Source organism: Myotis brandtii, unplaced genomic scaffold (genome assembly GCF_000412655.1).
Source record: "Myotis brandtii unplaced genomic scaffold, ASM41265v1 scaffold99, whole genome shotgun sequence".
Taxonomy (NCBI): domain Eukaryota; kingdom Metazoa; phylum Chordata; class Mammalia; order Chiroptera; family Vespertilionidae; genus Myotis; species Myotis brandtii.
The window spans coordinates 2,863,649-2,926,472 of NW_005372121.1; the positions used below are offsets into that span (position 1 = coordinate 2,863,649).

The 62,824-nt window shown below is 40.6% G+C and overlaps 1 protein-coding gene across 4 annotated transcripts; it reads left to right on the plus strand.

Moving 5' to 3' along the window:
* Positions 1–12,388: 12,388 nt before the first annotated feature.
* SEC62 (SEC62 homolog, preprotein translocation factor) lies at positions 12,389–40,021 on the plus strand. Of its 4 annotated transcripts, none has more exons than XM_014533582.1 (8): positions 12,389–12,496; positions 19,934–20,042; positions 21,050–21,155; positions 27,230–27,434; positions 27,691–27,783; positions 30,158–30,218; positions 33,055–33,174; positions 38,458–40,021. In XM_014533582.1, the coding sequence occupies exons 1-8, from the start codon at positions 12,404–12,406 to the stop codon at positions 38,925–38,927; spliced, it is 1,257 nt and encodes a 418-aa protein (XP_014389068.1). In that variant the 5' UTR covers positions 12,389–12,403; the 3' UTR covers positions 38,928–40,021. The 4 variants fall into 4 exon arrangements, with proteins under 4 accessions (XP_014389068.1, XP_005886622.1, XP_014389069.1 ...); XM_005886560.2 differs by lacking the exon at positions 12,389–12,496 and adding an exon at positions 12,549–12,653; XM_014533583.1 differs by lacking the exon at positions 12,389–12,496 and adding an exon at positions 15,345–15,436.
* Positions 40,022–62,824: the final 22,803 nt, after the last annotated feature.

Here is a 62,824-nt window from a genome sequence, read left to right on the forward strand (position 1 = left end):
TTTCTGGTGTGTGTGTTTTTTTTAATGAAGTAAGTGATAAACAGATAGCTTATTGTTGTATGAGATTATTATTACAGTGGGTTTAGAATCCTTTAACACTCGGCTTTTCCTAAATTATTATCTTGGTTCTAAGTACTTTGTATTAACAGCAACGGTTTGCCACTAAAACCACTCATTTAACTGAGCAAACAAATAAGTAAAGATTCACAGCACAGCAATCAGAAAGAATCAGGTATCTGATTGCATAGGTTGTACATGAGAGGGATATCAGCAACTTCAAAGAGAAATCTATGAAAAGCAACATTTTTTATTCATGGTAGGATATGAAAAAAAGTCTGTATTCCAGGCCTGGTGATTGTCCCCATAGCAGAAGCATAAAAAAATCATAATTCACTAGCCTTTGTCTACACTCACCAACCATTTAGGCAAATGACGTCAACAAAATAGATTCTAAGTACTGCTTCCCTTATAGAGATCTTTTTAAAATGAATGATCAGATTGGATTACTTCCTATGATCACTATCACTGAATATTTGTTAATTCAAAAATCAGAATTTTATTTTAAAATTTAAGATTAAAATATAACCATTGCCCGAGCCATTTTAGCCTACAGAAGGAAGGGTCCCGGTTTTGATTCTGGTCAAGAGCCCACAAAATAGATCCTAAGTACTGCTTCCCTTACAGAGATCTTTTCAAACTGAATGATCAGGTTGGGTTACTTCCTATGATTACTATCACTGAAATATTTGTTAATTCAAAAATCAGGGTTTTATTTTAAAATTTAAGATTAAAATATAACCATTGCCTGAGCCCGTTTAGCCTACAGAAGGAAGGGTCCCGGGTTTGATTCTGGTCAAGAGCACGTACCTCGGTTGCAGGTTCCTCCCCGGCCCAGGCCCTGGACAAGGCGCATGCAGGAAGCAACCAATCAATGTGTTTCTCTCACATCAATATTTCTCTGTCTTTCCTTTCTCTAAAAAATCAATGGGAAAATATCCTAGGGTGAGAATCTTTTTTTAAAAACGGATAATCCAAACATTTTTTGTGGACATTAACATATTTTATTTAAAATAATACTTTGTTTTAATTATCTTGTTTTAATATGGTGTATCAATTAGGATACTCTATGATGTAAATTACAGGAACCCCAATTCAAACTGGCTTAAACTAGAAAGGAAACTTTTTAAACCAAAAAGTCTAGCTGTCTGGCTTCAGGTAAGGCTTTTCTAGTGGTTCAAATGATGCCACCCAGGATCCAGTTTCTCCTTTGACTTCATCTTTAGGTTCCATTAAAGTGGCTCTGAGTAGCTCAGCGCCTCCTCTCCTGCTAGTAAAAGGCCTGCAGCTGTCCAGACCCAACATTCTCAAATCCTGGGATAGAAGGAAGAGTATGTGTCTCTTACAATAGACACAGCGTCCTGGGAGTCACTCAGTCTCATGGTTTCTTTGGCTCCTGTGCTCAATCCCTGTGGCTAGGAGGGCTGGATACACTGACCAGTTCATGCCTGAAGCCTGAATTTTTATGTTTGTATAGACCCTTAATTTTGTTTTTCATTTGTAATAACTCATCTCACCCTTTTGGTATGAGCCCCTTGAGAGCAGCAACTATGACTTCTAAATTCCTGCATTATTTCAAAGCACCACCAACAACAAATGGTCAAGAAGTGGGATTAAGTTACCTGATGTGATGATCATAATAGTAATTTCTCTTGATTAACTGTTCTCTAGAATCCCAAAATACCTTGTAAAAAATATTAGAATCATAAAATGATGAAGGTTTTCCAGGGCCCTTCCAGATTCTCTGTCCATCCCTCTCCACCATGCTCAGTGCCCCAAGAGGCGGGGTTCAATAGACTGCATCAAATGGCCTTCACTCACTCCGACTCCCACTTGGGTTTGGCCAATAGAAAATACCAATAGAAGAGAATGAGGGAATAGGAGAAAAGAGAGGTCAGAAAAACCCAACTCAAACTGGCTTAAATCATCAATGGAATTTATTGAATCATGTAACTAAAAAAATATAGACATCTTGTTTCAAGCCAATGTAATAGCTCAAATAATGACATCAAGGCTATGAGAACTGGGAGGGACTTCATTAATCAGATTGTTGCCTTAATTATAATATAACAAATCTGTGTGCAGGAGAAGTGAGAAAAAGTTTTCTTGCTCCACTTTGCTGTTAAGAACACTAAAGGAGTTGTTTCCTGGTTGTTTCTGGATTCGATCTTAGCACTCTAAATGTTTGAAATGAATATATGAGAACTTTCAGAGGCCAAAAGCAAAAACTAATTCCACTGAAATACACAGAACCTAAAGGAGAAATAAATAATTGGTTCATCATTTACATCTTTGCACGTTATTAACTTTTTTCATCTTTGATTCACAGTATCTAACAGATCCCTACAGGGTAGGTGTTCAGTAAATTGATGAATAATGGAAAGTCCAAACTAAGTATTTTCTTTCATGTGATGCTGGAGATGGTATACCTCTCTGTTCCCAAACATTTATTGGTTCCTCCTGCCAATTTCATATAATGGAGAGACTGAGGGAGACCAGGGATGCTATCAGTAAATGATGTTTTTATTGTAGCCAGAGACGGCAAAATATACACCAGTTTTGATTTTTTTCAAATGAAAAGACTTTCACTGTGGGCACAATGTTTCTAATAACACTGCAATGTCGAAGTTAGAAAACAAGATAATGTGAAGGGTGCTTAAAAGCTTCTCATTGTTCCAAGTACTTTGTGTTTCCCTGTGAACAATGGACAATGCTCCCATTAAACTTTTGAAATACTTGTATGAGATATAACACAGCTGACCTCTCAAAAAATTTTATCTTTTACACTTTCTAAGTTAGAAAAATATTTTTTAAATGTTTTTGACTCTCTCGTGGATCTCTCCTTTGGGTAAACAGTGAGTGTGTCTCTGTTGTCCCACGCTATACCAACGACAGCAATTTATCTCTTATTAAGCACAGACAGGTATAACAAGCAAGAGAGTAAAGTGGTTATAAGAAATAGTGCAAAGCACTTACTGCCCCAGAGGTGGAAGATGGGGTAAGACGGGCCATGCAAATAGAGGAACAAGCCCGTCCTTGCCCAGGCTCTCACGGAGCCTCAGCTCTGGGAGACGCTAGAGACCACCAAGGGTGCCTTGGCCTCCGGCTTAAGAAAACCTAAGCACAGCCCCACTTGGCTCTCTGAAGAACTTAACCACTGAAGGGACAGAAATCCTAATATCAAAACAGGCTGAGACAGGAAAATGATTAGTAACTCAAGTGTCTGGGAGGAAAGGGATTGTCACCGCCCAGCCATTCCTTCCCATCAAGCTCAGCGCCATTGCAAAACACCATACCAATTCCTTGAGAGCATTCAAGAAGTGAGATGCTTCCAGCATGATCTGGGTTATGCCGAGGTCTCCTTCCTGCTCGTGCTTCTTCACCCCACCTCAGCGGAGGGTAGGTTAAACATGGGAGAGGGGGCCACACTTGGAAAACCTTGCTCCCAGAAGTTTGCCCGCTCAGGTGCGCTGTGGATTTGGAACTCACCACTTCCAGAGTGTCTGCTGTTTCCACACAATCAATCAGAACAGGCTTGTTCCTTCCCATGATGGGTGAAATGCACTCAATTTTCACTAATTTCCTCTAGGTCGGGACACATGGCCCCCATGCTTATAGCACCTGGTGCCGGGCCTGCCTGCAAGTGTTGTCATTGATTCCTGGGGCCTAGGCCAGGCCTTGCTGTCCCAGCCACCGCTGCGGTGGCCACATGGGATGTGTGCTTAACATCAGAGCCAACACCCTGTCCCTGCAGTGGTGGGAGCCACTGCTGCTTACCTTGCTAATGGAGCAGTCCTCTGTCTTTAGCCACAGTCGCGGCTGCCGCTCCTCCTACTTCTCTTGCTTTTTTAAATTTATGTTTTACAGTTTAAAAAAATGAGTGCCTATGGTCTCATGGCTCAAGAGGGTATGCAGTGATAAACCTCCTGTCCTCCAGCCACTAATTGCCCTCCTGTAATAAGTAAAAATAAGCAACTATTCTTTTTACCCGTTTTTTGCAAATGTTAAGGTACTACATTTGGGAGGTGTGTGTGTGTGTGTGTGTGTGTGTGTGTGTGTGTGTGTGTGTGTGTGTGTCTCCCCAAACAAAGTGTGTGTGTGTGTGTGTGTGTGTGTTTCACGTAACAAAGAAATAACACTGTGGCCAGCAATGAGTGAGGGTCTGTTGGACCAGCTCTCACCAACACACACAGTTTTATCAAACCTTTTGATGTTTGTTCGTCTGACAGGTGAAAAATATCAGTAGTGTTGTAATTTGTAATACTTCACCATAAGAAGTAGCAAAAAATGCCTGCTGGCGTTACCTGTTCCTTCTCTACCTCTGGAAGAAGAGAGAACTGACCCGAGTGTTTCCTTCCTCAAGCCAGTCCCGCCAGAGGCACCCAGCATGGCCTCAGCTCCCGGTCCTTCCCTCTGAGCAGGAGTCCTTGAGCCAATGGCATGCAGCTCCCCCGCCCTGGGATTTGGCTGGCAATCTCTATGAACTCTGAGTAACTACCTGTGACTGCACACCCTTGCCAGCTTCTGCGGATACTCTTCTTTCTAGAAAACTCTTGGTCTGTGTCCCCTTCTCAGGCTCACAGCAGCTGGAGCCTAAGTCTGAAGGGCCAAGGGTAGGGAAATGTTTCCAGAACCCCAGCTGAGAGATCTGAACGGGAAGGATCACCAGCAAGAACTGTGACCTCCAACCAAGGACACAGCCAGACCACTGCCTCCCAGCAACTTGACCTCTCCTCCCAGCTCCTTCTCCTGCCGATGCTCTCCATTGGCTGAACGTCACCAGAAGCCAGAGGGGGAGGGAGATCACTGATGTAGCCACTGAGTCACAAAGTAATGGAGAAGGGCAGGGAGGGGAGCTGGAAGAGCAAACGGGAGAAACCCAGCACACGCGTAAATGGCAAATCCTGAGTTCCTCTGGAACTTGTTCCCTCAGACTCACTTTGCCTCTTGAATTTTCCCAGCTCCTGGAAGTCAAAGGCCGATGGGTCTAAGGCTTGCAGTCATGACAGTCCATGCTTCCTCTCATGGAATATTTTTCTAGTAGATGGACACTCAGCAACACAGTAGCCATATTGCCTCTGGGTTACTGGTAAAGTTTTAAAAGCTGAACATATGGATCTTGGATTAGTACAGAGTTATATGGAAGAAAAATATCTGAATAAGGTAGAGGCAATTGTTATAATTCACTTGCAACTAGCAGGTAATGTTTCATGAAGAACCTTTTGTTTTACAGGTTGAAGATAGCTAATGTGTGTGTTCTGGAAACCAAGTAGGCAAATTACGGTTTTAAGTCTAGAATCCTAGTGTTTCACTATTTTAAGACAATGGGTACAAATGAAGCCCCGTTGATATATGTCTAACTGTCAATAGTACCTCACTTCCACTTGCTCAATTGTATTAAGAGGTCTAATTTTTAACAGTGCCCATGTTTCTGGAAATTTGCTAGAATTATCAGGGATCTTATATGTGCCCATGAGTCAGTCATGGTCATCATTTTCTTATCTGGTAAGATGAACTAGGGTTCCACAGCCTCAGGGGCCGATGGTTCCTGTCACACAGAACTGAAACCGCTCCTGTGCCCATGGCTGTCCAGGGCTAGTGGACAGGAACTCAACAATACCTACAGCTACATCTAGTGTCACTGAGTAGAGCCAGGCAGCTAGCTGGTGTGGTGGAGTTGGATCTGTAATGATGCCCAGGAGGTTAGAGGTCCAAACATTGATCTTACAATGTAAGAAGGAGAAGAAAGAATACTCCCTTTGGGTTACACTCAGGTTCCACAGGGTTCCACAATAAGGTTGTATGGACCCGAAGTATTAGAACATTTAGTCTCACAGTTATTTTAAATAATACACTGTGCAACTTTTACCAAGGGTCATACCTACTGGCAGAGGTCTCTGTGGAGGTAACTGCTACCGCAGTGATCTAAAGTCAACACCCCTCTGAAGCACGTGCTCTGTTTCTGGGTCTGACCTGCTGGATCAGGCTCCTTTTTCTCTTACAAGGAGGTCCCATTGTTCTCATGCCTCACATTGTTCTTTCAAAACTCTGGCCCTCGTGAGGCCAGTCCATCACGCATGCTGTGCATGACTTTAGAGGGTCCAGAATCTTTTTCTGGGAAAGATATTGGGCCCTGTTATACATCAGTGGCTGCAAACAGATTCATAGTGAGAGATGTTCCCTAGATCCTTTCCAAAAAACCACATGAACTCTTTTCCAGACCACTCCCCCACTTCAAAAAATTCAGTTACACAGATACCATGAAAGGGAGCAGTTCTTTTGGGGTGGTATAGAGAGTACAGTACCTGAAGGTTACCATGTTAAGTCTCATTCAAAAACCATTCCTAAGTGATGGCCTCTAGAGAGGCATGCCAATTTAATAAATAAACAAATAAATGAATAAAAAACTCTTTCCTACAGTAGTATCCCAAATAATACATGTAGAAGGAATGATGAAAATAGAAAATCATCGTTTGGCAGACACAACAGTAGTAATTATTTCAGGGAGAGGCAATTAATGTATGCTAAAAGGAGTAGGCAAAAGTATGCTGAAAAGCAGAATATTTACATAATTTCAAATGATCCCCTGATTAGCTGCTATTGATTTTAAAGAGAACAGTAACTTTACAGTGATTAAACCTGGCAGATGCCACCGGTGATGGAACACAGTGACTACCTTCCTCCTGATAGGAAGCATTGAAATGTTCTTGCCAAAAATGTGTAACCTGAATGTCGTCATGAGGAAATGTCAGACAAACCCAAATTGAGCAACATTCTACCAAAAAAACAAACAACAACAAAAAAACACACCCAACAACAACAACAAAAAACCTGGCCAGTACTCTTCAAAAAGTCAAAGAAAGACAAAGAAAAACTGAGGACTGGTCACAGATTAAAGACTAATGAACCAAAAAGATTAAAGACTAATGAACCTTTGAGACAGCATGGAGGGACCTGGAGAGTATTATGCTAAGCAAAATAAGCCAGTCAGAGAAAGACAAGTATCACATGACCTCACTCATATGTGGAATCTAATGAACAAAATAAACTGATGAACAAAATGGATCCAGAGACATAGTAGCATGGACAGACTGATGAATCTCAGAGGTGGAAGAAAGAAGAGAGCATCTGTAATATTTTCAACAATAAAGATAAATTTTTTAAAAAAATACTAATTAACCAGCCTTGGCCAGTGTGGCTCATTTGATTGGTTGGTTGGTTGGAGCATCATCCCTGTACATCAAAAGGTGTCAGGTTCGATTCCCAGTCAGGGTGTGTTTGGGAGGCAACCAATTAATATTTCTCTCTCACATATATGTTTCTCTCTCTCCCTCCCCCTCTCTTTATCTCTCTCTCACTCTAGCTCTCTTTCTCCCTCTCCTCTCCCTCCCTTCCTCTCTCTCTAAGGTAGATTGAAAAAAAATACTAATGAAAATTAGATACAATGCAAAATCTTGGATTGGATCCTGAGCAGAAAAAGTACATTAGTAAGACATGATAAAATTTGAATAAGGTCTGGAGATTACTTTGTCAAGTTAATTTCCTATTTTGAAAATGGTGCTGTGGTAACAGAAGATAACATTTGTAGAAACTGGGTGAAGAGTACTATATAGGAACTCTTTATACTATTTTGTTGCAACTTTCTCATAACTGAAAGTATGTCAAAATTAATAGTTGAAGAAAATTAAAAATAAATTTTGCTATGGCTGAGCAAAATTTACTTATTACAATATTTGTTTGTGGGCAGAGTAAAAAAATGCATGTTAATTAAAAGAAATACCTTTACTCTTGAAGTTAAGATTAGACTAGCAAACCTGGCCTTTGATTAGTCATGTGCCGGACTATTCAAGCATTTCTTAAAAGCACATTCTAAGCTCTCGGCATTTATTTTATTACCAAAAGTTGAAGGTCAGAATAGTAATTGTATGTGAAAATATTTAGGTGATCCTGGTCTGTCCTGTAACAAAATGAATAGACCTTTGCTGGCAGCTGTTTTATTATGACAAACACTAAATAGAATGGCCTTTCAGACCAGCAATTCCTGGGTTGAAGGCAAGTGGAAGAGGAAAGTTTTCCATTTGACAGATTAAAAATCAAGACCTCCAAATCCCTTTCCTTTGGAAGTATAGGTTAGGGAAGGAATCTAGTACTTTTCCCTGTTTGGTCTGAAAATATATATCACTTCAAATGCAATAAGTTAATTTCCAGGGTCAAGGGAGAAACCCTGCATAACTCAGAAGCAACATGTTGGAAAATAATTGGAGCCACAGGAAGCAGAACATTTTACATGTCGCATAAGAATATAAAATGGCATACAGTATTTTAGTAATTTCTTCAAGAGATATACAAGAAAAAATAGTTGAATAACTAGTAGCTTTAATTTGGGGGTTAACCCATCATTACCACTGCCTCTACCAAATTATTTAATTACCTAAAAGTTAAAATATTCATTCCAAAAATCTACTGGCCTATTGTCCTTTTTATTTCAGAGAAATCAGCATTATTGAGCTAGCACTTGAGAACAAGAGCTGTCTGAAATTCATTCGAGGCCAATATAAGAAGGAAAAATATTAGGATTTTTCTCCCATGTCCATATCCAAATCTAGAAGCCCTGGTTTTGCTTTGGAAAAAAAAAAAGAGGGGCAATACTCCTCGTTCAGGTAAGAAATAAAAGTCAGATGACAGGAATGATATTCAAATTCAAAGGAAAATCAAAGCAAGAAGTGGCTAGGAGGAACTCTCCACCACCACCATCGAAGATATACTAGAGAATGGGGCTCTGTGAAGAGCGTGTGGATTATTTTTATATAAGTATTAAGTGGAAGGAGGATCCAGAAATTTGACACTTGGGTGAGAACATTAGCCATCCTTAATGCTGCTGTACACAACTGGGGAGTAACGGTGGGTGGGGGCTGTGGTGAAACAAGGGAATGGAAGGTAATCTAAAGTGTAGAGAGCGTAGAGTTGGGAAGAATGATTACGAGGCTCTTGTAACAATGGTTCAGGTAGGTACTGATAAAGACCTGATGAAAGCACTGGCAGGTGGAGTGACGAGGGAGGTTAGAATGCCAAACATCTCAGTTGTAAAATCAGTAGGACTGGTGACTCCTTGACAGAGAAGCATGGCTGAGATACCTCCAAGGTTTCTAAGCATGAGTAACTGAGTGAACAATGATGCAGTTATCAGTTTTAAAACAAAATAAAAGGGGAAGGTCTTGTGGGGAAAATGATGATCTCTAGTTGGACTTTAGGAGATATCCAGAACGCAGCTGGAAATAAACATATATGCAGTATTTTGGAATAGAGCTGTAAGCATGAATGAGAATTCCCAGAATGCATAGAGAAAAGAGAAGGGAAGAAGCTGAGCAAGGAAGCATGGTGGCCAGGAACATGGAAGAGCTGGGTAGAGAGGAGCCCAAAAGAAACAAACAGGAAGGAAGAACTTGATATCATAAATGCCAAGGAAGAAGAATAAGAAGTGAATAGTCAATGTTGTCAAATGCTTACTAAGATGCTGGCCAAAAAGAAGCTATTGGATTTAATGGGAATTATTAATGAACTAGAGGCCTGGTGCATGAAATTCATGCATTGGGGGGGTGGGGGCAGGGAGGAAGAGTCCCTCAGCCCATCCTGCACCTTCTCGCAATCCAGGACCCCTCGGGGATGTCTGACTGCTGGTTCAGGCCTGATCCCGACATTCGGACATCCCTCTCGCAATCCGGGACCGCTGGCTCCTTGGACATCCCTCTCGCAATCCGGGACCGCTCCTAAATGCTCTCCTGCCGGCCTCATCGCCCCTAACCACCTCTGCTCAGCCCCCCGCCGTGGCGTGCTCTCCTGCCGGCCTCATTGCCCCTAACCACCTCTGCTCAGCCCCCCGCCGTGGCGACTTTTTCAGGAAGGACATCCCGAATGACGTCCAGAAGGTCATTCGGCTGTCCGGTCTAATTAGCATATTAGGCTTTTATTATTATAGATGGTGGAGGTAGAAACCAAATTGTTGTAGTCTAAGAAGTAAATGTCAATTAGAACATGAGGATAGTAAATTAAAGCTCTTTGGAAGAAAAAGGTGGTAGAGCAGTAGCTTGAGAGGCAGTAATTGTCTACAAAGGACTTTTGTTCCCCATCATAGTTCTAGGCACTATCTATCCAACACAACATTTTCTCTTATAAACCAGCTCTCTGATGTACAAAACAGATCCATCATTTTGGATGGGAAGAGTGCCTGAAGGAAACAGACATTTCACAATCTACATTATGTTTTGGGTTAATTGTTAAGAATCAGCACTTTTTCTCCCCCTCCCTGGCCACACGTACCCCCTAACTGTAGATTACAGAGGGGAAAGGAACTAAATGGCTGGCTGGTCCTGCCCGAGTGCAGCAGTGCAGAGTCCAAAACAGAACTTTAGCGACCTTACTTTATAAAAAGATGCCGCTATTTGCCGTAGTTACACAGTTAATTTTTATTAGGTTACATATTTAATGTGGGAAACTTGAAGGATTTTGTAATGACATGAGTGCTTGCAACAGAACATAAAGTGAAAAAAAAATGGCTACCATATTACCTATACAGGGGAAAGAGGAAAATGTATAAATATAAAAACAAATACACACACAAAGTAGGAATAAATACTGAAAGGAAACAAACTAAAATGATCATCTCTTTGAGCGGCAGAATTTGGGATCTTTGTTTTCCTAGTCTTACTTTTCTGCATTTTCTCAATTTTCTATAATGAAAAATGCCTTAAAATCTCCACAAAGTCACGGGAATTTGTAAACACTTACTAGCACTCTAAGCCCATTCTCCTTGGTGTGGGTGTCTTAAAAACAAAAAAACAAAAAACTATTCACAATAGTAATTCACCAGACGTGAGGAACCCCGGTCTTCCCTCGCCACTTCTCCCATGCCTCTCCCTGGCTGCTGGTCCGCTCTGGGTGCTCCCTGACTTGCATTCTACAGGTGGGTTTCCAGAAGCAGCGCGGGAAACGCAGTGGGGAATCCGAGGTTGGTTCCAGATGAGCCCACGACCCCGTCTACCGTATGGAAAAGCACTGGCTTGGGTCTCCGCGGAGCATCAGAGAGCTCCGCTCAGGTCGCCGGCCCTCGGCCTCGGTCTTCCCATCTGTAAAATGGGTTCAGGAGGATTTGCCCGGGGGCGGGGGGATGCGTGGGGCAGGGCTGTCGGGGGGATAGTTAGGGCCGCAGGTCCCCGTAACTCGCTCCGCGAAAGGCGCCGCCGCAAACGCCCTGACTCCCAGGGGGCGGGGCCCGGGAATCTGTATTTGAGCGGCTTCCCCGGCGGCGCAGACGCCCCGGCAGGTCTGACAGCCTCCGGTTCTAGGCCCCCTTCTCCTCCTCCTCCTCCCCCTCCTCCGGGTCTCTCTTTCTCTCTCTCTCTCTCTCAAATCAATCAATCAATAAAAAAATTCGTCATTAAAAAAATCATCACAGCCATGCCCAATTACCATCCAAGTTTCTGAAGGCTTATTCTCAACTCGTGCCCTTGTCTCATCATGGGCTGGTAGCAAACAGCTTGCAGATGGGCACTGGTCCTCAGACCACACTTACAGAAGCAGACGCAGGGGCCCCGCTAACCGCTAGCTAACCCATTCCCAGCCTCCAGCCCCATTGCAGGGGGTGTGCCTGGCGGGGAAAACAAACACACCTCCCACACCTGAGCCTCAGTGTTTACTCTGAGTTTGTTTTCCCACTGACTTAGTTTCCTTTCAGTCTGGGCTTTAAAAACCACTTTCAGAGTGAACGCAGGAGATCCCAGCAGCCCTAACACCACGCCTCATATGGAATGCATTTAGAGAGGGAAAACTCGCACCGAGCGGTTGTAAGATTTTGAACGGGCTTGGACATGGCGAGGCTGGAATTTCAGAGCTGGCTTTTGTTTGCATTCGTCATGAAACATTTGTTATATGAGCTGCTGCTACTGCTTCTAAGGCAGCTGCTGCCGAGAAACCCTCTCAATTCTTTGTGCCAGACAGGGCTGTGGGAGCGGAGTCGCCTGGGTCGGGGCAGCTGCCCCGGGGGCCGGGCGCCGATCTCTCCTACCCGGCTGTTCGGTGGCGTCTACCCCCCTGTTCTCCTCTATGCTCTTCGTTTGGTGTCCATTGTAGCTGCCCGGCCTCCTTCCAGGCGGCGCGGAGTAAACAAACACAACCCCGTGGGCCCCGCAGCGAGCTGGTCGCGCCCTGAACCCTTGCGGTGTGTCATCCCCGGAACCTGCATGACATCCCTCCCTCCGTGCACACGGTGTCACCTGGGCATTTCATCCCTGCGCCCCCCCCTCCGCCCCCCTTCCTGTTGTTCTTGCTCTTTGCCGAGAGGATTAGGTCAATGGCACCCCGGAGGCGCGGGATGTGCCTTGTCTCACCAGCTCGGTGCCTGGGAACCTCGCTGTCACCATACGTGGATGGTGTGTTGCAAGTGGTGAATATCCCCATCACGGATTGTTACACCTGTGGGCTTTCTGGTCCTTGCTGTTGCATTGCTCAGGATGACTTCTTCTGTCGAATGTTTTATTCCCCCGTTAAAAAAAACAAACAAACAAAAACATAAACGATCACTTCATCGGCCTACATCACAGGTGACCTGGGCCTTACGCAAGTTAATATTCTCCTGAAAACTTGGGAATCTGGGAGTTGGGCAGGAATGCAGAAGGGGGTCACACTAGTAAGCAGTTCTCCCGAGTGCAGGCAGATCTTAACAACCAAGGCCTAAGGTTATTATGGAAGAAGCTTCTAATTACACTATTTGTAGTCTTTCAGAATTGAGTGGTATTCATCAGGTATAAATATATAGGGTTTTTATTAGCATTTGTCTCGAATTTGTGAAATTCGTGCATACTAGGCTCCTTATATTTGCACATATGCAGCATTTTATGCCTTTTCATAAACACTGTTTTTACTACGTCACCTATTGTAAAAGTGATCTTAATTCACTTTTTGAATAGCTGCTCTGTTTCAATTGTGATTTTTATATTAGACAGAAAGGTAGATTTAAGAAGCTGTGATGTAGTGGTTAGTGGCTAGGAACTAAAACTTGAGCCAGACTGCCCGTTTGTACCCGTTTCACAAACTGTTAGCCGTGTAACTTTGGGCAAGTTACCTAACTTTTTACCTCAATTTCCAAATCTGTAAAAAGGAATATGTACCTTAAAAAAAAAAAAAAAAAGGAACCTCATAGGGTGGTTGTGAAAAAATACATTAAGAGAGTGCTTGGCACAGAACTCCTTTCTTTCCCCTCTTCCCAAGTAGGAAGGATTTATGATGGCTTGTTTGGGTTTTTGTTAAGTAATCTGATATGCTGAAGAAAGATGAACTCCTGCGGATTCATTAAGTAAACCATTAGGCTGTGAGTATGACGACGTATAGATTTTTACTTCCTATTGTGTATTTGAGGATCAGATAAGTATGTGAGGATCTGATGGTTAAAAATCAGCTTGGCATGCTGCTAAATCAAACTAATTTTTTTCATCATAGTTTTCTATATAGCTGTGCTAGAATGTTGTGAAGATCTTGGGAGTGCTACTTGGAAGACTATTATACAGTCTTAACAAATTAGAGTAGACAATATCTTCTACCATTTCTTATTTATCCCAGAGACTCAGAAACTGTACTATTGGCATCACTTTAGACAAAAAGATCAAATGTAGTGACAAAGTTCTGAGTTTAAGTTACAGAAAAGATTCTATTGTAAGACTTTTGGGCAAAAAGGTCTGTAATATCCACTGAGTTTCCTGTTGTTTGTTACTTCATGTTTTTTTGTTTAGAAAAGATTTTTATGTTTAATAGATTTAGTGGTGAATTGTAATTTGTACATTGGGGGGAATAACTGATATAGGTAAGTTCAGGGTTTTTAAAAAGTAGCTAATTCATTTGCTTTTTTCTAGTGTAGCATAATTTCAGATTCTGTATCCCATCAAAGTTGGAAGCAAGAGGACTATTTTGTCACATTTTCTTCTTGGACTCACTTTACAGGTCACTGAGAACCAGAAGTAAGCTACATATATTCATCGACATTATATTGGAAAATGTTTAATGATTGAGATTCTCAAATGAAAGTGATCTCAATCTAAATTGATGAAACATTTAAAAATAATAGTTACTTAATGCAATTATGTAAATTTTTAAGAACATGCAGTGAGTGCATACAGGTTAACAGAAAATGCCGCTCACTAGAAAGGTTGATTTAGAATCCTAGTACTGTACCATGAAATTTTAGAGTTCAAAAGAATTTTCAAATAGTAGTGTTTGTTTGGAATCCTCTTGCACAAATGCGGTTCTTATATAAAAGCAGAGTGTTGGCCCCAAAGCCCTATCACGTAAGTACCTCACTACCGTCACCCCTACATCCCATTGTCCTTTAAGCTATTTTTAGGACCTCAATCAAAAAATATTACTAGGTATACAACTTGCTGCTCTAAACCATGACACTCATTTTACAGATAAACAGGTTCAGTGAGGTTATGTGACTAGACCCAGGATCACTCATCAAGAGAGTAAAACCAGATGTAGACCAGTTCTTTTAATTCTCAGTTGAATATTCTTTCCACCTCACCATTGATAAAATAAGAATAAATTGTTCTGAAATACTTTAATCCTGAAATCTTTATATTAAATTGTATAACCTACTTAACATGACTTGCCCATGCTAGTGAGAGAATTATCCCAATTAATATTCTGCTTATGGAAAATATCTAGTTGAGTTTTGGAAAATTAAATGGCTTACTAATTCTTAGAACTTTTATCACCTGCATCTCAGTTAATTTCGTTGCACCCAACTGTCCCCGGCAATAAAATTCTGCCTTATCTTGGGCCAATGGGCTTAATTTCAGAAAAGAGAAAGTTTAGGACTATACAATCTGACTCCCTGGGGCCTTCTGAAGAAAGAAGAAACCCAGGAAGCAGGTCCTAAGTGAGAACTATCCCCAGAAGTTTAATGGAGGGCTTACAATAGGAGTGAAGCAAAGAGGGTATTACAGAAGGGCACTGTAGAGTTAAGATACAGAGACTTGCCAGACTTGATTAGTAATGTGCTGAGTGACTTTAAGCAAATGATTTATCTAAGGTCCCCTCCAACTTTCAGATTTTATTCTGTTAACCCTGTTTGCATTTTCACCAATATTTTCATAGTACTTGTATGAAGATACAAATTCAGTTTGTGAACTAACCTTTTTCTTTTCTTTTCTTTTTTCTTTTTTTTTTGCTCAATTCAGTTGATTTCTATTGACTAGCAATTTTTAAAATTCTTCTAAATTAAAACTTCTACAAGATTGAATGAGGCCTGAGGCTTACTGACTTGATCTAATATTTTTTTCTCAAAAAGGTTGTCTTAAGTTCTTAAATACTGGCTATATATATAGAAAAGGTAATTCCTGTAGTATTTGAGTGTTGATGTAGTACAAAGTAAAAATAGTATTTGTTAAATAACTTGAGAGTGTTCTAACCAAACTTTCAGTTTATATAATTTTGGATTGTGAGTTGCAACAGCTAGCATCTTGGTATTTGAGTGCAAAGATGGTAGTCCAGCCTCAAAACATTGGTTCTTCGCTTCCTCATTCTAAGACATTTGAGCTCATTCATTGAACTATATAAAGTTCTTTTCATTTGAGGGTTGATGAGTTGGTTTCTCTTATTAGTGGGTCCTGGTACTCTCAAAAGGCCTTCACTTTTTGTTAGGTTTCCTAGAAAAGTTATGAAATTTTCTGAAGATTTGTTCACATCAAAAGGGAATAAAAGGGGACATGCTGTAGTCTCTAGAACATAAACAGGAAGAGGGTAAGACCTTTATACTCTCAGGCTGCAGTAGGGGAGCAGTGAGAGTGAAGACTCCATGGCAGGATCTTCTGTATTACCAGCTTCGCATGGTCATGTCCCCATGGTCATGTTCCCTTGGCACTCTTATATAGCATTCCGTCTTTCTGGCTTCAAAGCCTTAGCAGATTGCACAAATGCTATACTTTCATTAAAGACAGCTTACGATACGTATAACTTATATGTGGTATAATGAACATTTATTTCATAATTCACAAAGGAAAATAGAAACTTTTTTAGGATTTGAACTTCAAGGAACAAGGAAGGTGTCAGTTCTGTTAAACCAGTAGTTCTCAACCTTCTGGCCCTTTAAATACAGTTCCTCATCTTGTGACCCCCAACCATAAAAATATTTTCATTTCTACTTCATAAGTGTAATTTTGCTACTGTTATGAATCATAATATAAATATCTGATATGCAGGATGGTCTTAGGTGACCCCTGTGAAAGGGTCGTTCGACCCCCAAAGGGGTCGCAACCCACAGGTTGAGAACCGCTGTAACCAATATCTTGATAGAATTCACTAGTTACAGTTTCAAGGGAAGATACTGATACTTTAAGTATAAATGGATAAGTAACTGTGTCTAGTTGGGAGAGATTATCCAAACCCATGTTTTCTGGGTCTGTTCTGTTCATTGTTGCTTAGTAGTTCGTTGTTGCTTTATTAAGGAGGGGAAAGGAATGAAAATAGATTACAGCTGACTCTTAAAAAACTTGGATTTGAATTGTGTGGATCCACTTATACGCAAATCTTTCTCAGTAAATATGTTTCCCTGGATTTCACATGTGTGGATTCAACCAGTGGATCCACGGTTTTGACTGTATGCATTTATTGATCTGTGCCATTTAATATACAGAACTTGAGCATCCAGGGATTTTGGTATCCATTGGGTTTTCTGGAACCAATCCCCCATGGATGCCATGGGACAACTGTAAAATTTTGGGGTAGTCAAAAATTATATACGGATTTTCAACTGCACGGGAGTTCTGCTACCCTAACCCTAGCATTGTTCAAGGGTCAACTGTACTTAAATCTGTTTTGCAGTGTGGAAATGACTTTGGTGAACTTTAAGTTAATTGTTAAAATGAGGTTTAAAAATGTGAATTCATGTAGTATCAGATTCCCTATTGTATAAAACTAGAATGGACTTTTCAGTTTCTTGTGTATCTTAATATGAGATTTTACATGTTGATGCCTCCATCAACAACCAGTAGATTAATGCATTTATGCCTGTGCTCAGTAAATGGTTTAATTGAGTGTTAGTACGAGTGTAGACTTGTCATGCCTAAAGTTGATATGATTGTTTTTTCCCCCAGAATCACCTTCCTCCCAAATTTCCGTTATTGGAAAATTGTACTTTCGGTTGATCAAATTAGAGGTCTGACATCTTTGATTCAGCCATTTCATTCATCCTTTATCATTGAGTCCTATCTCCTCTACATCTGAAATGTTTCAAATGTCCACAATTCTTCCCATTCTTTGTCCAGTATCACATCGTGTTTTACTTGAATACTAACTACTTGAAATTTCTCAAACTGTCAGGAAGAATCTTTAGCCCTGTTCTGCTTACTAACTTACTTACTTACATACTTAGCCTCACAATGCTTCCTAACTTGTTTCTATTTGGAGCCAATTTTGTGCTCATTCTTAGCCATAATGTTTATGCTGTCTGTTCAACTTACCCCAAACTTGATATTTTTTCAAAATCAAGCTCCCTCTTCCAAGAGGTCTTTCATAGATATTTTCATCCACTTTGATAATCCTACTCCTAAAATATTTTTTTCCTACCACTTATTTTGAAAAATAATAATTGCTCTCCTGGATAGTTGTAACGAAGTATAGGTATCATGCTTTACAGAATTTTGGCGTTAAGTGTAGCACCCAAAGATAATATAGAGTAAACACTCAGTAAGTATGTTATTTGAATGATTTTTGTTTATTGAGACTTCTCACCCACAATAATTTTTAATTAAGCATATTCCTGTAACAACTTATTAGTTAATTAGATAAACCTTTATATTTACAACAGATATATCAAATTAGGGGGGAAATAGACATGATTATAAAATAGAATTTTTTATAAGCCAATTACAGTATCATTATTTTCAGCTATTTATAATATTACTTTTTTTATTGTATCACAGATATACAGGATATTAATTACTAATCGATGAGACTTCTGGAAGTCCAGTGTATTACACAGGCATAATTAAGTACTATCATTTAACATATGAAACTAACATGTTAGTATATTTTAGTGTGATTTCAAAAATTGAAGTATAGAATTTCACCGTTTAGCAAGTCAGAAATGTATTTTGTGACTAGGCTCCAAACCAAATCATTATGAACCTCATAGATGTTAGTGAGCTTGGAGTGTTAGATTTTGAAATATTTTAAAGATTTTATTTTTCTGTGATACATATTTTTATATATAAAGCTAAAAGTTTTGTAGTTATATAAATATTTGGGTTTTACTATAGTCTTTATTTGTATTGAATGGTTTGGGCTTTTAATTTTTATTGACACAAATTATAATCCACAAATGGGGTAGTATCAGAGTATAAGAATCATACACCATCAATTGGGCTACTGGAAGTAGAGCTGGGAAATTCAAAGGAAGAAATATGAGAAGTAGCTGCCAGGTGACTCAACCAAAGCACAGGCTTTTACTTCATGTAACAAATCACTCCTTTCCAGGATAAAATTAAAGCTGAAACCTTGGTTTGTTACTTGTTCCTTAGCATCATCAAACATAACTGAATTCAGTCTTATCTGTAATATGTGGGAAAACTGACTCAAAAAACAGATGGTTTAGGTAGTTTATTTTTTTCTATTTCATGTTAGAATGTCTTGCCTGAAATGTAGGTATCTTTAGCATTAATTCTTCTCAGCATCCTAGATTCTTAGCAAATAATTCTTTATTATTATTTGGCTCTTTATTCATTTAGAAACAGACTTTCCTGAAATTAGTCACATTTAGATTATATATTGCTAGAAATATTGTTTGTGCGCTTTATTATGCTTAAACATGTAATTAAAGGCAGTACTTTTGTTTCAATAGCTTACAGCAATAAGACAACTTCTAAAAGTTTATACACACACACACACACACACACACACACACACACGATACAAACGTAGACTGCCTTTAGTTTCTTCAGTATATTGGTGGGGAGAATAAGTACACAGAAGGAATTATCAAAGAAGTCGTTTAGAATATAAGGAAATAAACGGAAGATGGGGAATGATAAACAAACAATGAAGAAAGTAAGAGAAAATTTAGAGGAAGAAATGGAAGAAAGGAAAGAGGGAAGGATTAAAGCAGCCTTTCCAGAACTCTCCATGTATTTCCATGAACAGTTCTTCGTATAAGAGTGTAATTTATCTATTGCATTTTTATTTTTGCTTTACCCCTTAAAGGGAAAAAAAGAAGCAAGACAAGGTGAGAAAGGAGTCCCAAACAGTATCTGGGATTTGGAATCACAAGAGGAAAGGGAAGAGAGTACAAATCTTCAGCATTTCAGACCTCAGATAATTCTTATGGCTACCACACTGGGGCAGCTATCTTTGGTTAATCTGAGAACTGCTCCTAAGGTCTGTTGTCCATTGTTCAGAGTACATGGCTTTGGTTGTTATTTAATATTTATTTATGGCACCTGTTTCTACTTCGACATTTGGGCACTCACTGTTAGCAACCGCTTAACCTTTTGAATTATTGCTTTGTGGCTTATAAAAAGAGACCAGGCAAGAGTGAAGGTGAACTGGTACAATGTAGTTACCATACTGGAAAAACAACTCAAAATAAATGCCTGTAGCTGAGGCCAAGAGGCAGTCAGGTTTTGGCTCTATCAACTTATATTTGAAAGACATGTAATTTTGAAAATTCTCCATCTGTCTTTTGTCTAGATTACCACATCTACTCCAGAGAAAGTTTGATAGAAAGTCCTATGTTCCACTTAAAAAGATTTGCAGAACATATTTGTAAATTATTCTTTAGTACATGAATTTCTCAAGTTAATGATTGCATTAAATTAATATTCTTACTTTGCAGGAAGTTGGTGAGCCATCTAAAGAAGAGAAGGCTGTAGCCAAATATCTTCGATTCAACTGTCCAACAAAGTCTACCAATATGATGGGTCATCGGGTTGATTATTTTATTGGTAGGATTATATCAGTGTATATATTAGTGTATATATCTTATGAAGATACCTAAATTTGGGATATGTAGATGTTTTAAAAGTGTTTTCCACGTGTGATTAGGGGAGCTGGGTGATGACAATTGATTGTCCTTTCCTTTTATGATTGAAACTATCAATAATAAGAAGATAAAAGGAAGTACTTTGTAATAACATTTCTTGGAAATTTTTAAAATAGAATTTATTTTCACTATTAATACTACCTTTTGTTCAGATAGTACATGTACTTAAAGATAATCCTTTTGTAAAACTCTGGAGTAGAATTCAGTGTGAAGCAAATCCTGTTGGAACCACCTTAGGAGCTTTGGATTTTCACATAATCCAACACCCTTATTGTAAGCTAATGTTATCTATAACATAGTCCCATAGCTTATAAACAGTAGTTGAGTTTGCCTCTGATCCATTAAGATTGAATTGCCATTATAGAAAAGAAATTTACTTGCCTTTCTTTAATATAATGATTAGTTTTTATATTCATTAAGAGTTTAGAAAAATTGATGTGCTATTCGCTTCAGAACTAATATATTTAGCTGCTTCTAGCAGTAGCTTGTTCAGAACTTCTTCCTCAGTGGGTTACAGTTAAAAGCATAATGACAGAATTTGTTACTGGGGGAGAGGAAGATTTTTGGTTTCTTTAGCCTTCATTTAATTGTAATTATTCGATGATTGATATTTATATTTATTTTGGATTCTTTGTTTAGAATATTTTCCCATTAATTTATCTTGCCTTAGTTAATGTTTTAAAATATAATTTATTTCCCAGCATTACTTTAAAAAGATGTTTACTGATATGCTTCACAAATTGAGGTTTTGAGGAACTATTTATCATGATCATGTCAGACTTAAATTTTCTATTGAATTTGATTTTATTTTCTGATGCCATTATGTTGAAATTTGCCTTAGAAAATATTATTTAGGTAGACATACATTTCTATGTATACTAAATGTAAAATAATAAATTTCTTCTTTAGCTTCAAAAGCAGTGGATTGCCTTTTGGATTCAAAGTGGGCAAAGGCCAAGAAAGGAGAGGAAGCTTTATTTACAACAAGGGAGTCTGTGGTTGACTACTGCAACAGGTAGTGTTTATTTCTTAGTGAAGGATAACTAAATAGTAACTTAGTAATATTCTCCATAGTTCTGAAGCTTCTTACCCATTTTCATCATTAAACGTAGTGATATTAAAACAGCTCAAACATAGCTGTTACATGCAAACTGGATTTCTTCAGTACCTCTGGAAGTACATTTATTTGGTTATACTATCATATTTTTATGATTTTTATTTGTGTTCTATTAACATTTGAACATTTGCCAGGCTGATTAAACCAAAGAGGTCAGCAATAAAAATCATACAACAGTGACCCTACAGTGAACAAAAAAGTCTTTCTTTTCTAGAGCAAATGGTTGGGGAGTCTTTTCTAAAATTTTGGCAGGGATTCCTAATAGACCTGTTGTTCCTGGGGATTTTGTTTGCTTGTTTGTTCTTTTAGTGCCTACACACTGACCTATTAGCCAGTACCCTTCCATATTTTGTTTAGTGATTGCTAATTTACTCCTTATAAAATCAAGGCAGCTGCAACATCTATTTTCTTGACTCCAAAATGAAGACTAGACAGTTCAGTAATCTACACTAATAAAAGAGAAAGATGCAAATTGACCATACCTTTGCAACACCCACCAGCCAATCAGACGTGAGTATGCAAATTAACCCAACAAAGATGACAGGTTAATTTGCATACACAGGTGCTGAGTGGCTGGGGGCAGGGCAGGACAACAACGCAGGCGTTCCTCACCGCTCCAGGCCTCTGGGCAGCGTGGGAAGGCGGAAAGGCGGCTCTGGCCAGCTGGAGCAAAGGCAGTGCTGGCAGCCAGGGGAAGTAAGGCCCATTCTTGCACGAATCTTCGTGCATCGGGCCTCTAGTGTATTCATGTTTTTCATAATAAGTACTCCTTTGGGAAAAATTTTTGATGGTGAGTGGTATATAAAAATCAGTTTCCTCTTGGAAATAAGTACGCTGTTTTTTCTTTTCAGTTTTTCCCTTTGGTTTAAATAGTTCAGCATATTTATTAAGATGTTGATGAACCAAGTTTTTTTTTTTATGACAGTAGGTGGGAATTTGACATTTTAGATTATTTTATATGTATGGTAGGGAGGTACACATAGCAATTTACTAGTATATTGTCTAAACACATTTAAAGTATCAGCCACATGAGGCTCCTCTGAGAAACCATTACTTCACAACCTTGTTTCTAAAGCTGTAAAGTTAAGGAATTATTAAAAATTTCTAAAATTGCCCTATCCAGTTTGGCTCAGTGGATAGAGCGTTGGACTGTGGACTGAAGGGTCCCAGATTCCAATTCCAGTCAAGGACACATGCCCGGGTTGTGGGCTCGATCCCAGTAGGAGGTGTGAAGGAGGCAGCCAATCAGTGATTCTCTCTCATCATTGATGTTTCTATCTCTCCCTCTCTCTTCCTCTCTGAAATCAATAAAAACGTTTAAAAAATTTTTTTCTTGAAATTTGTAGTTGTTAAAAACTAGAGTCACTAATGGACCTTTCAGAAGCAATACAATTTTCATTGTTGGAGCAGGGATGAGCTAACAGTGGTATAGTTGGTATTTTTCTTTACAGCCACTTGTATGTTTAGCACTCCAAAGTACAAATTTCCCTGCCCTGCCTCAAAATAGATTTTTTTTATATGTGATATAAAAACTAAGCAATGTAATAAACACAAAAACAGAGAATGCTATGTAAATTATCCAAAGTCACACAGCTAATTAAAGTATCAGAGCCAGAATTCTAAATGCAACAGTCGTACTCTATAGCCTCTGCTATATATATTTCAGAGAGGAAGAGAGAAGGAGAGAGATAGAAACATCAATGATGAGAGAGAATCATTGATCGGTTGCCCCCTCACACCCCTGCCATTGAAGATCGAGCCTGCAATCCTGGCATGTGCCCTGACCTGGAATTGAACTGTGACCTCCTGGTTCATAGGTCAACGTTCAGCCACTGAACCACACCAGTCTGGCCACAGTCCATGCTCTTAACCACTGCATGCTATACTGTCTCCAACAAAATGATGATGCATTTAATGAAGTAAAAATTAAGATGAAGGAATTCACCTGTCAATGCAGGTATCCTCTGCTTTCTGAAAGTTCGCAAAAGACCTACATTATTTTTTTAAATATATTTTTATTGATTTCGGAGAGGAAGGGAAAGGGAGAGAGAGATAGAAACATCCATGATGAGAGAGAATCATTGATTGGCTGCCTCCTTCACACCCCCTACTGGGGATCGAGCCCACAACCCAGGCATGTGCCCTGGACCGGAATTGAACCTGGGACCCTTCAGTCCAAAGGCCGATGCTCTATCCACTGAGCCAAACTGGCTAGGGCAAGACCTACATTATTACAGTAACAGCTTTATTTGTAAAAGCAAAAATCTTCTTCAGATTTCTTTAGGTTAACAAAAATAGGTACTAAAGTGAAGTGACATAAAGCAAATTTTTGAAAAGCAAGAGATACCCTTATTTTGCTTCCTTTCAGCTTACAAAAGGTTTCCTAGGAACTCTCTTACTTTCAAATAGCAGGGAAAATAGAACTATTTGAATATTAAATCTATAAGCCCAAATTTCTGAGGAGAGCAGCCAGCATTAAGCCACATCTGTTAGCTTTTTAGGAGTATTGATACCTTGTTATATGAAAAGCCCAAAAGACCTGAGTACAGAAAATGCCCTAGAGCTGTGGTTGGCAAACCGCGGCTCGCGAGCCAAATGCGGCTCTTTGGCCCCTTGACTGTGGCTCTTCCACAAAATACCACGTGTGGGCACTTCTTGGCCCATGCGCAGACATCGCTATTTTGTGGAAGAGCCGCATGTGGCTCGAGAGCCGCAGTTTGCCGACCATTGCCCTAGAGATACACTCATTTTTCATTGTGTATGTTATTCCCATTCATGTCAGGTTGTTTTTCCTTTCTGCACTAAAATGGGGACACATAACTACTTAAATTCTTCAAAGCCACTTCTAATACAACCATGGAGGCCTCATGGTGGCCAGCCCTCATGGATTCCTGCTTGCCTATAGACAAAAATACAAAAGGACACTTTTCCAGTCTCATTTTCTGAAGCTGCTAAGTGGGCTTAAGGGAGTCTGAAGACAAACAGAACAAGAAAGTGTAGGATAATAAACAAAACAAACATCTAAGATGTCCTAGTGCAGTGGTTCTTTGTGTCCTATTTCAAGCACGAACTCTTCAGCCTTTAATCTAGCACCATCCTAACTCTCCCAAATGACTGCATCGCCAACCCCCAGTCCAATAATCGCCTTCCAACTCCTGTTCATATGCCACACTCATTCTCTCTTCTAGTCTTTACTTAATCATAACCTGCCACTTTGCCCAAATGGTTCTCCCTCTCTCCTGTCTGCTTTTCAATATAAATATCTCTCAAGTTCCATCTCCACCATGTGATATTCCTCAGGTCCTCCAACCCACATTAATCTTTGTATCTAAAGTTCTACAGTATTTATAAAGCTGCTATCATATAGTTTAGCCCTTAACTATTTTAGAATTGTTGCACGTGTTAGTTTTTTTAACTTCTTGGCAGCTAAATCTGAAGGCAATTGTAGGACTGTTTTATACTTTATTGTTACTCGGTAGCACAATGTGGGCATTTAATGAAACCTCACCATTGTCACATAAGTGAAAGTCCTGAACACATATCTGGCATCTATAAATGTTTGTTAAGCCTAAAAAAAAAAATTAAGAGGTGAGGAAAGCAATTTAATAACTTGCTGCCTTTAATCAATTTATTTATTCAACAAATATCTATTATATGCCAGGCCCCGGAAATACAAAGATGACTGTGACTTGGTTCCTGCCTCCAAAGCACCTAATCTAGTCTGTTAAAGAAGATTCATGACTACTACAGTGCAGTGTGTTCTGTAAGGAAGACAGAGATGGGGAAACTTCAAGAATGGCTTCACAGGAAAAATGTGGCTTTTCAAATTTTGAAACATAGATAGCTGATTACCCAGCAAATGATAGGAGAAAGGACATTTGATCCTGGCAAAGGGCACAGAACAGGGAAGTAAGATAGGGAAATATGAATAGTTATGTGAAAGTGTCAGAGAGCTTTGTATAAGTGATTTGTACTATATGACGTACTTAAAGCTTAATTAATGGAGGCCCTGTTATTATTACAATAGTATATGTCATATCACTTTTGAGGCATAAAGTGAGTTGAAGTAGAAGTTCTCTGGAAACCTATCAAGGGATAAGTCAATGATTCTACTTATTACTAGTATTACTTATTACAGAATGGAATGATGTTAAAATTAGTGATTCATGAGACCAAATGTGTTTGTGTATGTGTATTCCATAACTATTAAAGAAATTCAAGATTTTGTTATAGCAGTAATGGCTAACATATATGTCAGGCACCATGCTTCTCATTTAGTCCTAGAAACCCCTATGAAATAGCTACCACATTTTTATGTGTTTTTTTTTTTTTATTTTATTTTAGAGAGAAGAAAGGAGAGGGAGAAATAGAAACATCAATGATGAGAGAGAATCGTTGATCGATCGGCTGCCTCCTGCATGCCCCCTACTGGGAATTGTGTCTGCAACCCAGGCATGTGCCCTGACCAGGAATCAAATGTGGCCTCCTGGTTGATGGGTTGATGCTCAACCACTGAGCCACACCAGCAGGGCTGAATGTGAACTTTTCAACAATTTGATTGGTTTACAGTCTATTTTCCTTTTATGGGGGTGGGGCTGTGCAGGAGTGGTGAGAGAGCTGATTTTCCTACTGGCTCTGTGCGCTTCTGTGTCTACTCGCTAAGGGAAAGATTTTTTTCTCTTAAAATCCTGTTTGATTTTTTAAATTATTTATTACTTTATTAAGAACAAATTTTTCCACTTAAAATGATATAGAAGAAAATCCAAATTAGTTATATAAAACACATTACCATTTGAGAATGTGTACTCAAGTATCTGTGTGTATATATATGTACTCTTCATATGTGGAAATCCATAATATGAACTGTAATATGAAATGCTGGTTTGTAACTAATATACAATGAATAGGATGCATTTTTGTTTTCATATTAAGTGGTAATTAATGTTCCTGATAGAAAATCTGGAAATCACATAAGTACAGAAGTAAATAAAATTAGAATATTTTCATTATAAATTTTTATAAGAAATTCTGAAGTAAAGTAAAATTTTGAAATCCCCCTTCATATTCAAATACCTACCACTACTCTTAAATCTCACTTTCTACCCATAAGTAGTTAATTATTAAGGGACTCATTTCAATTTTTTGTTGGTTTACATACATATGTATATGTGTAGCGGATATTAACAGTGGAGTCTTTGGGGGTATTTCAGACAGTTGCATGATTACTTGCTATATAGATCTTCTGAACAAGTGGAAGGCCAGGTGAGGGTGCCTAGAAGTTAGCTTTGTGGAGATGTCCATGGGGTGTACTAATGAGGCAGGAGAAAGAAGCCCAGCCAGGCAGGTAAAAACCAGTGCTCGGAGGGCAGAGCATAATGACCAGAAATAAGTGATCATTTGGCAGGAGAGGGGCATCCAGTTAACAGGTGGTATGATGTGCTTGAGCAGGCCCCTGAAGGTGGGTAATCACCATTAACAGGCACAGGTGGTGGCAGTGAGTTGTGTTTTGGTGATTGTACTTTATCAGGCAGAAGTGAAGACACAAATCAGAAACTCTGAAACTGGAACATAAGATTTGAAAAGATGGCTTTTAGGTGACAAATGTAAGGATTTTTCAGTGGGATTATAAGGTTAGAAATTTGAGACAACATTAAATAAAACAGAGTCTTGGTTACTCTTAATGAACGTAGAGAAAATTTCATAAGGATAATTCCAAACCTATACAATCTCGTATCTAAATTATATAGTTTAAAAAATGAAAATTAGATTGATACCTTTTATATACTCAGATTGGCTATGTAGTGTTTTTTTATGTTATTAGAGGTGGGGTTGATTTTTATTTTCCATGGCTTACTAATTGTAATTTCTCTGTGAGTTGCCAGTGTATGTCTTCCCTTGCTCACTTTATTCAGGTCTTGATATTTTTGCTTTTCAGTCTGTATCTTATAATTATCATACCTTTTTTTCTAAAGGCTTTTAAAGAAACAGTTTTTTCACCGAGCACTAAAAGTAATGAAAATGAAGTATGATAAAGACATTAAAAAAGAAAAAGAAAAAGGAAAAGCTGAAAGTGGAAAAGAAGAAGATAAAAAGAGCAAGAAAGAAAATCTAAAGGATGAAAAGACCAAAAAGGAAAAAGAGAAAAAAAAAGATGGTGAAAAGGAAGAATCCAAAAAGGTGATTTCAATTAAGATTAAGTAAAAATCAAAAGTCATTATGTGCACAGGATTCCTGGCATATGAGCAATCTTGAAATACTCTGTAACAACCATTTAAGATAAGCATATTCGGGTTTTTATAAATACCAGGGTTGAGAATTTTTATTTCTGTATCTCAAAGATTAAAATTTTGTTACTATATGAATGTCATTGTGCTTTTTGCTTGTTTGCTTGTTTGTAAGTGCTTTTTCTTCTATTTAACTTGTGTTTTAATAGGAGGAAGCTCCAGGAACTCCCAAAAAGAAGGAAACTAAGAAAAAATTCAAGCTTGAGCCACATGATGATCAAATTTTTCTGGATGGAAATGAGGTGAGAGTATCTAGCTGATAGGTATAAATCCAGTTTTCCATAGGAATATTTAGAATTATCTTTAATGCTCTCGCTAAGAAAACAATTTTGATAAATCTAACCAGGTAGATATAAAATTTACTCTTTTTAAAAATAAATTATTTCTCTGGCCCTGGCCAGTGTGGCTCAGTGTGTTGGAGCATCATTCCGTATACTAAAGGGTTTAATCACCAGTCAGGGCACGTAAGGAAGCAACCTATGGATGTTTTTCTCTCTCTCTCTCTTTCTTTCCGCCCCCCTCTTCTCTAAAATCAATAAAAAACATATTTTGAAAATCAATAATTTATCTGAATTAAGACATGAAATTTATGAAAAATCAGTCAGAATTAGGTTCAGCTGTGTATGAGTGATAGGAAACCTGAAATAACAGTTACTTAAAACAAAATAAATGCTTATTTCTCTGTCATTAAGGAAATCTGAAGGATAAGCACTACAGATAATGGCAGCTCCATGGTAGGTCTGAACTCTCCCTTCTATGTGAAGAATAATTCCCTCATGGTCCCAAATGACTGCCCGCCTTTATCTGCATCCAAAGGAGGGAAGGAGAATGAGGGACCTGCCTCCTCTTTAAGGACACCTCCCAGGAAGCTGGCAGTTTCCTTTCTTGGATTCCATTATCCAGAACCTGGTCACATGGTCATGCCTAGCTGCAGTAAAATCTTAGAAATATGCTTTTTGTACTGGGCAGCCGTTTGCCCAGCCAAAAATGCAGGATTTCCATTGCTATCAAAAGAAAAAGAGCAGAGTGGTTAATTTAGTCATTAAACCATTACAAAAGTATTAGTTATATACTGGCCATTGAATTGTTGTGAATTTTAAGATCTATCTCTTCTTCCTATGCCTAATACAAAAATAGTGTATGTAAAGTAGAAGTAGTGATTTCTGGGAGCTATGAGTTTGAAATTCTAGGAAAGCTTTTCAGAAAATATGTGCCCTAGGCTCATTTCGGACACAATTGCATGAGACTCTCATGTGTGTATGTGTGTGTGTCTTGTTCTGTAACGTGTCCCAGGGTGATTCTGATGTGAACCCATGCTTAAGAGCCACATAATTGAAGACCACACATCAAGCATTGGCTTTATGCCAAAATATTTTTATAGATGCTGGGAATAGCATGATACATATTCTCTTCTTAGATGCTCTTATTGTCTAGCAAACGTACAAACTTTTAAACATGGTACTGTGTGTTACAATGTGTTAAGTGTAATGATGTGAGAATACAGATTAGAGATGGTTAATTTAATCAAGAAGATAAGGAGTTCTGAAGATCCTAAACACTTGAGCTGAGCCTTGAAGGATGATTGGCACATTACCAGGTGCACCGGGAAGGTGTTATAGACCTGTTAGGCAAATGAATCAGTTTGAGCAAAACCATGGTGCTTGCATTCCTGAAAAGGCTAGATTTTATTCTGTAGAAAGATGTAGCAAAGAAGCAGGCTTTCAAATGTACAGAGGTGGGAAATGTCTTTAAAAATTTGTTTTTTTAGAATGCTAACTGGCAGAAGCGATGTCTGTGGATCTGATTTCCAGGGGAAATGTGCAGAGTTAAAGAAAAGAAGAATGGAACCTCCAGTGTTAAAAATAGAAACAAATCAAAAGACAGTACCAAAGAGTTGTGGTCAAAATAGAACCAGGAAATGGAAGGAGTATTGTTATTTATAGAAATTAAGAGATAAATCGAGGAGTTTTGTGGATGATAATTATGCAGCGTTTGATTGTTCTGAATGAAGTCAGTTTCTGTTCTATAAAGTAAATTAAGCTTTAAAGCAGTGGTTTCCAGTGTATGGGCTACAGACCTTCCCTGGGGAAGTAGGCAATGAAATTATTGCAGGGGGTCATAGCATCTTTATGTTCACTAAGCATAACCTTTTAATAATGGTTTTTCGTATCATCCATGGGAAAGAACAGGGTGGGGTTGAGAGCTGCCGGATCTGTAATAGAGCCTGGCTGGAAACTGTACTCTTTACCCAGACTGTTCTTCTCATGCCAGTGTACATAATTATATTAAAGACAAAAAGGTTGTAAATTTTTGGTCTTCAGGTTGAATAAGTAATAGTTTACACACATGAACAAATTGTTAAAAGCATGTAAATACGTAGAAATTTACTTAAGTGCATTACAGAATTTATAGTTTTTTAAACAGTTTTCTAACTGGAAACAAAATAAACCAAAATAATACTGAAGGAAAGGTATTTGAAATTTGTTTACCTTAAAAAGCAGTTCTCAAGTGTCAAGAGGTTGGAAATTACTCTTGTAGAAGATCTAAAACAGAATTGAGCTTACCTTCTAATGTGACCTTAAAACTTAAAGCACTGTGGTTTCTTGATTCCTCTAGGTATTTGTGTGGATCTATGACCCAGTTCACTTTAAAACCTTTGTCATGGGATTAATTCTTGGTAAGTACAATCTCTAAAATTTAGAAAGGAAAATAAAAATGCAGATGCCATAAAGAAAAATATTTAATATAAAATAGTTATGTTTTTAAAATATACATTAAAGTCAGAAGATAAAAGATAAAATGAGGAGAGTATTTGCAACACATTAAAGCAAAGATATTTAAGAGATTAACAACCTGGTAGAAAAATGGTAAAGATAGCTCACAGATAAAGAAATACAGTGACCAATAATCATGAATGATACTTAATCACACTCATAATAAATACAAAGTAAAGCAACAGTGATTAAGAGAATTACAGAGTTTGATAATATCTATTCTTAATGAAGTTAGTGTAACACTTGGGAAACACCAACACTCTCCAACAGTTGATGGCATGTCCCTTGTTTACGTTTTCATGGCGGGCAGTTTGGCAGTGCCTTTTCAGATTTTAAATGTGTATACACTGACCCAGCTATTCTACTTCTCAAAATTTATCCCATGGCTGTTCTTTTTTTTTTTTCTATCCTCATCCAAGGATGTATTTTTATTAATTTTTTTTTTAGGGAGAGAGACAGAGAGCAAGAGAAACATTGATGTGAAAGAGAGAGACATCAATCAGTTGTCTCCCATATGCATCCTGACCAGGGATCAAACCCACAACCTTTTGGTGTATGGGACAATGCTCCAAGCAACTAAGCCACTCAGCCAGGGGCCATGGCTGTTCTTAATACAGTTGCACAAAGAATTTATTCAGAAGTGTGCACTGACACTTATCTATTCTAATCCAAATCCCTCAGATTATATTTAGGAGGGTAATTAGCAACTGTGTTTCAAATTTTAAATATCTATACCTTTTGACCTAACAGTTACATCTCAACTAATTTATCTTGTGCTGTAATCAGTTGTGCAAATGTACATGTAGTTTGGTATTTGTTGAACTGTTGTGTATAATAGGATAAAACTGGTAATAATTCTTATTCTTCAGTAGAAAATTACTCTGAAGGAAAATGGTGAAACTGCCCACTAGAATACAATACAGCTTTTAAAGAATTAGGTAGAATGTACTGATAGATATCTAGAACTGATTAAATGAAAAAGAAATTGCAAAAGAGTAAGACTAGTATAAGCTTATTTATGTAGAAAAAAATTCTATGTAGCAAATTAATTTTATATAGGCTGTCTCTACTAATTAACTTCTGGGGAATGAACCAAGAATTTGATGAAGACCTCCCTTTATACCTTTTGCTTTGTTTTTATTTGTGTGGATTTTTAACCATGGGTATGTGTTATTCAGGGTGAGGGGCATGGGTGGGCAGGGAGAGAATGATTTAACAAGTAAAAAAAAAAGAGCAGTTAAACAAGCTTGATCAATAAGGTATCATAGGACCCCACTCAAAAAGTTGAAACTCAGATAATTCCAATACAAATATCTGATAGCTGTTGATCACTGACTAAGTACTAGTAATGTTGCTAATTATTTTATATGCATTATTTCATTTCATCCTTACAGCAACCTTTAAAAAATAGGAACAGACACGTATTAAATATAAAGTAATTTAGCCTCAACGGGGTTAAATAACTTGCCCAGGGTTACTTAGCTTATAAATGATATAGCAAGAATTTGAATTCTGATCTCTTTTGCTCTAAAGACCTAATAACCAGACTTCTAATTTCTTACAATTATTCATTGTGGTCCCACTGTACTTAAAAAAAACTAAAGTTACTTGTATACAGTTTCCCTACCTACCAAAAACCATCTGTATCAACACCTGAATGCACCTAAATATAAATAGTGATAGTTATGATTTGTATGTTATTTTTTATACTTGCCTGTAATTTTTACAATAAGCATATATGTTACCATGAAAAAAATCCAATAAATATTGTTTAACTTAAAATCTTAGTCTCTAAAGATTTTTTCACATAGGGTGGACAGGTCTAATACAATTTTTCACTTTGGGAAAGAAGTAGGAATTTTTCTTAGCTTACCACAAGGTGACCTTTTCAATTTGTATCTGTCAAAGTTCCACCCCAGAATCAGAATCTCTAGAGAGGATCTATTGAATCTTTTTTTGTTGTTGTTAGTTTTGTTGTTAGGTTGTTGTTTCTTTAAGCTCCCCTGTTCAGTAGACAGATATCTTATAGTCAAAAAATAAAGTAGACATTGCTGGAGAACAGTAGCAATTGATCATTTTAAGGAGCTAACAATTTCATATTTTTTGACAGCACTTTTTTTCTAACTATATGTAATTTATACTAGAAAAATCTTAACCTAATTTAGGAACAGTAGTTAAAATGTTAAACAGAATTATGGGAAATGGTTGATAATTGACCATATTTTACCTACAAAAATGGCAATTTTTAATATATCTTATATAATAAAAGGCTAATATGCAAATTGACCAAACGGCAGAATGACCGGATGCTATGATGCGCACTGACCACCAGAGGGGCAGATGCTCAATGCAGGAGCTGCCCCCTAGTGGTTAGTGCACTCCCACAGTGGGAGCGCCACTCAACCAGAAGCCGGGCTCACGGCTGGTGAGCGCAGCGCCAGTGGTGGGAGCCTCTCCCGCCTCTGCAGCAGTGTTAAGGATGTCCAACTGTTGGCGGGGAGCGGGCCTAAGCCAGCAGTCAGACATCCCCTGATGGCTCCTGGACTGCGAGAGCGCGCCATCCTGGCTGAGGGACCCCCCCCCAACGTGAGTGCATGAATTTTGTGCACAGGGCCTCTATTTTAATATATTTATGTTTCACTTTCCCCCCCTAGGAATATATTCACTGTTATATCATCCATGCCATTTAAAATTTTAATCTAAAAGTTATCTATGTAACTTTGTCATTTCTTATTCCAGTGATTGCAGTGATAGCAGCCACCCTCTTCCCTCTTTGGCCAGCAGAAATGAGAGTGGGTGTTTATTACCTCAGTGTGGGTGCAGGCTGTTTTGTAGCCAGCATTCTTCTCCTTGCTATTGGTAAGTATTGTTAATAGTAAAACTGACTTCAATAAGGTAGATATTGAGTATTTAGAACTATAGCCTGGAGCTTCAGTAATTAACATCACAATTAAAATTGGTAAATAAAAAAGTGTATGGACCTACTTTTTGGGTCATATCCCAAATCTGACTCAAACTTGAAGGAGTAGTATATATGCTTGATTAGATTTGATCTATTCTGAAGAAAAAAAAGATTTAATATGGCTTAATGTGCACATTGATAGGGTTTAAAAATTAGCTACTGCAAGGATGTTAATATTTTTATCATGATTGTTCTTTGTTAGACATAATATTTTCAGTAAAACATTTTTATATTTGACTTAAGCAAATGAAACATAGTAAATATTTAAATTCCTTGTATATATTTAATAAATGATTCTAAACAATTGACTTACCATTAGGAAAAATCAATTTGTATCCATGTGCCAAAATAAATTCTAGATTCATTAAGGAGTTTCAAAATGTTTTTTAAAAGTCAAACAAGAACACATAAGTAATTTTGTTTTACATTTCTGGATGTCTTTCATAGCTAAAAACAAAACGTTTAAAAGAGGATATTAAAAATAAGTGATTAATAAATACATGAAAAATGCTCATCACTAGTAATCAAACAATAATAAAATAATGAAGTGGGTTTTGTCTATTTAATTAGGAAGATTTTTTTGAAATGGAAGCACTCAATGCCAAGAAGGGTTTGACTGGAAGGAAATGTACCTAAATATAAATAGTGGTGATAGTTATGAATGATTTTAATGGTATTTTTTTACACTTGTCTGTATTTTTTACAATGAGCATGTTATTTACCATGAAAAAATTCAACAAATATTATTTTACTTAAAATCCTAGTCTTTGAAGATTTTCTGACATTGGGTGGGCAGGTCTAATTTAATTTTTCGCTTTGGAAAAGGAATTTTTCTTAGCTTATCCAAAGTTGTCTAGTGATTTTTTACTTATGTATAATTCCTTGAACCATCTAGAGCAGCGGTTCTCAACCTGTGGGTCGCAACCCCTTTGGCAGTCAAACGACCCTTTCACAGGGGTCGCCTAAGACCATCCTGCATATCAGATATTTACATTACGATTCATAACAGTAGCAACATTACAGTTATGAAGTAGCAACGAAAATAATTTTATGGTTGGGTCACAACATGAGGAACTGTATTTAAAGGGCCAGAAGGTTGAGAACCACTGATCTAGAGCAAGCATGTCAAACTCAAAGGCTAACACGAGCCAAATAAACAGAGTTTGACATGCTGGAGTTTATGTTAGCATGTGGTACTGATTTCTGATTATTTTTTTCCAACTGATAAATCAGCTTTCCACCAAGACGTATAGGAGTACTTCTGTATAAAAATTAAAAGCAACACCCACATTATTAACCTAGTACCTATTGTTAGAGGACATAATTTGACCAAGAATATCTGAAGTAAGTGCAAGTTATTCTGAGGTTCTATGATAATAATAGACTCTTACGTTTATAAAGCATTACTCCTACAGCCCTACGCAATTTCCTTCTGTATATGCCTTCATCCTAGACATCAAGGTATGTTCTGAGTTGGTGCCTCCATCCGTGGGCCCAGGAGCTCATCTAGTGTTTTCACTCAAGTGGGTTTACAGGCCTCTTTTTTCTATCCGATCTCTGACTGTGTGAAGCCTTTCCACCTGCCTTTCATTTTTTTCCTTCCTGTAGCTTAGTCACCTTGAGAAAATCCCCTGATGCTTTGCATGTAGCACAGCACATTTGTAGGCCAAGACATACTGTGAAGCAGGTAAATAGTGGTAGTGTATCAAGAATGAGAAGCCATAACTTTAATCTGACATTATATATAATCATATGGTGTCTTCTGGCACCATTCTCAAATGCTTGAAAATTGAGAAGCCCTTTGAAAATTTTCAGCAAAGGTTTAACTCCACTGAATAGAATTAACCCACTTGCTTATCATTTTATTTTTTTTAATCCTCACAGGAGGATATGGTTTTTTGTTTGTTTTAGAAAGAGAGACGAAGGGAGCGAGGCGGAGGGGGGCGGAGAGAAAGAAAAATATCAATGTGAGAGAGAAACATTGATCGGTTGCCTCCCGTATGAGCCCCCAAAACTGCAACCTGGTTACATGCCCTGACCGGGAATTGAACCGGGTGCATGAGATGATGCTCCAACCAATTGAGCCACACTGGCCAGGGCCACTTGCTTATCTTTTACTTAAACCACTGTTCACAATAATTTATGGTTTTATATTGTTTTGCATTTAAAATACTGTTTCTTGCCCGGCTGGTATGGCTCAATGGTTGAGTGTCTGCCTATGAACCAAGAGGTCACAGTTCAATTCCCAGTCAGGGCACATGCCTTGGTTGCGGGCTCGATCCCTAGTAGAGGACGTGCAGGAGGCAGCTGATCAATGATTCTCATCATTGATGCTTCTGTGTCTCCCATACTCTCTCTGAAATCAGTAAAAACATTTTTTTAAAAAAGATTATAAAATAATGTTTCTTTGGTGTATTTTCTATAATTTTTTATTTCAAATATACTATGGATTTAAATAGCATTGTGCATTAAATAATCTTGTGAAATTAAACCAGAAAATAAACCCAACATTTTGTTGTTTTAGAAAATACAATTCCAAACATACTTGCAAATAATTTTGACCTGTAGCCCACTTATAAACTGGATATTTCATTTATATTATTCTATGAACTATTATATATTGGTCAAAATTATATTTGGTGCTACTTTGAATATGTATTGTTAATATTGCCATTTAAAATAAGGCCTTCTGCAATTTTCTAAATGTGTCACTCTTAGTGTTAGAAACAGTATGGCAATATACACTGAGTGGCCAGATTATTATGACCAGCCATATTATTATGACCACCCCATCAGTACAATGAAGTGAATTAGTTATGCAAATAATAATAATAATAATAATAAAACCTTGAGAGTATTTGCTTAGGAAGTTTTCAATATTCAGTATTTTTGGAAGTGTCAATGAAGTACTACTGGGGTGGTCACAATAATCTGGCCACTCAGTGTATGTCACAGTGATTTTTCCATTAGTCTTCCCCTTTTGACCCTGGTAATTTAAGGTCACATAGAGAAAAACCATAAAACATGTTAGAATTCTGCCATGCCCGGTGTAGATATGGTGAGAACTTAGATTTTATTTGTGCCATTTCTATATTGCTTTTTCTTGGATTTGAGGGAAGATTTCATACTGTGAACCATCTGTCTTACAACCCTATAAAGCCTATCATAGCATCATAATTATATTTGGAGAAAAAATTGTGCAGCCTTCTTAAAAGATGTTCATTATTTTTTATTAGTGGAATTTATTCTTAAATCATAATTTCCAACATATTTGCCTTTTCTGTTTGTAGCACAGTCTTTTAGAATATTTATATTCTTTTATGAAAATAGAAATTACTGCCTAGCTGATTTGGCTCTGTGGATAGAGCATCAGCCTGCGGACTGAAGGGTCCCAGGTTTGATTCCAGTCAAGGGCACATGCTTGGGTTGCAGGCTCAATCCCCAGTAGGGGGTGTGCAGGAGGCAGCCGAACAATGATTCCCCCTCATCATTGATGTTTTTCTCTCTCTCTCTCTCCCCCTCTCCTTAATATCTGAAATCAATAAAAATATATTTTAAAAGAAAAGAAATTACCGCTGCATAAAAGTCAAGGCAGCTAAAACCATTTCCTTTTATTTATCCAAAGCAAAATAATGGAAGAAGCATACATGAGCTTCTTTTAGGCCTTATATGAAAACAGTGATATAATTGTCTGTAAAGAAAACAAAAAACCTAACATACTTGACTAGTCTATAACATTCATGTAATCATTATGACTTTTTTAAAAAGTAGGAAAGCCGTAACCGGTTTGGCTCAGTGGATAGAGCATCGGCCTGCGGACTGAAAGATCCCAGGTTCGATTCCAGTCAAGGGCATGTACCTTGGTTGCGGGCACATCCCCAGTAGGAGGTGTGCAGGAGGCAGCTGATCGATGTTTCTCTCTCATCGATGTTTCTAACTCTCTCTCTCTCTCCCTTCCTCTCTGTAAAAAATCAATAAAATATATATATTTTTAAAAAGGTAGGAAAATCACTCAGCTCTATGTAATTGGTAAATTAAGAGGAAACTAAATGTGTTTGTGATAACTCATTATGATAAACTTTAAAATTCTCTAATTCTTCTATTAACTAACCAGTTTTGTCATATATTGCTCTGGAGGTAACCATAAACCCTATTTGTTTTAGCGATCTGGCTTTCATTAGTATTATATTATTTCCTAATATTGAGAGAGGGTTTTGGTCCTTTAAAGAAGCAGAATTATTTAATTTTTTAAAAGTATAACTTCTAGGAAAATGTTCTCTTATTGTTCAAAAGTTTTCGCTTAAAAGACTTATCCTGTAGACAGAGTAGGCAGGTGGCCTTGAACCCAATGTTTTCATTTTCTAAAAAATCAGAAGTAATAATATGTATACATGTATATGGTAATGATTCTATGCGGGATTATATTTGTATTTATGCCAATATGGTCATAAAAGTATAATTTTTAAAAAATATATTTTATTGATTTCTTACAGAGAGGAAGGGAGAGAGATAGAGAGTTAGAAACATCGATGAGAGAGAAACATCGATCAGCCGCCTCCTGCACATCTCCTACTGGGGATGTGCCCGCAACCCAGGTACATGCCCTTGACCGGAATCGAACCTGGGACCCTTCAGTCCGCAGGCCGACGCTCTATCCACTGAGCCAAACCGGTTTCGGCATAAAAGTATAATTTTTAATTTTTTTATGGAGAATTGCTAAAGTACTTAGGGTCTAGGAAAGTCATCATGCAGCCCTGCGTTTTCCTTTTTAGAGACTTCTTAAGATACCTTCATTCCTTACTCGCATTTATTTTCTTTTTCTTATACGATGGTCTTGTCCATACTTAATGTGCAACTGATGGCTGTGCTTCTTGAACTATAACATAGCAAATTGCATAAATCATAAGTATCTATCTATGAAAAGCACCCAGCTGAAAAAGACATAGAAGTCACTTTTTGAATGGCATTGTAGCATTATGCCCTCAAGTTCAGAACAGAATGCTCTGTGCCTAGAATACTGTGATAGCTGCTAAACTAATCAGGATTTAATTGTTTAATTTAGGCTGCATGTAATGTGCAAATAATAACTCTGAATGTCTTCTCATTTTTTCTTAATAACTCTTCCCTGCTGTCAGAGTCAATGCTTGAATTATTTAATTAGACAAATTTTTCTCCCACAGCTCGTTGCATTCTGTTTCTCATCATTTGGCTCATAACTGGAGGAAGGCACCACTTTTGGTTCTTGCCAAATCTGACTGCTGATGTGGGCTTCATTGACTCCTTCAGGCCTCTGTACACACATGAATATAAAGGACCAAAAGCAGACTTAAAGAAAGATGAAAAGTCTGAAACCAAAAAGCAGCAGAAGTCTGACAGTGAGGAGAAGTCAGACAGTGAGAAAAAGGAAGATGAGGAGGGAAAAGTAGGACCAGGAAATCATGGAACAGAAGGCTCAGGTGGAGAACGGCATTCTGACACAGACAGTGACAGGAGGGAAGATGACCGATCCCAGCACAGTAGTGGAAATGGGAATGATTTTGAAATGATCACAAAAGAGGAATTGGAACAACAAACAGATGGTGATTGTGAAGAGGAGGAAGAAGATGACAATGATGGAGAAACAACTAAATCTTTACATGAAAAATCATAATCTGCCTAATTTGGGGACTAAAAAAAGTGCAAGAGGTTGGATTTCTATGTTGGCTGATCATCATAATGCATACCTGACATTTGTAGCATTCTTTAAGTCCACTTACTGAAATGTATTTGACATCCAGGGACTCTTCAGTCCTTCATTTCATAGAATATTATTGGTACAGTCAAAAGCCATTTATAAGTTTTATCTATTTGATAATTTTACAGTACATAGGTCTCATTAATTTTGATAGTTGTCAAAGGTGCACTTTCCACAATGACATTTAGATTAATGGCATTTTTGATAGTTGTATGGCTTTTTACTGTTAGACTAATCAAAATAATTAAATGGATAAAAAGAAACAACAAAATTTCAGATTATGTGCAGTTATGTAGCCATTTCACAGTTTCTTTGAGATGAAATGCTTAAACTCACTGTTTTTGACAGTTAACTTTTGTTGATTATAAAATTACATCAGGAAATTTCTAAGATTCTGAGTTAACAGGGTTCAAAAGCATTCTGTGGAAACAAGCCAACTAGTATACTGAAACAGCACTTGTAGTTTAGCTACAAATTCTCCTTTTCCAGCTGAGGAAATCCAAACTGGTTTGTACATCGGATTCAGAGGGGTGGTCATCTCCAACAGAGAAAGCAAGCGCGTTGAGTGGGAGGGGATGACTCTTCTTCCCATTTCCTTGTCGTAAAGTAAATGTATTCTGTATATAATTTACAAATAAACATTTTATTTTAATTGTTACTTATTATTTAGACATTTTCCTAACACTTAAATTTGTAAAATTAAGACCATTTAAGGGTATGTTTTTAGAGAAATGGAAGTTCCAATAACCCACAGAACATCTGTGATCTTTCTACAGCAGCTTCAAGTTTTGTGCCAACATTCCATGTATTTGAATGAGTTAAAACGATCCTATTAAATAAGAACAGACTTAAATTAGCTGTTTGTACGCCTTAATGTTCAGTTTGATTTATCTTAAATCTCTACATTCTGAAGTGGGTACTGTATTATCAGACCTGGAGGCACTGCTATGAAAGATAATTCACTGTTCTAAAATATCAATTTAAAATAAAGAGCATACAAGAAAACATAAGAAAACCATTGGACTCTAATTGCTTTGAACTAGGTTTGCAGTTTGGTTTTATATCTTGCATATTTTAGTTACAAATCTTTGGAAAAAATCTTGAATTTACTTATAAGCATAATCATTCCTTGGAGTTATACTCTTATAAACTGACAATGAATATTAAATTATTTTCCTTCAGTCACAGTGAGAGCATTTTGCTTTGTAGTTGAAATAGGTGGAGTATGTAGGTCTTGATTTTTCTTTAGGCTGTTTCCCATCTAAGTGTTTAAAGATATTAAATTTTTCTATTGTGAAAAAATATACTTTCTGTGAACTGACACATTTTATTACACACTAGAGGCCCAGCACATGGATTCGTGCACCAGTGGGGTCCCTTGACCTGGCTTGCAGGGATCAGGCTGAAACTGGCTCTCTGACATCCCCCTAGGAGTCCCGGATTGCAAGAGGGTGAAGGCCAGGCCGAGGGACCCCACAGGTGCACAATCGGGGCCAGGGAAGGACCACGGGAGGGCTACAGGGTCTGTCCGGCCTGTCTTGCCCAGTCCTCATTGACTGGACCCCAGCAGCAAGCTAACCTACTGGTCGGAGCGTCTGCCCCCTGGTGGTCAGTGCATGTCATAGTGTCTGGTCGAAAAGTCGAATGGTTGGACACAGCATATTAGGTTTGTATTATATAGGATAGCTTTATTGCTTTTTTATTTTATTTTTTTAGCTTTATTGCTTCTTATAAGTGGACAGAAGTGTGGCTGTTTGGTATTAATGCAACTCTACCAAGGCTGCAGTCATTTTAAAAGTTTTCTCCTAGTAAATATTTATTGATTTAAATGTGGGGCGTTTTCTCCTCACATTTTCAGAGCTCTCCTGCATAATTTCCACAATTAAAGAGATGCATAATTAAAGCTTCTGAGCTTCTTAACCACCAGTAGCATTAATACCTATTTTGGGGTATGGTAATGGTACCAAAAGTGTTTTTCAGAAATAAAAATAACCTATACTACTATGACAATACTCAATGTTTATCTTACAGCTCTCTATAATATATGTATTATATCTCCTCTTAAAAACCTTTGTTGCATGACAGGAAAGTCAACTTCTTACTGATGTTTATATGTTCTTACAAAATGTTAGTACAAATTTTTATAAATATCTGCTGGTCCCTGGAGGAAATACCATTCTTCGTTAGAAAGCGAGTTAGAAATTTCAGCTCAGTGTCTTACTATTTAAGGTTGTGTACTTTAAACAAATATAAAAATCAAAAGGCTGCCACTATTATATCCCTCAGTGTAGGTGGCTGTCTTTGTTGGCTATTATTAAATATTCTTATGCCAGAGCATGGAGAACTCTTTATATTAGCCAATGAAATGGTGATTTAAACAAAAAAGAACTTCAGGTTTGCCATACTACTGAAAAGTCTAAGCATGAAGCTTTGGGATCATGTAGGGTTGATTTATTGTGGAGTGAGTATAAATAGGCCTAACTAAGGATTGACTTCATCGACTGAGTCTACATAAGAATAGTGTATTTGTGACTGTTGTTAAAATCAGTGTATTAAGTAGATTGTTTTTCTTTTTATCTCTATTGATTTCTTTAGTTTTCAGTAGTGATGGTTTTTAATGTTTCCGCCCTTTCTGGTTTTATATAGTAAGTAACAATTAGCTGCCAACTATAAAAAAATCATCTTCTATCTTTTGTAAATTGAATTTTCTTTTTTTAATCTTTATTAGGAACTGGAAAATATCAAATACAGTTGGTTGTCATTATTAGTGGTAGTTTAGTTCTGTAAAGTCACCACCAAAATGCGATTAGATTAACAAATACTTCCCCAGGCTATTGTTCTTTGAGCATCTGGTCACATTTTCATTAGCCAATAATACATAAGCTTGTTTGAGGTGTCTTTCTGTTCTATTGATTTACTAATGTTGAGCTCATGTCAATAGCACTATAACTTCATGCCTGAACAAAGCTTATATAATTCATGTATTTTCTGCATAAGGCATATCACAGCCTTCATTCACTTAGAAATACTAGACAGCACTTCGGCACTACATTGAAGGGCCATTTTAAACAGCAAGATCATCAAAAATGCAAAACAAACAAACAAACAAAAAAAAACAACCACAAAAACCCGCACTAAATAGAGCTAAGGACATTGTTAAAATTATGAGAGCTGGAACAAGAAAAGGGTATGTCACCTTATCAACCTCAACTTAGGAACATAAGCATTGGACAAGTCAAATTTTTCATCACTACACATGACCATGAAAGCACACAAAACATTTTAAAGAGTGGGCAAACTTGCAAATCCGAATCCACGAGTAATGAGAATCGACTGTACTTTATTATAAAGCTATGACATATCTACAGAATAGAATTTATTGCTCAATCATGCTCCAGTATTTCTGGAACATTTTAAATATTTGCTCTGAAAGTAAATACTTAGTTCCTAATTGTGTGTGGCAGATAGTTTGCTTTTACTTTTTGTTTCAACAATATTTCAGTTCTTTGTTCATCCATTCAATTATACTGAGCGCTTACCATTTGCCAGAATTTTACTAGGCATGGCCATGAATAAAAAATACGGTTCTGCCCTTTGAGACCATCAAAGAGTGTAGTAAGTACTATGGTGGCATTTGCCAAATGTGCTGGGTATCTCTAAATCTCCAGCTCCTCTCTGTGCCCTGTCCCATGAGGCTGATGAATGAACCACAGCTCCTTTGCCTTCTGACTTCTGGGTGGGTTTGGCCAAGGGATGACCAGAGGTCTGAGGAGTGTCAGGGTATTTATTCTTTAGCCTCTCACCCAGTGGGGCTGCGTCAGCAGTCAGAGGTCACTACTTCCAAACTTCCCTTCACCACTTCCTGTTCTCTTCCCTTCTGGGCTGGGGATGATTCCAGCTCTACTGCTACTAGCATGGAGTTGCTGAAGCTACTGTGACTGCCCCTGTGGCTCCCCTACCCCACATCTTTGTTTGTGTCTCCTCAAAGTATCTTAATGTAAGAACCATCTGTTTCCTGTTAGAACCAAGGCCAATAAACCAAAGAACAGGAATTCCAATGAGGAGTTTATCTCTTTGACGGATCATATCACCAAAATCACCACCTTCATTACAGAGCATGTCCTAAGAGTTTTGATAGCCAAAATCCCGCTCTAGTGCATATCTATGCAGATAACTACACAAAAATTAATTTGTCGTCTTTGATAAGCCCTTAAGCCAATGTCTGTGGCATTTAGTTGGGAGTTTCTGAGTAGGTCTGCTCTTATAACATAGCCCAGAGACCCTTTGAACTTAAATCCCAGGGCTTTTCCATCCAGATAAAATTTTCAGTGAGATTTCTGTCATTTGGAACTGAAATATGACTGATTTATACAAGATAAGTATAAACAGTGACACTGACATACCTTTAGAGGTAATTGACTCAAAGCAGGGAAGTGCCATAATCAAATTTGCATCTTTGACTATACTAACCACATTAAAATGAGGAGCAAGTGTAGAGGAAAGAAGAATGATGAGGCTATTGGAGTGGCCATCAAATTCTCTGACTATTTCTGATTGTTCTTAGATTTACATATTCTAACCACAATTCCCCTCTTGTTTTCAAATAATTTTAATTTTTTTTCTTATTACGGACAACTCAAAATACTTAAAAGCAAAATAAGGAAACAGAAAACCCCCAAACCTACCCTTCAGGAAGAACCTCTGTCAAAACTCATATATATAGCCTTCTAAACCCTTACATGTGTGACTGTGCACTCAATGAGGTGGGAAAAGGTATTAAATAAATGGGATTATACCATATGTACCTTGCACTTGGAATATGAAAGAATGGATGATCTGGAAAAAGAACATACTCTATGAAACCATAGTATAAGCATTTTGCAGAACAAATCATTGACCAGCTTATTATATTAAACTGGAGGCCTCGTGCACAGATTCATGCACTGGTGGGGGGTCCCTCAGCCTGGCCTGCGCCCTCTCGCAATCCGGGAACCCTCAGGGGATGTCGGAGAGCCAGTTTTGGCCCGATCCCTGCAGGCCCAATCCAGACAGGAGGGAGCCTGATCCTGTGCATTGAGCGTCTGCCCCCTGGTGGTCAGTGCACATCATAGTGACTGGTCAAATGGCCGCTTTGGCTTTTATATATATAGACTAGAGGCCTGGTGCAAGAAATGTGTGCACTGGGGGGGGGGTGTCCCTCAGCCCTGCCTACACCCCCTCACAGTCCGGGAGCCCTCAGGAGATGTCCGACTGACAGCCCCTCACAGTCCGGGAGCCCTCAGGAGATGTCCGACTGACAGCCCCTCACAGTCCGGGAGCCCTCAGGAGATGTCCAACTAAGCTGGCAGTCGGACATCCTTAGCACTGCCGTGGAGGCAGGAGAGACTTCCGCCACTGCCACTGCGCTTGCCAGCCGTGAGCCCGGCTTCTGGCTGAGTGGCGCTCCCCCTGTGGGAGCTCACTGACCACCAGGGGGCAGCTCCTGCATTGAGCAACTGCCCTCTGGTGGTCAGTGGGCGTCATAGGGACCAGTCATTCCACTGTTCGGTTGATTTGCTTATTAGCCTTTTATTATATAGGATAGAGGCCTGGTGCATGGGTGGGGGCCAGCCGGCCTGCCCTGATGGGGGCCCCCGTTTGGGGTGGGGGTCCCCACTGGGAGCGGGGCTGGCCGAGGCGAGGGGCCACGGGCAGTTTGTCGGCCGGTCCCACCCCCGATCAGGGTTGGGGTCCCTCTGGGGGGCGGGGCCAGCAGGAGCGAGGGGCCGTGGTTGTTCTGGTTATACTGGTCATTCTGGTCATTCTGCAATTTCCGTTGCTGGGCTTTTATTATATAGGGTTGTATTTCTGCTCATCAACTTCAAGCTTCGAAATATAAATTGATGTTAGCCCTAGACTAAGAATATGCCAAATGCATGTTACAGAGATTTCACATTACAGTGTGTTTGATAATCAACAGAAGAGGGGTTAGAAAAGGAAGATTTTATTATTAATATCCCCATATCTTCAAATATACATATCTTCAACCTCTTACAATAGTGGCACTTCCCACTGCAAAGGAAAAATAAAGATCACTGACAAGCAAATTAGTCTATAGCTGAGGAAAAGAGCAATGAGTGTGTAGAAACTGGTCTGCATTTATACAGAGTATAATACCTGTCACACTTCACAGCTGTAAAGAGCTGTTGGGATACTGCACAAAGTAACACATCACCTCTCCATCCCTATTCTCTAGCTGCATGTACTCTGCAAGATTTACAAGATTGACCTTTAAGAAAAGAAGCCTCAGAGTTCTCCACTTCTCAAATCGCTATACACTTTCTTCTACCTCCCCTTCCGTCCTGCCTACCCCCAATTTAGTCTCTTTCCAAAGAAAGGGTGGATTGCAAATTTGATTTCCTAAAACAGCATGTTGCAAGGACTCTGAAGATGTCTAGTGCTTCCCTCTGTCTCTAACCAAAGTGACTTATTAAATAACAGCACTGGAGGGGAGCACGGAATGTTGTTTTAAAGTTTCCGTCAATGCGGAGCCACAATTATAAACACATAATTTCCCTAACAGGGGAACCAACTCCTGCGAAATAAGCTGAAGTTTTCAGCCCATTGCTACCTGACATTCTTCACCCCCCACCCACCCCACCCCCGTACATATTGAGAGGAATGTGGTGATCAGTAGGGACAAAAGGAATGCCATTTACATTCACAATATAGACCACAGGTTGATTTTTCAAAAGGCAATTACAGTTTTCCGCAGCACTCAGGAGGCAGGTCATCTGAAGAATCTTGAAACTGGGAGATCTGATCCACCATCCCTTCTTTTCTTCATTCAGCCAACACTACCTGAGTCCCTACTGTGCACCAAACAATGACATACAAACATGAGCAATCAGTCCTCACAGTGCCGAGTAGGAGCAAGCAGCCAGCTCTTCCCACACAAGAAAAAACATGATGCAGAAGGGGATCCATCTACCCAAGAGCTACAGTCTTTGCCACCTGCAGGCTGCCAGCCTGGCGGGAATACGGCAGCTACAAAGCAGAACCCTGTGTGCCATAGAGACAAAACTGGTGCTGTGGGGCTTTGAGAGAGATCGTGAGGGAGAGACTGGGGAGGCGAGAAGACCGAGCACTGACCAACAAGCAAGGATTTTACCGCTGCCATCACTCCTCCCTGTTTCCTTTTTACCATCAACAAATAAATTCCAAAATTGGGAATATTGCCCTCCAGGAGTTTACAAAGCCAACTGTTTGGAGTAGAAAGGAAGGGAACAAAAGAACACACCTTGTTCCTCTTTGGGACAGAGGCTTCCAGCACAGAGCCTCCACATCTGCGACAATATCTCGTAAGAATCTTGTGTTTATCCTAGTTCACATTAAACCTGCTTAAAATAAGATCCATCAAGATGCTCATTGCTGTTTACTCCAACCCCACCTGCCACATTACAAAGAGGAAGCAGCCCAAGACATTGTTCGGTGCAGCTGAGAACAATTCCATTTCCTTTCTGTTGGCTGTTTTTTTCTTGATACAAGTAATTATAGAAACAGATTTGTGCTATAAAATTCCATCCCTCCTGAAGCAACATAAGATCCCCCCGCCACACACACACACACACACACACACACACACACACACACACACACCAAGGTGGTCAAGAACTGTGCATTTAGAGATGGTGGCTTGCTTGCTTTGATGTCGTGTGTGATCAACTTGCTGCTGTCTTCTGTCCTGTTACTAGAACAGCTTAATTGGATAACTAACTTACAAATGCACACACGCACAACGAACATTTTAAAATAAAATGTAACATGCCTAAAGAAAAGTGCGCATCATAAGTGCATGGCTCTGTGGATTACCACACGGTGAACACGTTCATGCAACATCAGTCAGACCAAGAAGCCGAACACCAGCACCTGGAGGCCGTGCTCCTCTCCGCCACCTGGCTCCGCCCCTCTTCACCAGGGTCACTTTTGATGCCGCGGATTAGTTTTGCCTGTTTTTAACTTCCTGCAAATGGAATCATCCTATGTGCACTTTTGCGTTGGACTTTTCAACATTGTGGGATCCATATGGTCTGCAGCAGCACTTCCTTCGTTTTCCTTGCACAGATGATTAATAACATCCGGATGGGAGAGAGAACTAACACAGATGAGTGAGGTTTCCCTTAAACTGGGACTCGAAGTGCAGTTAGCTCCATGTCCTTATCTCCCCAGCCTAACACTGAACGAACAGAGCTGCCATTCTCCACTGAGAATGGATTCATGGTTAGAAGAGCCTTTCCGGAGAACTCTCTGACCACTGTCATTGTGACTTCAACTAGTGTTTGCTGAGCCCTTCCTATGTGTAAATCCTTGTGCTGGGTGAGCGCTACAGAGATAACCCCAGCCATGAAGCTTGCACTAAGAAGAAGGAGCAATGAGACTAGTACACAGACAACACTCATTCAAAGGCACATTCTGACCAGAGATGGTAAGGGAGATACAAGGTGCTTCTGGGAATTTTAAGTCAGGAAATCACTCATTTGTGGGATCAGAAGAAGGCTTTGAGATGGTGTTTGAGCCTTGGAGGGTCAATAGGATGTGGAATCAATAGGATGATCTGGGCTGGAAGGAAGGGGGTGGGGGAATGGGAGATATCTGTAAATACTATCAACAATAAAAAATATATTTTTAAAAATAGGGGCCCAGGCCAAAGGGGTAGCAGCCAGGTAGGAATGACTTCTTATGGTGATGGCAAAAGCACAAGAAAGTAAGCCCAGGCATTCAAGTGCAGGTCAGGCCACATCCACTGAAATCCCATTGGCCAAAGTGAAGGGGTGGGAAGTATTCACTGTCTCTAGTGGAGGGAGTCCAGAGTCACATGACAAAGGGCATAGATATAAGGAGGCATGAAGAATTGGAACCAATAATTCCAATTCTAACCCACAGAGACATTCTCTTTTTAGGTATCCCCTCTGTTAAGTGGTCAATAAACACATTATTCTTCTGTCTTTACCCTTGATAAATATACACCACCATATTCTTTCTCAGGTTTCACCTATGTCAATAATATCTCAATTAAAAAACAACACAATACAAGTGAAAAGACAGTGGAGCCACACTCTAAAATACTGAAATAAAAACACTTGTCAACCTAGAATTCTACTGTACCAATGAAAATATATTTCAAAAATAAAGGCTTTTCAACCATACAAAAGCTGAAATAATTCATTGCCAATAGACCCACATTGCAAAAAAATGTAATAGGAAATTATTCACACAGGAGGAGAACGATGCCAAATGGAAGCATGGATCCACACAAAGGAATGAATTGCACCAAAAATGGCAGCAGTGCTCAACACGTGGTCTGGGAACTCCGCCAGCCCCTTCCAGGAGATCTGCAAGGGCAAATTACTTCCGTAATAATGCTGAGATGGCATTGCCTTACCATGCTCATCCTCTCGCACGTGCAGTGGAGTTTTCCAGTGTGACATGGCAGTGCGATCGGTGCACGGGAAGATCTGAGGATCTACCTTTCTTCTATTAAGCCAGACATTCAAGAGATTGTTTAAAAATCTAAAACAACCCAGGGAGTGTGGCTCAGTGGTTGAGCATCAACCCATGAACCAGGAGGTCACAGTTCAATTCCTGGTCAGGGCACATGCCCAGGTTGCAGGCTCAATCCCAGTGTGGGGCGTGCAGGAGGCAGCCGATCAAAGATTCTCTCTCATCATTGACGTTTCTATTCCTCTCTCCCTCTCCCTTGCTCTCTCTGAAATCAATTTTTTTTTAAGTAAAACAGTGCTACTCTTCTGATAATTTTTTTGTTTTGAAAATGTATTTTTCATAAAATCATGTTATATATGGTAATTTTTAAAATAACAATGAAAGAAATTCCTGGTTACCATAAATATTTAAACTTTTTCTGCTTTAAAATGTCTAATACAGTAAATACTGATAGCAATAATCCACAGAAACAGAAGCTTTTCAGCATCCCCCATAATTTGTAAGACTCTGCAGTGGTTCTCAACCTTCTGGCCCTTTAAATACAGTTCCTCATGCTGTGACCCAACCATAAAATTATTTTCGTTGCTACTTCATGACTGTAATGTTGATACTGTTATGAATCGTCATGTAAATATCTGATATGCAGGATGGTCTTAGGCGACCCCTGTGAAAGGGTCGTTCGACCGCCAAAGGAGTCGCGACCCTCAGGTTGAGAACTGCTGCTTTAAGGAGTCCTGAGACCAGAAAGTGTGACAGCTGCCGTTCGGAGCAGCTCAGCATTTAAAGGCCTTGGACATGGATGACTGGAATAGGGACGGTTTTGTGATACAGAGCCATGTGGTTACAATTTTAAAAAGATGAAGGCAGGGCTTTAGAAATGGAAGCAGACAGAATAGGACCAGAGTATCTTAATCTGGAGGTTTATACAAAATGGAGGAGGGGCAAAAGCTTTGAGGAGATTGACTCAGGGGTGTAAATCATTTACCTGCTCCCTGCGGACCGGTTGTGCCTGGCAAGTGTAATTGCCCGGCAACTTCAGCGATTGTTTGAGACACAGATATGGTTGCAGAGTGTGGCTGCCTTTGAGAATAACACCACTGAAACTGCATCGGGCACGTAGAGACACCTCCAAGTTCCTGGTGGCATTGTCATTCGAGGTTACCTTTCTGCCACCATGTGTCCATGTTACTTAGAAGGAAATTGCAAACTTGCAGAAGAAAGGGTGTGGACTTTGGATTCAGGTAGCCCTGGACTCAGAATCCTGCCTAACCCTGCCTCCGTCTAGAAATTGCTGTGTGGAAGCTCACCCACTGCAAGCTGGCCCTCTGAAGGTGCTCGTTTTGGACACAAAAGTGCTGTTACTCTGGCTTAGGCTCTGACAGTGTGGCTTCTCTTGCACCAGCCCAGGGTTGGGGCCCAAGTCTCCAGCTTCTCCAATAAGCCTCAGAGCCACTCAGACTTTAACTAAATACCTTCGCTTCTTTATCTATATATTAAAAGCCTAAGCAACTGAACGATTGAATGACCAGTCAACCGGTTGCTATGATGCGCACTGACCACCAGGGGGCAGATGCTCAATGCAGGAGCTGCCCCCTGGTTGTCAGTGCGCTCCCACAGCGGGACCGCTGCTCAGCTGACCAGCCCGTCCCAGCAGCCCACTCAACTCCCTCTGTAGTCCTATAGGTCCAATCTCCAGAGAACGGGCCAGGCACTGACGGATCTGCACCCCTGGCTCCTGGAAGTCAGCCTCGAGCACTGCAGCCACTTCCCCTCCCTAGACGCTCCGCAAGGAAGAAATGATATAAAAGCGGCCGCCAGGTGGCTCCCGACAACTGGCATTAACATCAGTGAGCCGGATCTGGATCTGGATCCCAGGCTGGCAAGGGTGTATAACCACCGACCCGGAGGGCCAGTTGCATCCTGCCCCCCCACACATCCCCTTTGGCATGGGCGCCAGTCGCAGGGCTCACAGCTGGCAAGCGCGGCTGTGGTGGCGTGAGACTCTTCCAATTGCAACTGACTGAGCGAGAGCCCAGGGCAGGCGCAGCAGGGACAAGATGAGCGGGAGCCGCAGGCAGTGTTGGACTGGAGGTTTCCACCCGCGCACGAATTCGTGCACCAGGCCTCTAGTATAGCAATAAATGAGGATTCCAATTCACCACATCCTCTCCCACATTTGTTATTGTGCATCTTTTTAATTACGAGCCATTCTAGAGAGTGTGAAGTGGTATCTCATTATGGTTTTGATTTGCATTTCCCTAATGACTGATGATGTTGCTAGGACTGACTGTGAGCTCCCAAATTCCTACGCTGAAGCCTGAATATTATGGTATTTGCAGGTGAGGTTTTGGGTGTTAATTAGGTCATGAGGGTGGAGCCCATGATGGGGTTAATGTCCTGTTTAGAAGCGGGAGTGACCCTCCCTCTCTCTCCTCCAATGAGAAGACAGCCATCGCCAAACCAAGAAGAGGGCCTTCCCCAGGAACTGGATCATGCTGGCGCCTGCTTCTGGACTTCCTGCCTCTAGAAAAACAACGGTTTGTTGTTTACGCCACCCAGTCTACAGTATTCTGTTATAGCGGCTCAAACAGGTTAAGACAGGTGTTAAACATCTTTTCTTGTACTTACTGACCATTTGCATATATTCTTTGGAGAAATATCTATCCTCATCCATTTTTTAAATGTTGTCTTTTTACTGCTGAGTTGTAAATGGCAGGATAATTTTGAGGTGCATGTTCTACACCAAGCATGTCAAACTCACCGCCCGTGGGCCACATGTGGCTCACAACGAATATTTTTGCGGCCCAGCCAATATAACAGTATGTAAGAAACATTTTAATAAAAATTGTGTAACTTAATTTTTACAGTATCCTGTTATACATAATTATTAATAATGAACTACAACGTTCGCTAATGACTGATCACTATAATCGTGTTTCATTCATTTCCCTTACACTCCTTACGTGCAGGCGCACCATTTCTTTCCACTAATACTAGCAACGGATATTTTAGCAGCCAATTGCCATGTCATTAGTCTTGTACTGACTTGTTTGGTGTGTGCAACAGGAAATGTTTCGCTTTTGGAGAATAAGAAAAATAGGTTTATTTGCTTACGCTTATTAATTTGTACAGTTATTCAGTGTCTGGTAAGTTGATATTCAAGAAAAAGTACTAATTTTATTTAAAATGTTCTATTATTTCATGTTAATGATTACTCATTTATTTCAGCCCTTTGTATTCAGCATGTCTCTATCGAAATAAACCTACGTTTCTATTAAAATTAAAGCTTTTGTGGGGTTTTTTTTTTGCGGCCCACGTAGAGTAGACTTACACCTTGTTTATTTGGCCCTGTTAGCCTTTGAGTTAGACATGCTTGTTCTACGCTGTCTACAGAATTCTCCACGAGGGATAAAGGTCCTTTTGGTCACACTGGCAACTTGCTTGATAGAATGTGCTTTAGCGGCACCTTCTTCTGCATTAGTTTGCTAGGACTGCCGTAACAAAGTCCCACAGACTGGGTGGCTTAAATGACAGAGATTCATTGTCTCATAAGTCTGGAGGCTAAACATCCAAGATGAAGGTGTCAGCAATGTTGGTTCCTTCAGAAGGCTGTGAGAAAAAAATACCTCTTTCATTCCTCTAACCACGCTTCTGGTGCCTTATTTGAAATCTTTGGTAGGAGCACCCACTCAGATCTCTGCCTTCATGTTCACATGGTGTTCAAGTCTGTGTCCGAATTTCCCCTTTTGGACAGACATCAGTGGTATTGGTTAGGGCCCACCCTTCTCCATATGACCTCATTCTCACTAAACCAATAGCATGTGCAATATCCTATCCCCAAATAAGGACACATGTTGAGGTTCTGAGGGCTAGGAATTCAACATATGAATTTGGTGGTGGGCAGGGGACACAGTTCAACCCATAACATCTTCCTTGTTTCACTTTCCTGTTCCCCAGTTAATGTTTCCTGAGATCGCTGCCCAGTACACAACATGTACCAAATCCTTATCTCAGGGCCTGCTTCCAGGGCAGCCAGAGCCAGGAGAGGCAAACAAGCGGGGCCTGACTAGGTTAAAAGGCACACATCATCCCAGGTCCTCCAATCACCCCCTTCCCACAGGGTGGAAACTTCCAGTGACATTCACCCTCTCGGAGAGGACCAAGGGCTTGGACTGGACCTATTAAGTCCTTGGCTACTTTTCCTAAGAACTTAATATAACTTGGTAATTCTGGGGGTGGGAGACTCTGTCAATCAAGCTTTTGCGGTATATTTGGTGATATTTTCAACTCATATCAAACGAGGGAGGTAGAGTAGAAGGAAAGGTTTTTGTCAAAATCATGGAGATTGGCCCAGCCGGCAGGGTTCAGTGGTTGAGCATGGACCTATGAACCCGGAGGTACGGTTTGATTCCCAGTCAGGGCACATGCCCAGGTTTGGGCTCGATCCCCAGTGTGGGGCGTGCAGGAGGCAGCCAACCAAAGATTCTTTCTCATCATTGATGTTTCTCTCTCGCTTGCTCTTCATTCATCTCTGGAATCAATAAAAATATTTTTTAAGAAACCATGGAGATTGGGTAGGGATGCAGTTATTTTAAGTGATTCCCAACTTAACCTAATCGGAGTAAGTTCCAAGACCTGTGTGGCAGCTGTCAGTCCTGACAGGGCTGGAGGCCTGGAGCTCCTGGCAGCTGTCTTGCCACCAGATGGAGCCTGAGATGAAGTTAACATGGAGATGAGCAGACCGAAGAGATGGAGAGAAGCCCAGTATTGGGGACATCATTGAATTCCTGGATCAAACTATGCCACACCCTGCCAATCCCTTGCCATTTCAGTGTCCTGTGCCAACGTATTTCGCTTTTTTATTTAACTCCATTTCAATTGGCTATTGCTTTTTGGAAATGAATCCAGAGATCGAAGACTGGATCGTCCATGAGACACAACTTCCAAGGCATGGGCAGGGCAGCCCTCCTCCTCCCCACAGCAGGGGGCCTAGAATGACACCAAACCTGACCTCCTATGTCAGGTCTTTTCTGGGTAGAGCACTTGGTTAATTAGCCTCATCATTTCAAGTTCCTTTTCTATTATAACCTCAAGCATAGATTTCCTAATGTTTTAACCAAGGAACGTGGGGAATCTAACATCGTTACAGTGTCTTGTGCTTACAGTGGATGTTCAGTTTAAAAAATCTCTAGGTATGATTTTTTACTTCTTAGAATCTAGCATTTTAGAACTTGAGGATTTGTTAAACCTACAGAGTCTGTCCCTCTTGTTTTACAGATGAAGAAACATTTGCAAAGACAGGTTCAAGGCCATTGCAAAGGTCCTGCTGCCGCTTATGGTGGAGCCAGAGGGATAAAACCCAGGTCTCCCAACTCCCATCCAGTGCTTTTTCTATCCCCAAGCATCCAGGACACTGCTCAGCACATAGGAAGTGATCAATTAATGAAGAAATGATTGATCCCCACAGGGTCTGCCGCTCAACTCAGGTCTGAGATCACAACTGTGAGGCTTCTCTGCAAGGAAAGGGAAGTGTTTGAGGAGCCTCCTGGATACAGGACTCAAGCTTAGTAGGTCTGCATCAGCCCCCTTCATGCCTTCGCAGCTCAGATCTCAAGTAAACTGGTTTCTTGCAAGTCAGAGGCGATTCCTCCAGAGTTGCTGCCAGCAAGAACAAGCATCCTACATGTGACTTGGATTAACTGGTGTTGCCCTAAGCCACCGTATTCTATTGAATTTCTGCAGAGCTAGGAGATTTAAAGGGCTGGGTTTCTTGCTCTGAAATAGTAACTTTCCTGTCTTTTGCGGGGGAAAAAATCCCATAACCACCTTTAAGAGTTTGGGTGTTCATTTGGAAAACAGCTACGACATGTGCCGTGGTGATGGGTTTGTTGTTTTTAAGTCACCATCTCTCTCCTCTGAGACATAGGAGGTCACCGGGCTCCTGATATAAAGGCCTGACTCAGATCCACAGCATCCACCTCGGAAACCAGGCGCTCAGAACCAGCCGACACTCTGTCATGACGCTCAGCCCCACTACCAAAGGCTTCCTCCTGGGCTCTGGACCCCTCTTCTACTCCATTCTTCCTTCCAGGGCTGAAATACAATAACGGTGTCCATAGGGAGGGACAAGGTGGTCTGATACAGACTCAATCCCCAAAATAACCTGGACGCCAACCCCCAAATCCCTCCGTTTTGTTCAAGAAGTCCCAGTGGTAGCTCAAATGCTCCCCAGCAGCCACAATGGTCCTTCAGTGACGCCAGCCTGCTCCCGGCCCCTCGCCCTGCTCAAGAAGCCCCGCTCTCTAGACCCACCCTTCCCTGCTCTGCTGCGGTCTCCCTTCCCGCCATAGCTGCTGTCCCTCTCATTGCCCACTCGATGTCCTGTTGTCTTGTCCTAGCCACCCGCTGCCTGGCTCCAGCGGTCACTGCTCTGCCCCCCGGAACCTCCTGCTCCCTGGGTCCACCTGTTGTCACTGACAGACTCTGTCTCATGAAGCCACTCCCTCTCTTCCAGGAATGTGAGGCCAGGCACCTGGTGGGCTGGGCGGGAAGGTGAGGTGAAGGTGAGCAGCACCGCCAGGGATGCACACAGCACTCTCCCAGCACGCCGGTGCCCACCAGGTATTGTGTGGGTGAACTGCTCCATCGTCAGGGACCCCCAGGAGGCTAAGGAGTGGGAGCAATGGCCCAGTTGTGGCCCAGCTTCAGCACTGCTAGCCAGTCATCCACCCATCCACCCATCCATTCACTGCTCAGTAAATACAAATCGCTGATCCATGTAAATGAGGCAGGCAGTTCTGAGAACTGAGGATTCAGCTGGTACAACAGGCGAGGCCCCCCCGGCCTTGGCACGCCTGTTTTCCAACGAGGAGAAACAGACAATAAACAAGATGATTTCAGAGAGTGATGTGTTCTTGAATACATTCCAGTGGCCCAGAGAGCAAGGGAAGGGTGAGGCCAGTACCGCGGATCAGGCCTCGGGGAGGCCTCTGAGAGGAGGTGACATTTAAACAGATGGCGATGGAGAAGAAGGGTCCAGTCACACAAAGATCCCGGGAAATGGCCCACGGGCAGGGGGCAGGGAGTGCCAAGGCCCTCAGGCAGGGCCTGTGAGTGAGGGGGCAGAGCACCAAGGGCTTCGTGTGCCGGGGAGGAGGGGAGGCTTGGAGCGGAGGAGCCCGCTGCTCCGTGGAAAGAGTGGCTCAAGTCAGGAGGCGCTGGCAGGAGAGAGGAGCCCGTGCATCAGAGGACAGCATGGAGACAGGGAGGAGGCAGGTCAGGATGGGCGTTTAATGCAGGGACCACGGGTCTGCCTGTCTCAGGAGCACGGAACACCTTCCCTAGAGTCTTCTGTGCCTTGAGTTGCAATGGCTTCATCTCTTACCTTGCAAAGGAACTGAGGCCAAGAGTTTCCAAATTTAGTCAGTCTCCTCAGGCTGCTGTGACAAAGCACCTCCATTACAGCTCTGGAGATGAAGTCTGAAGTGAAGGGGGGAGGGGGAGGTAAGGGGGAGCTGACGTCAGGTGTCAGCAGGCTTGGTTTCTGGAGGCTCTTGCTTCTGCCTAAGAGGCTGCCTATATATATATGTATTTTTTTTAAATATATTTCATTGATTTTTTACAGAGAGGAAGGGAGAGGGATAGAGAGTTAGAAACATCGATCAGCTGCCTCCTGCACACTCCCCACGGGGGATGTGCCCGCAACCAAGGTACATGCCCTTGACCGGAATGGAACCTGGGACCCTTGAGTCCGCAGGCCGACGCTCTATCCACTGAGCCAAACCGGTCAGGGCGAGGCTGCCTATATTGCTCCATCTTCAAAGCCAGCACTCGCATCACTCCTGCTTCTGTTTCTGTCCTTACCGTCTCCTTCCCTGGGTCTCCCGCCTCCCTCTTTCACTTACGCAGACCCTGGTGACTACACTGGGCCACTCGGATAATCCCAGGTAACCTCCCCACCTCCGGATCCTTAGCTTTTAAAAAATATATCGATTTTATTGATTTCAGAGAGGAAGGGAGAGGGAGTGAGAGATAGAAAGAAGCATCAATGATGAGAGAGAATCTCTGATCCGCTGCCTCCTGCACACCCCACACTGGGGATGGAGCCCGCAACCCAGGCATGTGCCTGACCGAGAATTGAACTGTGACTTCCTGGTTCATGGGTCGACGCTCTCGACCACTGAGCCACGCCTGCTGGGCCAGATTCTTAACTTTTTCACACTGCACCGCCCCTTTTGCTGCTTCAAGCAACATAGTCACAGGTTGTGGGGATCCCCGCCCCCGCCCTTTGAGGGGGCCATTATTCTGCCAACCACACTCTCCATAGATTTTTATGTCCTTCTTACTTTCCTTACTGTCACATGTAATCATTTCTAAAGCTCTAGCATTTTTTTTCCACTTGTTGATCATTCCTTCCTTCTTCCCTTCCTTTATTCATCAACCATTTTCTACGCAAAGACTGTGCCACATGCTCAGCACTTTGCCAGGCACGATGGGGAGACAGATATGTTTCCAGACTCTACCTTCAGGGTCGCCTGTCCCCTTTCCTGGGGAGCCTTGTTACTGGTCCAACTGCAGGGAGCGGCTGCTGTGCAAGGACCCTGCGAAGGAGGCAGCTGCTCCAAAAGGCAGTCCCTCCCCATGGCAGTCACCACATTGCCACCCGGCTGACTCTACCGCTGGGGTCGGCAAAACACCCTCGAAGCCTCAACAGATGCTCCAGAAAAAGGAGAGAGCTAACGGCGCAGAGTAGGGGCCAGGGTCTGAAGGCGGGTTCCACCAAGTGAGGGACTGGCTGTCCCTGAGCGGGCGCTGGTGCTGCCGTGGCCCCTCACACACTCACCGCGCCCAGCCATCCTCTCTGACCTCTCTCCCTGCCTCTCCGGGGCAGCTTTCTGGAAGACATCTGAGCCTTTCCTTGGCAAATGTTCCCACAAACCAGTCTCAGGAAATGCTTGGCAGGGCACTCGGCCCCCAGCGTCCTGATCTCTTAGAGATACACCCTGAAATATGCACGGAAGAAATGATACGGAGTCTGGGACTTACTTCTGAGCAAAACCTGTGGGAGGAGGTGGGTGGGTACAGGGGAAACAAGCCTGGCCATGCGTTAATAATTGTAGAAGCTGGGTGATGGGAACATGGGGGCTTGTTATATACTCTTCTATTTATGTCTATTTGTTTTTGCAGATTTAAAATAAAAACAAAAGGTTTGGGGAAAGAATATTTCATATTTCACCTTATGTCACTGAAGCAAACTTAACATTTAGTATATTTTGCTGTTTAATAGCTGCCTAGATTTTAAACATAAATAAATGCAGGCATGCAGATATGTGACAAAGCAGTCATTTTCTATAGTCACTGGAGTCACAGCAGGGAAGAGACAGTGCTAGATGGCTTGCCTGCTGCTCACCTCGAAACAGCACGGGAACAGTCCTCCAGGGAGGAAACACAGAAACACTGGCACGCTATTCCAGTAATTGGATTCAGAGGGCTAAAGATATCATCTGGGAAAAGATAGTTTAACTTGATTAAGAGATAATTGTGGTTCTGTATGATGGACATGATGAACTGGCTTGACCTATATCAGAATTTTCATACACTAATTTCCAGGCAGCCTATTAGCATTCAAATCCCTTTGGATCATAAAACTGTGGTTTTTAATCTCAGCACAAATCTGAGAACAACAACTGTGAAATGGAGAGAATTTTCTTTGGATCGCCTTCACCTGCTCTTTCTGCACTCCTGTGAGGCAGTATTATGTACCAGAAAGACCACAGCCTTTGGTGCCAAAAAACTTGACTTCTCTCTTAGTCAGCTGCTGTGTGACTTTGGGCAAGACACATTATCTCAGTTTCTTCATCTATAAAATGGGCCTAAAAATATCTACTTTGCAGGGGTGTGATGAGGATTATGGATAATATATGCAAAATGCCTCTTCCATCACAGACAGTTAATGGTAGCTTATTGTGAATGATCCCACGTCCCGAGTGGTTCAGGGTTCGGGCTCTGGAAGAGGGGCCGCACACAAATGAAAGAGATGAGATGAGAAATAATTTGGAAATTGGGAGGCCAGGCCGGAGCCCATCCCAAGAGGGAGGACTCCGCTTGTGCTCAGGCCTTGCCATCCTTTTATTCAGTTTGGGATACACCTACAGCCCTTAGGCAGACAAGTTCCAGTAACAAACTATCTTATCAGTAAGGATTTACATGACTATCTGGTGGGGAGGAAGTTGCTGCTACCATTGTCTCTGACCTTTGCCAGGGCTCAAAGGTCACCAGCATTCCGGCTCCTTGTCCACACCTCTCTGCTAGAGAAGACAATAGGCAGTTTCTCACAGCTTATTGTATTCATAATTGCATATGCCTCGTTACCCCACTCCGTATCTCCCAGCATAGTGCCTACACATAGAAAGAATGCAACAAATGTTTGTTGACTTACATTCAGCCTTGAGATGGTAGATGGAGTGAGTGGGAGGAAGAATTAAGATTATACCACAATCCTCCCCTTTGCAGTTTACTCTTCCTCAGGAGAGCTTCTCTAGCTAACTGCTCAAGCCAGAAAACAAATCCCATTTGAGACATCACCTCTTCCTCCTCCTCACATCTAATCAATCACCAAAGTCTGTCTACTCAGTTTCCTCAAATCCTACTGCTACCCCCTTAGTTCAAAACTACCTTCTCTTTCATTTGGTCTATAGCAAAGTTAAGTCTCCTCACATGTAATCTTACTCCTCTGTAATCCTTTCTCTACATTGTAGCCAGAATGATTTTTTCTTTTTCTCTTTTTTTAATTATGAAAAATTTTAAATAGTCACAAAATGAAAGAGTATAATCAACTTCCACGTACCCATTACACGGCTTCAACAATGATCAGTGATTGGCCAATTTAGTTTCATGTGTACCCCACCCACTTTCTCCTATGTTCTCAGATTATTTGAAGCAAATTCCGGAAGTCATAGCTTTCCAGGGGATCTTTTCATGCATTCGGAGTAAAATTCTAAATGCTTCCCATGGCTTGCCATGATCTAATCCCTGTTGGCTTCTCCAACTACAGATCAAAGTTGGCTTTCCCCACCCCCACTACCCCCCAGTGCAGACCCAGTCAAAGCAGCCATCTTTCCGTTCCTCCATCATCTTATGTTGTCTCCTTATGGTCCGGAGGCCTTCAGGCTGGATTATGTCTAGTGCCCAGAAAGCCTGACCTTTAACCTCTTTCACCCTCTTTGCTCAGCTTTAGCTACTCCTGCTTCTGCTATCACCCTGCACACCACTGCTCCAGAGGCCCCTAACACAGGTCTCTCTGTACCCTGCACTTTTCCTCCAATTGCACACACATGATTTCGTAAGTAGTCATGCAAGTAGTCTCCCCTGTTAAAATTAAACTCTGTGGGCATAAGAACTGTGTTTGTCTTATTCCCCGATGAGGCACCCAGCACACAGTTCAATACCTTCCTTACAGGAGGCACTTAATAAATATTTGTTGCCCTAGCTGGTTTGGCTCAGTGGATAGAGCACCGGCCTGCGGACTGACGGGTCCTAAGTTCGATTCCAGTCAAGGGCACATGCCCGGATTTCGGCCTCGATCCCTTGTGGGGGGCAAGCAGGAGGCAGCCGGTCAATGATTCTCATCATTCATGTTTCTATCTCTCTCTCCCTCTCCCTTCCTCTCTGAAATCTATAAAATATATTTAAATAAATAATAAATACTGGTGAATGATGTCCCTAAGAAAAATAAACCCAAAAGCTACATCCATTTCATGTTGTAAACTGCAGATACTGTCCTCAGTCTTTTATAACCACCAGAACAATGTTCAGACCTTTAAATTAAGAGTATTTTGTTTTATTCAACATGACTTTTAAAAAAGGGTATGAGCTGCATTATGCTAGATACTGACATAATACACAGATCCTTCCTCACAGAGCTGAGTCTAGTGGAAAAGCCAGTCATCTGATTATTTGAAAATTGGTAATTTTTCACATATTATATAGAGAGGTTAGAATATTTAATTAGCCAGAGAATAAACAGGAGTTTGCTGTAAAAACAACAGCTAAGCCCTAGCCAATTTGGCTCAGTGGATAGAGTGTAGTCCTGAAGACTGAAGGGCCCCAGGTTCGATTCCAGCCAAGGGCACATACCTCGGTTGCAGGCTTGATCCCTGGCCCTGGTTGGGGTTCATGTGGGAGGCAATCAATTTCAATGTGTCTCTCTCACATCGATGTTTCTCTCTCTGTGTCTTTCCCCCTCCTTCCACTCTCTCTAAAAATCAGTGGAAAAATATCCTTGGGTGAGGATTAACCAAAAAACAACAATAAAAACAAAACAACAGCTAACGTTAACTGGGTCCTTCCTTTGGGCCAGGTATAGTACAAAGCATATGTCACACATGATTTCACTTAATCCTCATACTACCCTTTCAGATATGCCTTATTATTCCCATTGTTCAGATTTAATAAAAGGCATTACAAACGTAGATAACGCCAAGTCATCTGGGACTTGAGAGGACCCCTAATCTTTATGCTGGAGCTGACAGATAATCTATGAGGACTGCTGCAAGACAAAAGAGATCCAAGGGCCCTTTCCAATTCATCAGTGCTTTCCGCTTGGTGTCCTGGTTTCAGAACTATGTGTACACGCTTTCGTAGGAAAACAGCAGCTGTGGCAAACCTCTTACTGATAAGGCCAGGCTCCCGTGGGCCCAAAGCACTAACCATTGAATTTGTACCAAATGTTTCCTACAAGAGAAACTTGCCAGAAACTCTCAAGTTGTGAAGCAGTTCTCTGCCGTGGACTCGGCCTGTCTCCCCGGCCAAACGGAAAGCCTGCGTTGTTATATCATCGCACAGTGTATCTTGCCTGCTTACCTTCTACAGATAGGCACTGACCAAGAGGAAATTCTGTTTTAAAAGGGAGAAGTTGTTAAGCTAAATTATATGAGTGGGCCTTGAAAACAGATTTTGTATTCATTATATATATCTGGGAATCTGTTTTTAAATTCTTATGAAGAATTTCAATTATATACAAAAGTAGGAGGAATAGTATAACTCCCCAAATACCCATCACCCTGCTTCAGCAATGATCCACTCATAGCCAATCCGTTTCTTAGATATTGCCTTCGATTCTCCCCCTCTTGTTTTATTTGGAAGCATATATAGTTGGGAATATTTTGAATGCTATGTTCTGTTGGTGAAATGTAGAATGTATCGAATCGATAGACTAAATAAACATGACTTGGTCAGCAAGATATTTGTCAAAACAGGAACAAGACAGGGGAATAAATAGGCTGTGTGGTTTTGACCACAGAAAAGGCGGAGGACTGGGATGGATTATTGGCAGCCTCTGCACAGGCAGATATTAACACACTGAGAGTGGAAAGTTTTGATTGCCTACAAGGGAATGTGGTGGGTCTACCTGTCAAGTGTCTTGAGCATACCATCCCTGCCTTTTGTTTTCCAATCCCCTCCCTTTGTCTCCCCCCCACTGCATGTTTACCACCATGTATCTAAATCACTGGTATGAGGATCCATATTGTCCCCCACAATGGTATCCCCCTCCACAGCCCCCTTCCTGTCTTGCCTAAACCATTCTGCACCTACAAAAATCCCTAGGCTCTAGGTACTTTGGCTCAGAGGATAACTTTTTGACTCGAGGGCCACAATGGGTTCTTAAACTGGACCGGAGGGCCGGAACAAAAGCATGGATGGAGTGTTTGTGTGAACTAATATAAATTCAGAGTAAACATCATTACATAAAAGGGTACGGTCTTTTTTTTTTTTTAGTTTCCGGCCCGCGGGCCGTAGTTTGCCGACGGCTGGGATAGAACATTAGCCTGCAGACAGAAGGGGCCTGGGTTCGATTCCAGTCAAGGGCATGTTTCTCAGTTGCAGGCTCCATCCCCAGCTCTGGTTGGGGCTCGTGTGGGAGGCAACCAATCGATGTGTCTCTCTCACATGCATGTTTCTCTCTCTCTGTCTCTCCCCCTCCCTTCAACTCTCTCTAAAAATCAATGGAAAAATATCCCGGCTGAGGATTAATAAAACAAACAAACATACAAACAAACAAAAAACTCTAGAGGAGCTCTGTGCAATCCAAATATAATGTGAGCCACATGGGTAATTTTACTTTTTTTTAGAGAGAGAAAATCTTTTATTTATTTATGTATTTATTTATTAAAATAATTCTTTATTGTTGAAAGTATTACATATGTCACCTTTTCTCCCTATTGACTCCCTCCAGACCTCCCTGCCCCCTGCCCCAGGTCTTCAGCACCCTGTTGTTTGTGTCCATGGGTTAGGCATACATGCATATAAGGTCTTTGGTTGATTACTCCCCACCC

Bases quoted from the DNA above. Each gene is read 5' to 3' on its own strand.
- SEC62 (XM_014533582.1), top strand. From the start codon at position 12,404: ATGGCACCCCGGAGGCGCGGGATGTGCCTTGTCTCACCAGCTCGGTGC. The intron at 12,497-19,933 runs GTGAATATCCCC...CTTACTTTGCAG, and splicing joins TGGATGGTGTGTTGCAAGTG to GAAGTTGGTGAGCCATCTAA. The intron at 20,043-21,049 runs GTAGGATTATAT...TTTCTTCTTTAG, and splicing joins TCGGGTTGATTATTTTATTG to CTTCAAAAGCAGTGGATTGC.